This window comes from Thunnus albacares, chromosome 4, assembly GCF_914725855.1.
Source record: "Thunnus albacares chromosome 4, fThuAlb1.1, whole genome shotgun sequence".
NCBI classification, from domain to species: Eukaryota; Metazoa; Chordata; class Actinopteri; order Scombriformes; family Scombridae; genus Thunnus; species Thunnus albacares.
The window spans coordinates 27,643,750-27,715,838 of NC_058109.1; the positions used below are offsets into that span (position 1 = coordinate 27,643,750).

The 72,089-nt window shown below is 40.2% G+C and overlaps 2 protein-coding genes across 2 annotated transcripts; both read left to right on the forward strand.

Annotated features, from left to right (window-relative positions):
- The first annotated feature begins 13,317 nt into the window (after nt 1-13,317).
- Nucleotides 13,318-22,120, forward strand: kbtbd8 (kelch repeat and BTB (POZ) domain containing 8). Its single transcript, XM_044350121.1, has 5 exons — nt 13,318-13,396; nt 16,526-16,733; nt 16,967-17,273; nt 17,462-18,281; nt 18,964-22,120. The coding sequence occupies exons 1-5, from the start codon at nt 13,381-13,383 to the stop codon at nt 19,425-19,427; spliced, it is 1,815 nt and encodes a 604-aa protein (XP_044206056.1). The 5' UTR covers nt 13,318-13,380; the 3' UTR covers nt 19,428-22,120.
- Nucleotides 22,121-22,299: 179 nt separating this feature from the next.
- On the forward strand, nt 22,300-39,246 carry LOC122981506 (monocarboxylate transporter 2-like). The gene is made up of 5 exons (XM_044350251.1): nt 22,300-22,496; nt 23,495-23,714; nt 28,898-29,041; nt 31,575-32,387; nt 37,518-39,246. Exons 2-5 carry the CDS (start codon nt 23,498-23,500, stop codon nt 37,772-37,774), a joined length of 1,431 nt encoding a protein of 476 aa, XP_044206186.1. The 5' UTR covers nt 22,300-22,496; nt 23,495-23,497; the 3' UTR covers nt 37,775-39,246.
- The last annotated feature ends 32,843 nt before the right edge of the window (nt 39,247-72,089 follow it).

Consider the following 72,089-nt stretch of genomic DNA (forward strand, 5'->3'; position numbering starts at 1 on the left):
AATGGAGAGGCTCTTCATAGCCACAAGGAGCTACATTAATTGCCTGACAAGCCTAACCCATACCATGTTCATGGAAAGGCATGAGCAGCAGAAAAGCGGGATCACTCCCTTTCTTCTATTTCTTTCTGTTGTTGTTTTTTTTTTTTCCCCCTGGCCTCACCACCTGTGGAGAGACGAGGGGAGAAGGAGAGGGGGGAGGGAGGTGGAACAATGAAAATGAAGTTAGAAAAGTTGGGAGAGTGTGAGATGATAGGCAGAGAAAATGGGAGATACAAGCTGACAGACACATAATCAGCATCAAAATGAAACAAAAACCAAGAGAGAGGAGGGCAAGTAAAGGGAGAGATGAGCAAAGACGAAGAGAGACATGACATGGCTTCCACAGGCTGTTCAAATCCTCCCTCTCTACCGCTCATCCCTGATGTGGAGGGGGGCTTCTCCTGAGGTTGAACACCTAATTATAGAGCACTCACACACACACACACACACACACACACACACGCACACATACACACACACGCACACATACACACACCACACACACACACACACACGCGCACACACACACACACACACACACACACACAGCGAAATTGTTGTGAACTAGAGAAACTACAGTATGCCTTTCAAGGAATTTAAAAAATGTCCAATAGATTAGATATAATGCAAAACATCTTATTCTTGTGTTACAGATTGGAGTGCAGCAAAATCTCTGTGCTTCCCTCCACAATCCCAAAAATCCCCATATAATGGGACAAATGAGGCATGACTGTAGTTTGCTATCAGGCCTGACCGGTGGAGGGCAAGCCAGGCCATAGGTAATAAACTCTGACATTTCCAGTCTTATTGTGGCAGACGATGTCTGGCTGCACTCAACCCCACCACTCCTTAGTTTGTGCTCTGTCTCGACACCTCAGGTCAGTAACTTTGACTCGCTAACCACCCTCATTAGTATTCTAGAAAGCTATGTGGCAGACATCCAATTTCTGTGTGGGAAAACAAAGGCTGGTGATGCAGTTGTACTGTAGGATTCAGCTTTTTCCAAATTGCTGTGACATGGCTGTGAGCGGTGCTGAGGATGGAGGGAGAGGTGCTGAGGAGAATGGGGAATCGTCTCCAATGCTGAAATAGGCACTGTTCACACCTGACATTAAAATGCATGTTAGGTGATCCAATCACAAGTGGACAGCTCTAAGTACAATGCACCCAAGATGCATTGCGGATGCATTGAGATCTGTGCGCTTAGACCACATTTGGAGGTGGTCTGTGCTGCATATGGCCACATTCTTTTAGCATTGTGTACTGAGTGTCTTATTTTTTTCCCCACCTCCATTCTGCGAAGACCTGTCCTACTCTGCCTCTGATTGGCTAGTGCTTGTTGCCTTTGTTGGTTACGTTTAGGCATGAGGAGTGAGATGGTTAGGGTTAGGGTAAGAATATTAGGGTCATATCCAGTCAGAGACAGAGTAGTTGCAGGTCTTTGCAGAATGCAGGTGGGAAAAAAAATAACTCGGCTGGTGACCAGAGCAGAGAATATGAGGTTAGCAGTATAGCTGTGAACGTAGCAGTGCAGTGTGTGTACAGTTTAGGCTATTTGTCAGTGAATAAATGTCACAACTCCTCAAGACCCAAGCCAAGTTCCCATGCCTTGCTTGCCACCTGCTGATTAAAGTGAAGGGGGTTAGCCCTGAAGTTAGTAACAATGGGTTAGCCTAACCTGACCAGGCTCACTTAAGGTGGACTGACCTTTAAAGTGGACCAGCTATTCTCATTTTAGTGATGATCTCAGCCGCTCCTAACGGAGAAATGTCTGGCACCTGAGTCTCTCCTGAGTTTTGCTCTCTCTGCACCGCATTTGGTCTTTGCAAACGGAAATGATGTACATGTTTATTTGCATATAAAGCAGGGAAGTGAGATCCGAACACAAGTGGTCACTCAAGACACATGTGGAGACACATTCTAATGGTTGGTACTAGATTGGAGCAGCCGCAGGGATGATTTGCGAAACTCCCGTGAGATTTATATGCTAACCTTAATCTTAACCCTTACCACACTCACAAGAGTTCATGATTCAATCTAGCATTTGCCGATTCTAATGCCAGGTGTGAACTGACGTACTCAGAGTTGTCCACTTGTGATTGGATCACCCAAGATGCATGTTAATGCCGGGTGTGAGCAGGGCAAAGGTGTAGCCTCCAGATGAAACTCCCAAAAGGTTCATGAGGATCTAACAAGGTTTGTGTTTAAACTGAAGGGTTTTGGATTATGCCTCAGAAAACCAGTGGTAGTACATTTACTCTACCATACGGGTACTTTCCATTTTATGCTATTTTACACTTTTACTCCACTACAGTTCAGAAGCTAATAATGTACTTTCTACTCTACTATGTAGTAGTATTTCAGAGCTTTAGCTGCTAGATGATTTGCAGATTCAGATTTTATATGCCAAAAATGTTGATCAGCTTATAAAATATGGTGTAGATTAAACTATAGATATGAAGTAGTTAAGATTCCAACATTAAATCTCCACCATGACCAGCTACAACATTAAAATGCCCCTTACATATTACTGCATCAGTAATAATAAATAAATAATCCAATAATAAAACAATGTATAATAATTTAACACTCAAACAGGCCATTTCTCTGCATAATGATTAGTTTAATTTTTGATACTTTTACATACATTTTGCTGACACAGAATGCAGTATTTTTACATTGTAGTGTTGCTATATCTCTTTAAAGGATAAATCTGAGGATATTTTTCTTATTGGCAACATATCTCATTAACCAAAAATGACTTTATCCACTAACAAGTATTGCCTGTGTAGGCAAAGCCTGATGGAGCTTATTCCTCTGTGCCATATTATAGTCCAAAAACTATTTTAAATAACATCCAAGAGCCACACTGTTGCAATGGGTGAGATGTTTTTTTCATTATGATGAACATTTGCACTGTAGTTTATTTTGAATTAATCAAACACACAACATCTTGCTGCAGTAAATGCTCACTAGAGTACCAAATCCATGGCTGCGAATAGTTCACAACAAATACCCTTTTTACTCCTGTTTAAGTGATGTTTGCTAAAAACTACAGTGCCCAGCTTTTTTTTAGGAAATTATTTAAAATTTTAGAAATGAAACTTGAGCTGTTATGGACATAAGCTGACAGCTACAGCCAGGATAAGGAAGTAAGAGAGTATTGAGAGACACAGACTAATGCATTATTGGTTTTGGTGTTTTCATGGAATTTGCTGACATCAGGAAAAACATAGAATACTGTCAGTCTTATTCTTTAAGTAAAATATATAAGTGCCTCTTCCACCACTGGTCAAAACATAAAGACAATCACATCAATAAAGTGTATGGAGAAAAAAAGCATACAACAACACATGCTAGGAATCATACAAAGCTGTACAAATATGGGGTAGTGTTCATTGTATAATGCATGACACATGCATGTTTACACAGACACATGTGCACGGATGCAACACAGGCAGTAAGTCAGCTCAGTGACAGTGTGGAGTTTAGCTTTTTATAGACCCGAATAAAAGAAATCTTATTTAAAAACAAATCACTGAGAGAACCGTGACTTATGCATGACTTATTCATTAACATATTGCCGTGACATTTGTTGTGATGGCGCAGTTTAAAAATACAACCATACACCAACCATATTGTACATCAAATGCAGCTGGGAGGGGGAATAAAATGAAGGCACAGTTTTCAAAAAACTGTTTTCAGGAAATATATAGTATACAGTCCTGGCTACAATTCATATTTAGCATAAATCCTACATGTTTCCTTTTAAATATGTCCTAAAAACACTGTCAGCTTACATCCACACACTTATTTATCAAATAGCTTTTGGATAAATCTCCTGGTTAAACAACCTTGCCCCTGCAGTTTAAGCAGCACTGTTATGCCTTGCCCACTAATTCAGTGACTTGGCCTGCGGTCATGGGATTAAAAGAGATAAGCACTGGTGAATATTGTATTGCTTCTGGAATAAGGGTCTCCCATTTATCACCCAGTGAGACCAGTGAATAATACATGGGCTTGTCCGGTCCACGCACAGTAAAGCAAGGGCACTTGTAGTAAAAAAGTATCGCCCTTGTCTAACCAGTTAGGCCTCCCCGAGGCTGATTCCGACAGGTCTATTTGGAACAGTCTTGTTTGACCTCTCCCTATGTCTTCCCTTGGAGCCATACGTGCAGCCGATCAATCACCTGATAATACACACACCTCCCACTCATTTCTATGCACACACACACACACACACACACAGTATACTGCTTTTTTCTGTCTCTTGCTTTCCTCACACACTTTTTTTCCTTAGACAAACACATTAGGGCTGTATTGTATCTCTTTCCTATCAAATGTGAACTCTGCGGCCTTGAAACATGAAACAGTAATGTCTGGTATGCATGTAAGCCAATATCAACAAATCTCCACATCACTCCTCTTCAGCATGTATGGTCTTCCTCAGCAGTGCGGCATTGATCACACTAGAATGACTCTGATTGCTGTGCACTCCTCAGTGAGGAGATGGGATTCATGAATCCAAATGTTTCAGCAGGTGTCGGCAGGTAACATCACATCCAACTGAGGTCTTTTTCTGCATGGGCTGAATTGACACATAAGCACAGTTCTGGGGCTGCATATTCGCTGATTTCCGAATGGGAAGAGGGAAATGGAGGAGAAAAAGCCCCCAACCTAGGGAGAGACACAGGAGCATGCCCACCATGAGGGATCTGGTTTCATATTGTGTGGAAAACCTTCCCATAGACTGGTGTGGCAGCTTTGGGTGAGATGATTAAGTGCTAAAGTTGCATTTTCTCCTCCGAGCAGGCAGCCCTGAGGCCAGAGAGGCTGCATGATTGCCTCTGTGTGCTACATTACATTGACATGATGGAGAATACTCTCCTGGGGCCTGAAATAATGTAAAAGGAAAGTGGGAGAGAGGGAGAAAAAAGCCCATCCCAGCCCTTTCTGCCGGGACCTCAGAATTCTCTGCGTGCAATCGGATTTGCTGATAGATCTCCCCGCGCTACCGCCTCAATATTGATGACAGGCAGAGCATTCGCACACGGGCGCATGGCAGCACACACCAGGGGAGTCCTATAATCCGATTCTGCTATTAGAGTTGCAGACCTCCCTGCTGGGTGTCTTGAGCCTCCTGGCCACTCTGGCTCACCCTGACACAGAGAGAGCTCAACCCTGCTGTGGACGCACAGGTCTGTGAAGAAGACCCCTGGAGGACGATTTAGAAGGAGAAAAAAAGAGGCTAGTCAAATTGGACAAAATGTGTGGAGTGCATGTTTTTTTCCTCCCTTAACTAATTAGCGGGAGGCTAAAAAAAGCCAAATTTTATAAAACCAAATCCATCAGCTGGACAAGTGGAACAAATGAGTCGACCTCACAGCAGGAGGCACCACAGCCTTATTTGTTTGCTTTTACAACTTGAAGGGCACACGATGCACGGTCACCCAGCAGCCTACTGAAATTGTCCCCAAAGTTGCAGCGAGTGTGAACCTCGGCTTCCTACTAGTCACTGTGGTCTTTGGCAGACAGATCAAAAACACATGAGCTTTGATCCAGTGTTATCGGCTCAGTTTCAACACAAGAAAAGAGGACATTTCCTTTTTGGGCTCATCTCCGCTAAACCGGGAGTCCATCTCATAGCTATGACAGCATGAATGGTTGATATCACCACAGGATAGGACCACCCGCCGTGATTGCAACTAGTTAGTATTCAGGCAGTTTCCAACAGAGTGATATTCATGCAATCTTATCTTCCCTCAAATAAACTCAGTCTTGAGGAATTTTTGGTAATGTCTATGCAGGAGTATCAAATTGTAAATTTCATCTCATACCATTCATCTCATTTGCTTAGCTTAGCAAGACTGAAACAGGTGGAAACAGCTTGTCTTGCTCTGTGCAAATGTAATAAAATCCACCTCCCAGCACCTCCAAAACTCATCAATGAACATGTTATGACTTGTTTGTTTAATCCTTACAAAATCTGACATGTAAAAAGTACATCGGGTTTAAATGCTATGACTCTTTTTTGGCTAGGACCAGTGGCCAGGCATCCAGCAGTGACTCCAGGAATTCACTTATCCTGGCCAAGAAATAGTCTGGCACAAAACCCCCTGTAAAACAACAAATTGTAGGTTTTTGTATGAATTAAACAAAAGAAATATAGTCTGTTAATTAGACATCTTTACATGTGCTGGAAATGTTACCTCTGAACATAACAAGGCTGACTGTTTCCCCCTGTCTCCAGTCTTTGTTCTAAGCTAAGCGGCTGCTGGCTCCAAAAGAGTGTATTTCCCAAATTGTCTAACTATTCCTTTAAAAAAAGGATTAGTTTTTAAAAGGCCACAACAAAACCAGAAAAACTCCCAAACCCAGAGTGTCACAGCTAAACAACAACCATTAGCAAACAACTTTGTCAGCACTTTGAGCCGTTATGGTGGGATTGGAAATTAAGGTGCTTTTGGGGAGACTCAGACCATCTGTTCATCAGCTCCTCACGTGGGGTTACTGAGAAAGAAAATCAGGGGATAAGAGTGAGAGAGGGATTTTTTAAACATTGAGAAAGACCTCCAGGTCTGTATTTACAGCAGCCTCCCATAGTGCTCCTATTTGTCTCCTCCTGAGTGACGGGATGGGGCTCTTTACAACATCTGCAGGCATTCTTCCACAGGCCTCCGGAGGCATATAATAACCCATTACCTCTATCTCTGACAAAAACACACATTTAAACTACAATTACACCCCCTGCCTCCTCTTCCTCATGCATTCCATCTTGTCTCCTCTTCTTCTTCTGTTCTGCAATTCAATCGTTACCAACCTGGGACTCCACCATTTAACCCCCCGCACTGTTTTTCTCTCATCTTCCCAAGAGATTGCAAAAGGCAGTCTCACAACTGAAGAGGGGCCTTGCAGTGAAGATGAGAGCACGTATTACAAATGTAAACCCCTTGCATTGCGTATACATAAAGAACACAAACGCACACAAATACAATTAATTGCTAAGATATATTACAGATAAAACATGAATATACACATTTTTCAACCCAATGATGAAGGATTTTCCTAAGAGAAAAACACAGAACAGCAGTTATGTTTCTGGATCTGAGCATAAGCAGCAAAAGATGATCCCATCTATTCCTATATATTCTCTGAAGATACCTCTTCTAATTTCATTGGTTGCAGCCCCTCTTGCAGTTTTTCAGACTGAAACAATATATTGTGATTGCACACTATAATAATAAATCTCTCATTCACAGTGCTGTGACCAGAAAATTCTGTGCGAGATAGGGAGAAAGTAGAAAGTGCAAATATCAGGTGATCAGTTTCAATGTATCAAAAAGGGACATCTGTGGAGGGGTAAACAGAAACCAGAGCTATCATCAAATAACAGCGACCCCAGGAAGCCTTTTTCTCTCATTCAACAGTAGCTAGGCCCAATTTCACAGGCCGCACTGTGGCTGAATGGGAAGAAATTGGGAAAAAAATGTGAAATCGATTGCTTAGATTGCAGTTGTACTTTTATTTGTCTCCCTTTCTGTCATTTTACAGTGTTAGAGTGCATTTCCAGCCTGCACAGCACTGATAATGGCACTGCAGTGAAGGCACTACCTTTAGGTTTATAACAGTCTCCTTCTGCGAACACCAAATACTGCTAAAAATAATCCAGATATGAATGTAGGCCTAATGTCAGCTCCTAGTGTCGGCTTTGACTACATGCATGTACACTTTTTGTCAAATTATATGTATTGAAATATCTTTATAGAAAACACATCTAAAACATGAATAAAGCTAACATCAACAACATCATCAGAGTCATAAGATTCTTATGGACGATGCTTATAATGATTATGGTTGCTTTGGTGCTGCCAGCAGTATTCTAATGTGCCATAACTACTAATATAAGATATTTATAATCATAAATGGCATTTATACAATATGTTTACATGTGTTCACTGCTGAAAATTTGCAGTTGGAACATTAAAAAAAAGCTGATATGGAGTTGAGGTGGCAGTTGGAACACAATTACTGGTGAATGAAGTTGAAGTGTCAATTTATGTGTAGGTGCTGAGTGAAGTTGAAATTAAAGCACTGAAAGGAGCTGAAATGGTATGTAAATGATAAATTGAGCTGTCAGTTGAAGTAGACGTCTTGAAAGAAATAAATTCCAAATCTGAAAGATGCTGCCTGGAGTATAAGCAGTGAAAGCCATTGAGGTAAACAGTGTATAAACATTGGACGTGTGACTTTCACAAGCTGAGGAAGTTTTTCAGATTGGAATGTGAAGACGTGAAAGGATTTTAAGTGTCAACTGAAGTGTATGCATTGAATGGAGTTGAAGTGTCTGTAAGTGCTGAAAGTAGTGGAAACTGTAAGTTGACAAGTAGGTAAAGAAAATAAATCAGTTATATTTTTCAGGTGCTGCTTCCTAACAAGCTTAACCAATCATAATTAATTATGAAATAATTGCTTTAATCAATCTTACATATGTGAATGAGCAATACAAATGTCACATTATCAGTAGCAAGTCAATTTTTTGAAAATTGAATAGACAATGTGTGGTGCTTAACAATAACATCATCAGACAGGCTTATGTAAATATTCTTTACAATGTCTCTTTTGTCTTAAGAAACTCTCTAAGTTCCAGGTTGACAGGACCCTGATGACACTGTTTTATCGATCTTTTATTTAGTCTGTGCTCACGCTCTCCTTTTTCTGCTGGTATCTATCTCTCGAGGTAAAAAACAAAGATGTTCTCAATAAGGTGGTTAATGTCTGCCGCAAAACAAGCAGCACTGCACAGGAAAATCTGAAGGATCTTTACAACAAACAGTAATGTAAGAAAGAAGAATCCATCCTGTCTGATTGTTCCCATCCTTTATATCAACAGTTTCACTTTCTAGGGGTGGAGCCGAATCTGAATCCGGTATTCAGAAAAGCACAAATAGTGGGTTTTTTTATGAGTATTTACTTCATATAAATATTTTAAAATTTTGCTTTCAGGAAGAAAAAAACATGTCAAATAACAGTGCCCAGGTCGGGACTTGTAGCATAGCGAGGTTACATCGCTGTCTCCGTCTCTCTCCTCTGCTCTACTGTCTGTCTCTGTGTCATGGATGTATAAATAGCTGCAGGTCAGTGTGTCTGGTGGAGCTGAGCTTTGGCTGAGGGGTCAGCACAGTTGTCTGTGGTCTGGGAGATCAGAGTTTGAGACCTGGTGTGGGAACCCTTCTTTGCTACAATAGTTTAGTGAAGAACACTTATTTTAACACATTAATATCCTAAAATTAGAAGTGTAATAAAAACAAAAACAGGATTGTTACGCCTATTTCAACTTTTATTCAAATACAAATACAAATACTGGGCTCTCTGCACATCCCTATCAGTTTCTGCCATCTGGTACCCTCCTCAGACTTCCACTAGCTAAAAACCAACAGATACAAACACTCCTTTATACCCTCTGCCATCTCTCCTCTAAACTCTTGGAGGAAAAATTAGTTATTTGCATAATGTTTTAACTTTCTGTTTTTTATATTTTTAATTGACTGAGTATTTTTACTGTGTATTCATATTTTTTGGTCTTACTGTTGTATTTATGTGCCCTGTGTTTTATATGTGCTAAATATATGCATCCCACATCTGCATAATCAATTGCCCTACTGGGCAAATAAAGTTATTGATTGATTCTTAGATTCATTAATAAATTAATTCTAATTAAAAGCAATAGAAATTAAATGACAGCACGTTAATACATGGGAATTACATGGCAATCACAGTATTCAATAAACAACAATTAGTCTATTTCTCTTGACAGCATGAGGTTGCAGGTGTTGCCTCGTGTTGTGAATGTCAAAAGACCCACAGCAGCCAACTCCCTATTCACCTCTGATAGAGAGCTCGAATTACAATGAATTATCAACCACCATTGCCACAAAGGGCATTGCTTCATTATTGTTGACAGGTTGTGTGAACAGCCTGAAATATGCCATCAACATAATAATGGAGAATTTGAATGAAATATTCAAGTTTGACTTATTTGGTAGATGAAAAATGCATGTTTCCTGTGGCAATGATTAATATTTAATCTTAAAAATTCCCTTTAGATTGAGAAATTTAATAACTTATTTGTCGCTTGTTAGTTTCTGTTAAAACATACTGAAGTGTGAAATGTTACTGTATATTTTTGACCTGTTGATCACAAATGATAATATACAGTGTGAGACAGACTTACAACATGATTTTATGATTTCTTCTCTTGATATGTCTGTGAACTCCTGAGTGGTCTCAGAGTCTCAGAACATGCCTTTGACATAACATTAACTAAATGCAGTTTTTGTGGGGTGTAATGACTGTCAGTATTGTTTGATTTTTGCCATCATCAAGCCTCATTTATCTAATTAAAAAAACCGTTGCGGCACATATGACAGGTGGTCATGCAGTACAGTTCCATTAGACTAGAGAATGACATGTAAACAGAAATCCTGGAGTTTTTCTGGGTGGATTAAACTAGTTTCAGTAGAGATTCTAAGAGCAGGGTAACATAGTCATTATTTTCAGACATCCAGTGAAGATTATCATTACCATTTTAATAATAATTGTATTAAATAAGCCTATAAATGCAACCTGTAACACAAGTGTAACAGCCAATTCTGACAAACACACAATAAATTGTACACATGAATGAATGTAAAATTAATAATTAAAAAAGGTCATAAAAAATACTAATTTGCTTGGTATGGCCAGAAGGCATTTTCTGTAACAGCTGCCCCTGTTCATCTATTCAAAAATTCATCTGCTTCTCAAAGGTAAGGGTTAGGATGCCAGTGTGAAAAAACCCCCACGTAAACTCAATTTATTCAACTTGAAATGTGAAATACAGCCTAATATACCCGGCCTTTCAAGCCAACATAATCTTTTGTGATCTAAAATTCATGAGCTGCAATGTGGTTAGGGAGAGGTGTGATAAGCAATGTTTGATATATTGAACAAAAATATGAAAACATGTTGGAGAAAGAGTGCCAAAGTTAAAAATGTATTTAAAGTTCTGGTTTGTACTGCCTTTGAGGTATGCAATAAAAAACTATTTAATCACATTTAAATTTTTTCCAGTTTCATCTTAATACGCAGATTTAACAAGCAAAGTATAAACAAGGCTACGCTCTTCTGAAGATGTTCTTAATGTGGAAAAATTAGAAAAATGCAGTCTTTTAAATCTGTCCTTGGAACACAGCAACCCACTTCATTTTATGTGAAATTTTTAATTCATTGATCCGTAGCGGGTAATGAACTCTAGTGGTGATAATGTGCTCTTGCCAGTTATGCCACGCAAACACACTACGCTAACAGTTGTGGTTGGTAATACCTGAGCAAGGTCATGAAGCAGCATATAAGCCAAAGAAAAAGTAGAACAAAAGAGTTATTTGACTTATCTTCCAGTAAAGTAGGTTCCAGGTATAATCCTGACACACAATTGCAAAATAAAGTGGTGACATAACTGTACATGAAGGTAATACATATTCTCTGACTTTTAAAATATTTCAAACATTCTTGTACATAGATACTTACACATTTTGTGTTGGAATATTTTACAGATATCTACAAGGAAAACAGATTTACTGCAGTCTACGTCACTTCATGCAAAAAGAATTTGAAATCTTTCAACTCAAAAGAGATCCGCAGCTTTGACTCATAACAAACAGGCAAAATCAGAAGATAGAGATTTTAACAGCTACAGTACACGTGTTTCAAATGGTTACACAATAATACTTTTTTCCCTCAAGTACCTCCTCCTCTTCAAAATCACAAAATGCAACCAATTAGGACACATGGCAACAGCCTTTTCCTATTAAATGGCGAAAAGCTGTCTAATTTCACACCTCCTAACGATGACAAGTAATAGCAATGTTTGTAATTTCAAACATCAACATAGACTCACCACTGTGCCACTTTAGTAGAAGTATTTTTCACATTTTGTGGCTGATTAAAATAAATATGCTTTTACACAACCTTTTTCGAACGTCTTTTTGCAAGCATGTCTGTGTTGTGCAAGTTCCTCTGGCTTACATCTATACTGTTGCATTTTCCAAGATGGTAAATCCTGAGTATTAGTATATTAGTATATTAGTATTGTACAGTTATGCAGCTGCAGGGAAAGAATTTCCTGCACCACTGTCAGCTTTCTGTTCTGTAGTTAAGCTCAAAACTATAAATAACTTGCCATATGTAAAGTTTTCATTTTGACATTTTGTTCAGTTAAAAAATTGGTGAACCTAATACCAAGTATATAAAAGTACTTGGAGGGTTACTTTAAGTTTTAGGTGGGATTCACATGACCATATCCTTTACTAAAAGAAACAACTTATAACTGAGTTATTTAAGATTGACATTGGCTTTTAAAACTTTAGCTTCATCACCTACATTTATCAAAGCAAACCTGTCTTAAAATATGTCTCTACAAATCTGCATCGGCTTTTAACTTTCAGAGGAAATGTGGGCCTAGATTACTGGCCATGTTAGTGGTGCCACAATTCACAACCTCTTGATTATGGTCTTTACTGTATTCCACTATAAAGCAGTATTGATTGACCCAGAATTTGAAATGTCTACTGATCTGAAACTTTCTTTTATAAGACTTTGAGTGCTCTTTTGTACATTCACTATGCAAAAAAGGGATGTTTATCAGAATCCCTGTTTATAGGCTAAAATCACCTCAGTTGATTTCAAGATCTATAAATGACATTGGTGAAATCACAGTGCAACTCATTTTAAAGAATATTCTTTCCATTTTTAATACATTGTCACAACAAACAATAGTTTTTACTTTGATATGAAATGTATTAATTTCATATGAAGTGAAAATGGCTTTAATTTCAACCCTAGAAACCAAATGCTATTTAATGCAATCTATTTAATATTTAATGCAGTTCTGTGTGTTTGATTGGAAGACAGAAAGAGCATGTATTCCTCTGCAAAGAGCAGGGGGAATTATGTTGCTGCTTCCAGTGTCATATTTATGATACCAAACATTCAGGTCACTGTTGCACTCAGAGTGCTTCCTCTACGCTTTTGGCTACTCTGTGTCCGCTCGTTTAGATGGGCTGGATTGATTTTTGGCTTTTTTGGGAGAAGGGGGGTTTGATTATATTGAGTGTCATCTGTAATTCTGTTACTGTGTACAATTCGTTCATACAGCGATCAACTTTTATTCCGATTTCAGATAAACAGGATTGTGATTGGCTGTTAGATCCGTGCTCCTGTGATGATTGGCTGTTCCTTGTTTCCGGGGCTCCGCTGTGCGCTCACTGACGTTTTCTCGGTCTGCCCCGAGACAGACTGGAGAGAATGGCTGCCAGTGGAGGTTAGCGAAAATCTGCATTGTTTTGTGTACTAATCAGACTTAAATAACGCCTTTTAAAGTTATAATGTGTGTGTTTGTATGTTCGTGGATTATAGTAGTACAGACTAGTGGAAAGAGTCGTGACATGTTGCATTCTCGGTAAAAGGGGTCAAGCTCTTATTGACTCCTCAAAAGTGTTGGCTCTGTTAGCTCCGGCTAAGCAGCTAACGTTAGCTGTGTGGCTAACTTTCGGCCGGTTAGCTCGCTACCCACACAGCTGATTGTGTAAACACTTGTTTATGACAAGGGACAAAGATTAGAGAAGTTGTAGTTACAGCTACTGTTTTCGGTACTGACGCACTAGACGTCGTGTGAAATACTGTTATGTTTCTCTAAGGCAGGGACGACAGGACTAAAAACATCTCAGGTCTTTATCGCTCTTTTATATCTCGCAATGTTGTGTCAAAGAAAGCTTGCTAACATTAGCTTGGTGACTAGCTGCCTGCTAAAAGTTAAGCTTGCATGTCAGCCAGCTAATTTAGCCGCGAGCACTGCTGTTCCTCGAAATAAACAAACATTTTGGCAGATCACAATCGGGCTATTCGTTGTTAAATACTCTTGAAGTTGCCTTGCAGCGTAGTTAGCTGCCTGCACAGTTTACGGCAGACGCCGGGCACTGATGTGAGCTGTTAGCAGGCTAGCTACCACCTGGCGAGACAGTAGTTTTCTGTTCACTCATCGCGAGTCTTTGTCCTGTCAGGGAGTAAGCGTTGCACAACACGAGGTATTTTGTTTGGAAAAGTTTTCTGTTCTCAGTAGCTGAGGACACACGACTATATTGAAACATTACTGAAGGCACAAAGTTTCAGTTCCACTTGTATAAACTTAACCACGACACATGTGATAAGAAACATGTTTACTTCGCAGAACAGCACTGAATCCGCGACTTTATAGGCCCAGATGTTATCCGTATGTCTTGTGTTGGGAAGTGGGAACATGACAACTTTTGCCCAAAGTGAGAAACAAGCAGATGTAGAACAAAACGATGAAAGGAGATAAGTTTTTGCAGTTGTCACAGTCATTATTATAACCGGGTCACATACAGTTGTATGCAAGAGTTTGGGCACCCTTTGACAATTAACATATTGTGGTAGTTTTTTAATTGAAAAGATGTAAATACGGCCTCTGGGATATGGAACATAAAACACAATGTTTTCAACAAATATTAGTGCATAGTTACTTTTATGTTATAATCTGATCAAAAATAAAAACATCATTGTGGCATGTGCAAAAGTTTGGGCATCTTAAGAGTTCTCAAGTCTCAGATTCTTTTTACAAGGTCTCAGACTTTAAGCAGTCCATTAGGTCTGAGGCATGTCAGCAGTTGTCATTAAGAAATGTCAGGTGGTGCCAATTTCCAAACTTTACAAATATTCTGACTCTTCAAACCATGTGCGAACACTCAGCAACCATGGGTTTCTCTAAGCAGCAGTGTAAGACTCTGAAAATGAAAGTTATTGATGCCCACAATGCAGGGGAAGGCTACAAGAAGATAGCAAAGTGTTGACAACTTGCAGTTTCCACAGTGTGAAATGTAATTAGGAGATGGCAGTTTGGGAGAACTGTGGAGGTTGAGATGAGATCTGGAAGACCAAAAAAACTCAGAGAGAACTACTCGTATGCTAGTTAGAAAGGCAAATCAGAAGCCCCATTTGACTGCAAAAAACCTGCAGGAAGATTTAGCAGACTCAGGATTGGCGGTGCACCGTTCCACCGTGCAGCAATGCTTGCACTAACAAAACCTTCATGGAAGAGTCAGAGAGTCCTCATAATGAAATCCAATGTCATAAGTATGTCACAGAAAAGCCTGATGCATTTTGGAAACAAGTGCTGTGGACTGATGAAATTAAAATAGAACTCTTTGGCTACAATCAGCAAAGGGTATGTTTGGAGAAAAAAAGAGCAGCATTTCATGAAAAGACCACCTTGTCAACTGTTTAGTATGGGGGTGGATCTATCATGCTTTCGGGTTGTGTTGCAGCCTGTGGCACAAAAAACATTGCACAGGTGGAGGGAAGAAAGGATTACACTAAATATCAGCAAGTTCTACAAGCAAACATCACACCATCTGTAACAAAGCTGAAGCTGAAAAGAGGATGGCTTCTACAACAGGATGATGATCCTAAACATACCTTGAAATCTACCATGGACCAACTCAAGAGATCCAAGCTGAAGGTTTTGGAATGGCCCTCACAGTCCCCTGACTTAAACATAATGGGTAGATCTTAAAAGAGCTGTGCATGCAAGATGGCCCAAGAATATAGCAGAACTAGAAACCTTTTGCAAGGGAGAATGGGTGAAAATCCTAAATACAAGCATTGAAAGATGTTGAGCTGGCTACAAAAAGCTTTTGCGAGCTGTGATATCTGCCAGAGGGGGTGTTCCTAAGTGCTGACTCTGTAGGGTGCCCAAACTTTTGCACATGCCAGTGTTTTTTTTTTTGTTAAATGTATTACATAAAAAGTAACCATGCATTAATGATTGCTGAAAATATTGTGTCTTATATTCCATATCCTAGCGAAGCTGTGTTAACATCTTTTCAATTAAAAAAATCACCAAAATATATTATTTGTCAAGGTGTGCCCAAACTCTTGCATACAACCTTATACTCTTGGCCCATACCTACTGTAAATCAAAACACGTACTGTACCTTTCTCAATCGAAAACATGCTTGCAGTATTCATTTACAGTAAACGCTTCAGACAAATATCATTTATTTTGTTTTTTATCTTAATATATTAAAGATTCATAGTCATCATGCCAGCATTTTAAGTAGTCACCTTTATGTCATCATGACTCTGCCATCTGTCTCGTCTTGTGCTCTGTTGTGTGTAACACAGTACATGTGTTGTCATCATACTATGTTTATTTTTGTGTTTACATTAGACTGCACAACTATATAAAAGTGATTGAATGAAGGGTCTGAAAGTGCAAACAGGAATTACTGTTTACCAATTAGAATTTTATAACCTGCTATGGCATCACTTGCTTTTTGAAATAGGAGTCTGATCAAGTCTTTCGATGTTGTGTACACCATAACTTAATGTGCTGATCTTGTGATTTTCTCTCTCTGTGTGCTGTGTTGTTCAGAGGTAGGGAAGCTGTTACAAGTACAAAATGGGACACCTCCAAGCACCAACTATAACGGGGTAGATGCTGTTCATGCCTGTAACATCCTTCAGCAGCTCAAAGCTTTGTATGATGAAGCACAGCTCACAGACATCGTCGTAGAAGTGGACCATGGCAAGACTTTCTCATGTCACCGAAATGTCCTTGCAGCAATCAGCCCATATTTTAGGTAGGAAATGTTGGATGTGTACAAATGTTTGTATTTGCACAACTCACTAAGTGGAAATGTTAAAACCTTACCTGGTTGTATTGTCAGCTGGGTTACTAGGTAACTGATAAAGGTTATACAACTCAGATAAAACTTCCTTGTCAAGTTTTAGCACATTTGAATCAAAATGCAGTTGTTGCGGAGAATCAATTATTAGTTAATCACGTTTGTGTTTTCTCCACCATCACCACCAGGTCCATGTTCACCAGTGGCCTTACAGAGAGCAGCCAGCGTGAGGTCAGAATTGTTGGGGTGGAGTCTGAATCCATGCACCTAGTCCTAGACTATGCCTACACGTCCAGGGTTACACTCTCTGAGTCCAACGTCCAGGCCCTGTTCACAGCAGCCAGCATTTTCCAGATTCCTGCCCTGCAGGACCAGTGTGCCCAGTTCATGATCAGCAGGCTTGACCCCCAGAACTGTATTGGGGTCTACATGTTCGCTGATGCCTATGGGCACCAAGAGCTGAGGGAACGCTCACAGGACTACATTCGCAAGAAGGTCAGTTGAGCATGAGCATGGGATTAGCTATTTGCATTTTGATTTAATGATTATGCCTGCTTCTGCATTTTTTGTAAATTTTTTCTTTCAAATACATATATTGCTCTGGTCTTATGTGTGTGACCAGCGCTTTGTTTGTGATTAGTGTTTGGCTGCTAAAAACTGACATTTTTGTGTCTTTGTGGTAGTTCTTGTGTGTTTCATGGGAGCAAGAGTTCCTCCAGATGACCAAGGAGCAGCTGGTCAGCATTTTGAACAATGATGACCTCAATGTGGAAAAGGAAGAGCATGTCTATGAGAGTATAGTCCGCTGGCTGGAGCATGACCTGCCTGGCCGTGAGGCCCACCTGGCCGAGGTTTTTTCCCAATGCATCCGTCTGCCTTTGCTGGATGAGGCCTTTCTCAGTCGGATACCCGCTCCCTTTGCTGGTGCCCTGTCCCTGTCTAAAGACCCTGCTGAGGCCAAAACCCGCCTCACTGGCACCAATGGTTGCCCACAGCGCCTGGGAATGACTGCTTCTGAGATGGTCATCTGCTTTGACGCCGCTCACAAACACTCAGGGAAGAAGCAGACGGTGCCTTGCCTGGACACAGCCACAGGAAAGGTGTTCAAGCTCTGCAAACCACCCAATGATCTCCGAGAGGTCGGTATTTTGGTGTCCTCAGAGAACGACATCTACATCGCTGGCGGCTACCGACCGAGCAACAGTGAGGTGTCCATTGACCATCGAGCAGAGAGTGACTTCTGGCAGTACGAACACGCAGGCAACAGATGGCTTCCACGTGCACCTCTGCTGAGAGCGAGGATTGGCTGCAGACTTGTGCACTGCTGTGGGAAGCTTTATGCACTGGGAGGCCGAGTATACGAAGGTGATGGGCGAAACGCATTAAAGTCAGTAGAGTGCTATGATGCCAGGGACAACTGCTGGACAGCAGTTAGTCCCATGCCAGTGGCCATGGAGTTTCACAGTGCTGTGGAGTACAGAGACCGCATCTATGTCCTCCAAGGTAAGTGTAGACTTCCCAAAGGATAGATGTACATTTTTTTTACGGCTGTCTTAATACAATACTCACATGTCCATATGTCCATTGAAACCACTTTTGGTTGCTGCTATTGTTCCTCCTGTCTGTACTGGCTTTGAAGAGACCTCTTCCTAACACCAATGTAAGAGATGGGGGACAAAATCCACAGTCCTCGTTCCTTGGGGGAAAAAAAAAAAAAATCAACGCTTCAGCTGAGGCTAGTATGAGACTTTAGTAGTCGATAAAAGTTACAGTCTTCATACATAACTCCCTACTTGTGTTTAATGCCACAGCAGCTCAACCAGAAAACACTGCCGGGGGAAACACAAAAAGGGAATTTTGCAAGAAAAAGACTTCAAGACTGTGGATTTTGTATTTTGTCTTCTATCTCTTACATTGGAACTGCATTCAGAAAGGATCTCTTGATGGCTAGTATGGACAGGAGGAACAATTACACCAACCAGAAACTTCTTCAATGTACACATATTGAAATTAACTCATAAAATGTGCATCTATAAAATTGCTTAAGATGTCAGTGTTAATGTCATGAATTCAAAATGATCTGAAAGTACATTCATGAAAAGACATTTAGATGACACACATTATAAAGTATATGTGAAAGCAGTTGATCTCAGCTCTAAATAACATTCCTTTTTGTTTTTTGCAGGTGAATATTTCTTCTGCTTTGATCCCCGTAAGGACTATTGGAGTCATCTTGCCCCTATGAGTGTTCCTCGGAGCCAGGGTCTGGCCGCCCTGTATAAGAACTGCATTTACTACATTGCCGGCATCTGCAGGAATCACCAGCGCACCTTCACTGTGGAGGTCTACGATATCGAGAAGAACTCGTGGAGCCGCAAGAGAGATCTGCCCTTTGACCAAGCGACGAGCCCGTACATAAAGGCCATGCTGCTGCAAGGCCAGCTACACCTGTTTGTACGAGCCACACAGGTCATGGTGGAGGAGCACGTGTTTCGCACCAGCCGCAAGAACTCCCTTTACCAGTACGACGACGAGGCAGATTTATGGACCAAAATCTATGAGACACCCGACCGCCTCTGGGATTTGGGCCGCCATTTTGAATGTGTGGTGGCCAAACTTTACCCACAATGTCTACAGAAAGTGCTTTGAGGTAGCTCATTTTGTGAACCCAATCTATGAGGCAGAGGGAGAGTAGTGTGGTCCTGCCTGCCTTGTGCCTGGTGTTACCTTGGGTTTGCACCACAAGGACCATTTTTGGTTAAGTCTTAAGTCGTTCAAACTTTGGTTTAACATGATCAAAACGGGGGTGCTTTTAAAGATTGCAGTATTTTTTTTCCAGACAGCACCAACTACCCACACTGATGCTTGTTTAAGAAAACCGTACAATGAATCATAAGTGCAATTATACTATTTTTTTTTTTTTTTGCTTGTTGTTGAGCCATGCTGTTCTATTTTTGTTTTAGATACGTATATAGGTAAGGATTTTTACAAATGATAAGCATGTGTATGAGGGTATTGACAAGATAAAAGTGCCCTCTGGAGATATGGATGCTACGTGTCAGCATAAAGTTAAAATCTATGTATATATATATACATATACATATATATATATATATGTATGTATATATATATAAATAACTATATAAACTATATATTCATACGGGTAAGATGAGTACCATAGCTCATTAGTAGGTTGCTGGCTCTGAGGTTTGTGTGTGTGTGTGTGTGTGTTTTTTTTTCCTAGTCTGTGCTCAAGTCTCTGCAGCTTTTTTTTTTTTTTTAGATGAGTTATAATTTGAAGTGTGCTTGTGATTTACATTACCGTCGTGTTTTTGAAGCTTGAAGCTTGTGTGATACTTTTATGGCCCTCTCCTCCTTCACAAGCGTCAGTGTGTCAAACAATACACTATGTTTGGCTTCCGAGCTATTTTTAAGTTTTGTTTGAGATTCCAGTTGCATGGGGGCTCATACCTCCCACTCTTTTGAGTTGGCATCCATTTTGTGTCACATGCGAAGACAACTTAAGTGAAATGTTAAGAATACTCACTCTCCACATTGGAGAAATAAGGACGGAGTCAAATCTGTGGCAACACTAAGTGGAAAGTTCAGACCAACTAACAGGCTTACCTCAGAAACTTCAGAGATATTTGATTAGGAGAAAAGGGACATTTCAGGCCATTGTGTTGATTAAGCAACTGTGTGAAAAGCTCAATTGAGCATTGAGCTCTGTTGAGGTTGTTTTTTGACATCTGGTTATAATCATTTGAAAAAGGTTGAAAGAGCCTTCCTCTTCAATGCCAAAAAAGCATTTGAGGTCTTGTTATAGCTGATCTGGACATTGAAAAGAATTTTGTGGTAGCAATAACTCATGGAACTGTGATTAGGCTATATATTACTTTAGTAAAAGTGCATTCATTGTTTTGTGTGCTTGTCTCTGCTAGTGAAAATCACCTTAGTTCCAATAATGATTGTTTGGCTGTTGCATGGGTGTAGGCTTGAAGTGATGCGTAATTTAGTGCAGATCATTTTGAGATGCCAATGTGCCTGTGGCTAGAAAAAAGGGGCATCAGAATCAAAAACTTTCTCCTGATGAAGAATATCTGAAAAGTCTTAACTCGGCGTTGCACTGAATCACTCTCCACTTCAACGGTCCTTAACTGCAAACTTTATGAAGCACCCTCCTGAAAAAGCAGACAATATAAACTAGTGAGGGTGGCCTGGGTTGTGTGCTAATTCATCTAACAGCCATGAATCCGCCTTCAGAGGACACAAACTGTTGGTGCTGCTTTTTTTTTTTTTTTTTTTTTTTGACAATCTTGTATAGAAGGAGTAATACCACCACTGAGTGGCGTTCCCTGTCAGCGTGTGACATTTTCAGTGCCGTCAATTTCCTCATGCAGGTTCCTGTGTCATCTTTGCACTACACATTTCCCTTGTATTTTATCTTAACGAAGAGTGCCCCTCTATTCAGAAAAAAAAATATGTTTTAGTAACCATATAGCAATCATCTAAGAGATTCACATGGAATTGAATACCAGAAGAGTCACATTTATTAAGGATTTGTGAACATAATATAACTTCTCCAAGAGAAGATCCACCTTTGACTGACTTTGAGCTGGTTTTAAATCGACCTGGCTTGAACAATGCCCTCAAAACAGCCCTCATCAAGGGTGAGAGAAGGTTTGAGCTTCATCCACATGTCTACAGACGGCCATTTGAGAACCAGGAACGGAGAACTCTCAGGATTTCTACTGATACAGTACTGTATTTAAATGTTTTTGTTATGTGTAATATACTGTACTATAGGTTTGCTGTACTTGCACAGTTTTTTAAACTTATCTTCATTTTCTTTTATAACTTGAAAAATAGATGTGATTTCTTTTTGTTGTCTCCAGTGGCTGTTTTTTTTTCTTTATGTAATTACCTATTTAGTTATGGTAGAGTAATCCTGCTCTGTTGAGAAAAAATGATTACCCGCACGAGTGATAGATTTTGTTCCCTCCCTCCCTCCCTCTGTAGTACAGTAGTATTTCTTTGTAACATCTCACCGAAACTAAGCATTACAGATCAACTTTCAAACACCAGTCATGTAATACAACAAGCTAACAAACAGCTTTCTGTGTTCAAGAGTTAGTGGCCGTCGGCTGCAAAACATTGCTAATTTCTGGACATCTATATGCATCACTCATGGGTGCTATTTCATTGAGTTCTTCATTGCATTTCTTTCCTCACTTTTACTTTGCTGGTTTGTCTGTTTTGGGTTGCGGGTTATAGTGGTGGTTGAGTTCAACTGTGAAATTCACATTGCACATAATTTGAAAATAAAACTATTAAAAGTGAAATTTGTTCATTTATTCTATATTTTTAACGGGTAGGCTTGTGTTTTTGTCACATTTTTTGTAATGGAGGCGGTGGTCACGGTCAGAAATAGATACACTGACAGGAGTGAAACCCACATTAACCCACTATAAGCTGACGTAACTTTAAGTCAAGTCATAACACAGTAGAGTGGGATGTGACCTATCGGCTGAAAATGATGCAGAGGCGACAAAGCTTTTGTACTTGTGAACCTGAAACTCCCATGATGTATATAGAGTACTCATCAAAACTCAGAAGCCCCCAGGCCACCGATGTGACACGTGACCACACATTCAATAAAGCAGGAGGCTGAAAGTTTGCTGGAAGAGAAAAACGGGCTGCGAGGACGCTCAATAATAGGTAAGGTTTACTTTGTAAAACATTTATATATGAGCCTACTTCTCTTTAAAGCGTGGAAAGCTACAGATTTAATAACGTAGTTTCTTTGTATGGCTGGTATCTAGAAGGGTCCACGTGTGAATGATTTCCGTTCGGCTCCGAGTGGAAGAGAAGAAGAAGAAGAAGAAGACGAGCAGGAATCTTCTTCTTTTCACTGAAAACATTTCTTAAGAATTACGTCAACACTTCTGGTGTAACAGTTCAACTAGTAACAGTTTACGCTAGTTTTGGAGGAGAAAAAAAGCAGTTCGGGTTTAATCAAGAAGTGGAAGTTTCAGCATCCCTCGCTGGAATGAATGGATGCATTTATTTGTGAATGGAGACACATATGTGACAAATTACTAAGGACGCTTTCAGCCTGGCTGACAACTCAGCAAATACAGTCGAGACAACTTCAGCTGTTCGTACAGCATTAACAGGAGCCTTTGCGCAACGTAAGCCTGATTAATTAAACAACCTGTCACATAATCTCTGCATTTGGTGTTAGAGGCAGAAGAGGTACTAAACTTCTGTATTTAAAGGCCAAAAAAGTAATTTTTGGCTATATAAATGATGTATGTTCACATATAGTTGCTATTTAACTGAAGAGCACGATTTTATGATGTAATTAGCATTTTGTGTTTCTTATTCATGATGAATCAACCTTATGTTCACAAACATGACTTCTGTAAGCAAATCTGTCACAGAAAACAGTGAAATCTTTGGTATAGTTGTCATCTTGTGTAAGTCTATGTATTAAACTGCCTTTGAATCAATTTGGCAGTGAAATGTTCACTTTTGAAATTCATCTACTCATTTGCTGACAAGAAATACACAGACTGTATATTTAAGCTGAAGTATCAATTCTGCATGTGAATATGATCTGTTGTACATAATTAAGCATTTTTAATGTGCACTTTATGGTCTCAGTTTTCTTAACATTCATTTTGATAATGTATGTTTCTCTCTCTCTGAACAAGAAAATGTCCCCAGCAGCAACAGATGAGTTGCACTGCAAACCCCTGGATGGTGGTTGGGGTTGGATGGTGGTCTTTGGGGCCCATATTTCCATTGGATTTGCCTACGCCATGCCCAAAGTCCTCTCCATTTTCTTCAAGGAGATACAAGAGGATTTGCAGGCCAGCTCCAGTGATATAGCGTGGATTTCCTCTATCATGCTGGCTGCCATGTATGCAGGAGGTGAGTCAGTCAGTATTTGTTACATATTTGTTGTGGTAGCCTTACCTTTCTAAAGATCTGAGTTGTGTTCGTTCCATGTTGGTGCTTGGTAACATCCTAGTCTAGGAACATGTCATTCAAAAGTCCACTTAATTTCAATGCATTTATTTGTTGGGTGTGTTGCCTTAGCCTATTTCAGTATACAGCAAGCATATGCTGTTCTTGCATCGTCTGTCTTTATTAAGCAGGCCTACAATGCTGAACTGGAAATTCACTGCAAAAAGACTTTCAGTCTAACTGATTTTCAGATACATTTTATGCCCCCGTACATCAACAGTTTGTTGCATTTCCCGAGAATACACTCATTATTGCAGTTCATAGTAAATGAGGTCCTCTTGTGGAGAGCACAGCTAAAAATAGGCCTCACTTGAGAAAAATGAGATGCAAAATGCTGCTGAAAGTGTGCAGAGCCCCTCAAAGTAGTTCACAAATGATTGAATGATATGATGAATGATTTGCACTGCAATTAGTATTTTTTGTCTTTTTTAGATTTTTTTCTTTCCTTTTTTCTTAATGTGAAATAAACCCAGGTTCATTTCTGATGGAAAAAAATCAATCAAATCAATCAAAATTGCGACCAAGATATTTACTGAGTGGGATATTTTACATTTGAAAAATGATGTAATGGTTTCACTGTTTCTAATCTACCTCAGACGTACTGTATTTGGCATTGTTGTGCTGCAGTTTCTTGTTACTTATGCTGATAAGCAAATATCAGCAGATATTTTCTACATAAAAAAACAGCTGGTTACCATAAATTAAATAACTTCAAATAACAGAGTTTCAGCAGAGATGTTAGGAAGTCAGTGTGGTGTAAGTTGTGAATGTATCTATATATGAGCCTGCAAATAACAACCTACAGGTTAACCAGGCTGAGCTCTTTTTTTATCTGTTTGGGTTGTATTGTCTTGTGTTACCTTAGTGCTCTGACACAACAAGCTCACTTCCAAGAAGTGGCACTGACAAAAGTTTACTGATCAAACACTATTTTAAGCTGCACTTGAACACACCACAGTAGGTACAGCTAAATGGACAGCTGACTGCAGACTTGCATGCCTGTGTGAGAGGGAATGAGTTGTTAGTGGTATGTATTTGTACTAATCAATCAGCATCATGGCAAAAATCAGAGAAGTAAATCTCAGTTTTATTGCAAATGGGGAAAAAACCCTTTAATTATTGGGCATCTGAAGAAAACAACTGTTGTGCTGTACGTTCACTTGGACCACATATGTAATTGATGAATTGGCTTCACATGACTGACTGCACCCACTGAAATAGTGTTAGGCTGCCTAATAAGGGGAATGTTGTTAGCAAGTACTACTCATCTGACTTAAATTTATCTATCCACACTGACACTGATTACTCTGAGCCATGTATTAGTAGTTACTGTTTTCTTCTTCAACATTCAGATACATACATACAGTAATTTGATGCGAAAAGATCTGAAAGAAATAGTTTTGACTTGATAAGAATATGGTTTGATGCCCCTGATGCTTTTCCCTACACTCTGACCCATAATAGCACTGTCAGACTAAACAGGCTAAACGACAGTTTAGTTTAGTTGACAGTCGCCATCCCTGAACTACTTGAATAGTGGTCTCCAGCCTTTTTAGCTTCTGACCCATCTTTGTTAAGCACTCATCACTGGTTGAAGATGTTAGAGGTGTGAGTAGTTCAGCCAAACAGTGTTACTCCTTTCTCCGATTGTTTAATAGGTTTTAGAGTCTTGAAGAGGTAAATAAACATTTATCATCTTCTTCTTTCCTATTTAGTTGATAATCCTGCAGTCCCTCTTCCTCAACACTCAGGTTGTGAACCAATAGATTTCCTCTGGATCTTGTAGTTCACGCCACCCATGTCTGGTTGTGATAATCTGTGTTTGAAATATCCAAAAAATATTTGGTCCCTCTCCACAATTTCACCGGCCTCAAACAGGAAATACTGGCTCCAGTGATCATTTGTTCAACAATAATCAAATAAAAATTTAATTGAATTGGTAAGGTTCCAAAACAAATGTATTACAGTACTTTTTAAATTTCTGTTTCATAGGTGCCATTACTCAATCTAATCTTTATTAGTTCCTGCTGGCATTGTCTCTACTTTCCTGTTTCCTCCAGCTTGCATTGGCTAGATCCACAGTTACTGGTTGCTGGATTAGATATCAAATGTGTGTGAAACAGTTGACAACTCTAAACCACTGAGTTGCTGGATACACATTGCATTTTGTAACTCATGGGGCTAGTCTGAAGATGTCCTGTTGTTTTAATCATAATTATGATTGTTGGATTATTGACAACATTTTTATCAGCCACAAAGGAAGTGCAAAAGACCTTTACTCACTCGTCAGTTAGAAAAACAGAAATGACTGTGTGTATTGTCTCATGTCATGTTGTAGGTAATGCTGTGTTTGAGTGACTCATTAGATGACAATAAAAGTCTTTATGAGGCTTTACATGAATTCATCAGTAGCTGCTTTCAAGGTTACAGGACAACAGGGTGTGTAACTCACCTGCACTCGAGTCAGAGAGGCCTAACTGGTGAAATATTCCCCTCCACTGTGGCTCCGGCACAGGGCTTTATCATATTGTCCTTGGCAAAGCTTCAGCAATGTCACCTAGTGGAGGAGAGAGACAGGGGGAATATATCAGAGGAAGGTTCAGCACACTGGGATCTGACACCAAGTCCCCATGGGAGAGACATGACAGCCTTTTCAGAAAACCTCTGACTCAAGGAGTCCAAATGATAAAGTTATGATGAAAGTGGAAATGGTGGTAGTGTGGGAGATGCCCTATTGTGACACAAGTACAGTGAGAGAGATGATCTATCTTTGACCCCCGCAGGCACCTGGTTAACTGTATAAACAGCGGGATGGATGTTTTTATTCCATGTACAGTACAGTGGTACAGCAGGTACAGTTGTTGAGGACAGTTCTTTCAAGCTCAGCATTAAGCGAGAAAGAAAGATTAAAAGAATAAACAACTGAAAACTTCTCATCGCGTGTCAGTTGTAACTGATTTTCACTTATTTTGTACATGCACATGGGTAAATGGCCCTAAGCGTCAATGAATTGTGTAAGCAAGTCCTGAACATGAAGATTCCTGGCAGGTTAGGAGCTTGTCAGACAGGAATGAGCAGCTGCAGAAAAGTTTAGCAGCCGTTTTATTCTCCTCTCAAACCTTTCATTCTGTATGCTGGAGCTGAAGTATTCTGTTTAAGGAAGAACAGGTTTACCACACACTGCTGCTTGATATCACAAATAGCTTGTAGGTAGCGTGACATGCTAATGGACTTCATTGTACTACAATGCACTGCAGTAGCTTCAAGATATACAGAGGCCTGAGGAAAAGAAGTAAGATGATTCTGTTATTCATGGTGAAAACTGCAGTTTATTGTGGTCTTATATTGTTTTTTTTTCAGCTTGGTCCTTGTATTCCTGCTTTTGACAAGCTGCTGCCTGCTAGTTCGCAGCAAACTTCTGGAAAAGTCCATGCATTCATGTCACAACAAGGGCTGGGTATCGAACCTCAATACTTTCCCATACCAACCAAAATGTGTGTGTAGCATCCAGTACCGAATACCTAATCAGATGCTTAATTTTTCTTTATTTTCCACTGTATATTACTCATAGTAAGATAAAATTAAAAACAGATGCTTTTGAGAAGTTAAGATTATTTTTGTTAAAGCTGCACTAATCAATATGTTTGTATAAACAATGGCTCAAATGGCTGTGTGTAATGTGAAAGAGGTCACTTATAGTGAAAACCCCACATAGAAATATCACCCAACTCAGCAGTTCACATCATCTCTATGGAGTGTTTTAGGGTATTTTTTACAGCCCTCAACTTTACTGATGTGGTTCAGTCTCACTGCCCACGTCAACCCTTTTTCCTGCCGTAGCTGGCAGCTGTTTTCAGCACATTTTAGAGTATTTAGCAGCTAAAGACATAGTTCTTTATCTCAGCAGTTTATGGAGACCAAAAAGGTGAGTGAATAGTCAACTTACATCTGTCAGATGGGCAGAAACTCCAACTCCAAATGAATGCTAATGTTGCTCTGTGTATTCTGCTGGATGTGTAAATAGGCAAGTGTTTGCTAACATGTTGGTGTTATCACCTGTATAAAGTGATAAAGTCAAACGTTGCAATGGTTAGCTTGTTGTAGAATTCTGCCTCCCAAGGGGCCAAAAAAACTCAGTAGTGCTACTTCTGTACTGTATTGAAACTCAGGTATTATATTGTTCCTGGTATCAGAAAATGTCAAGCCAGAACTATGCCTTTTATAAGTAGTTATATCTAGAGAGGCACATGGCATATAGACATTTAATTAAGAGAATTATATAAAGAATGTGTTTACGGACATGAACAAATCCTTGATGTGCACTTGTAATAATCATAAATATAGTCACCTTTTGAAGGAATCATTTTAAGACAACAGGCTTTCCTTCATGGTATTTTTTCCCCCATGTACTGAGAAATTAATCATCAGCCATGGTAAACATGCTCTTGAAGACAGTAGGTGTTTGCCAAATATGTAATCCTCTTACTGCTCACTGGGCAGTTTTCAATTATCACCATCCACACACAGGCCCTTCGCACCAATGACTTGAAAAGCTGCAGCATGTTAAGTTTTCAATAATCATGGCAGCCTATATATTAGTTTGATTGATGCTCTCTGTATTTCTCTATATGAAATGAGTAAGATGAATATATTTTCGGACGATGGGTTTTTGTAGCAAGGAGAAGAAAGAAGTTTTCATTATAGTTTGCTGCAGATGGACTGGTGGTGCAATGTCACTCTTTCAGGCAAGGTTATGAATGAAGGGATGAGTGACAGCATATAAAAGGCTGTTTAATTGCTGATTGATCACTGAGTGAAGTATTTTACATCATCAGGGGAGAGTATAATGAGTCGCCAAGTTGCTTCGTAGTGGACGCAAAAGTGTGGTGGTGTTCCATCCTCCGCTGTGATGTCCTTTTGCCCTTGGTTTAGACCTAGTGAGAACTGGTGCTGTTGTTTGCACATCTCCCAATCCTGGATCACTAAAAGCAGGTAAGTTATTTATGAAGTCTTTTTACATTCAGATTTAACATAAATCTAAATAAATCTCTCGCTCTCTTTCTCTGTCTTTCTGCACGTCTTTGCAGGACCAGTCAGCAGTTTGTTGGTCAGTCGCTTTGGAAGCCGGCCAGTAGTCATGCTGGGTGGACTGATGTGTGGGGTCTCCATGGTAACTGCCTCTTTTGGGAGCTCCATCATATACCTCTACTTTTGCATTGGCATCATTGGAGGTACAGTACTTGGATATTTATTTTCTCTTTTTTAAAAAAAGAATTCATTTGCATACCTGTGTTGGGAATCCAAAGCATCGAGTTTCTTTCCATAAACAGTTAGATGTCCATGAGATCACAGCCCAAAACTCAGACATGAGTACTAGCGTATTTGTAATAAAGTGAATGAGCCAGCAGGTTTCATGATATGGATCCCTGCCTTGTTTACCACTTTACTCACTATTCCCATCAGCCCTGGTTAAGCTCCTCTGGGGATGGGAGGATGGCAGTCTTCATCTTTTCACATCCGCTAAAAATCTCTGGGTTTCCAGATCTGCTTTCCCTGGCTGCTCTGCCGTGCTGTCTGTCAGGGCCCAGGGCATTTGCCCCGGCTCCTTGGGTGCAGTTAGAGCGCCAAGGGGACGAGGACCAGGACGGTAATTAAGACAGAACTGTCCCTGATCCCACAGAGCATGGTCTTCCGTGGCCCTCTGCACTCTCCCGTAGGCTCCTATCATGGTCGTCACATGGGGGCTCCCTGCCACCCTGCGAGGCTCATTACCTTGCCAAGGACTGCTGTGAAGGATTAATAGGCCCAGCAAGTGGCTGGGCCATGTGTGGTGCCGGGGGCATGTGTGTGCCCTGCTCTGCTCCCCTGTGCCCTGGCACACTGACACATAGGCATTGGCGGTTTCACCTAGCAGACATGCAGATATGCTTACACACATGCATACATGAATACACACGCATATGCAAACTAGTTTGTCAAAAAACTTCACAGACTCAGTGAATGGCTTTTGGTAAGTAATTATCCTTTTATAGGAGTGTTATTTTGAAGTAGGCATGAAAAATCAAGGTTAGCTTTACTGTCATTACACAAAGATGCAGAGAAGCTGTGGTGGACACACACGGCCTGAACATCAGATGTTCAAGATCTGAAAAGTCCACATTTTAGATTATTTGGGGCAACAAAAGGCGTTAAACTGATTAATTGTTATAGAAATCTGCTATATAGAACAAAAACATAGTAGTGGCAGTAGCAAGTTAGTGAAAAACTGTAATATTAAAGTGATAATGTGCAGGGATAGGGAATTATAGGAAATCTTTCATTTCTTTTTTGTTACCGCAGAAACCTGGGGTTCAATTCTCAGGTGCTGATACCTCTGGCTTGCTTGTGTGTTCCAACATAATAGGCAGTGTTTGCATGTGGGATCATGGTGAGGGATCATGTCCTTGTCACTGCACTAGCGAGGTTGGTTGGGGCACTTGCATGGAGGGGGGTGAACCTCCCATGTGTTACGCCCTCCTGTTGAAACTCACTGGTGAAAGGTTTCACACAGGAGGCACATGTCTTATCACTCGCACCCCAGGTCAACAGTGGAGTTAGACTCGAGTGCAGCTGGAGATTTACTGTAGTTTTTAATGTCCACATGCCTACAGTACACTCTCATGTGGACAATCTGGGGTCCTCTTGTTGGCTGCCTTGACAATACAAAGAATGTTGATGGACTTTACACTGTGTATTGATCAGTAGCCCACCAGTAAAGACACTGAGATAAGGTTAAAAAAAACAGTGGAATATTCCTTTAAGGGTAAATCACAATTAACAATTTAAATGAACAATTTATAAAATAAATACATTTTGTACAAAAAATAAATTTTGTAAATAATTTTGTAAACATGTCTTTAATACTATATCTATTTATAACATTATATTTACAGTATTTTATTTCATCATATGTTGCTATTTCTATATTCATTTAATTTGTCTTGAATATTCCTGCAAACCCCCTAATCAAGAAATTCTCAAGAAATTATCTGTTACCTGCCAATAAGATAAGATTGATAAGTGATCTTTGGAAGACCGAAGTTTTCCTAAACTGTTGAGAAATCTGAATTGTTATCCTGACCCCCACAAATATGATAAGTTGTTCACCACACATTGTATCTTCTCCAGTGCTTTGAGTAACTTGTTATGTAATCCTGATTTACAGTAGTAATTCAATGACTAATTAATGCCACATTCTTTGTGAACATATGAATTATTGTTGTTTTAAACTCTGATATATACTGCATGTATGTATGTATAATATATAGTATATTTGAATAGAGATATTCACAAAAAACAAAACCCTTTTCCCTTGCACTTTCTTGTGGGACAAGAGAAGAAGTTTCAGTTGACATTAGAAAGAGAGAATATAGTATCCTAACCAGCTACCTGTAGCTCTTCATCTTCATGGAAAATGGTCATTTTCTGAAAAAAAAAAAAAATCTATTAAATTGATTTTTTGGGGTAAAGCGGCAAGAGAGTGAATGTATTACCTAGGCTCTCTAATTTATTTCTACTTAAATGAAGAAATTATTTCTGAAATAATTCCAGCGTTCTCAAATGAGATTTGAGCTGGCAAAAGTGAAATGAGATGGAACCTTAATGAGCACCAAGCAAGAATCAGCCCTTAATTTAATTTATGTTCCCTTTGGAGTTTAGGTTCAGGAGGGTTTTCTTACTTAAGATTTTTGGAATGTGACTGTGTTCTCTCATGTTTATACACAGGTTCTGGACTCTCCTTAAACCTGAATGCATCTCTCACCATCATCAGCAAGTATTTCCTGGCAAGGCGTCCTTTAGCCAATGGACTGGCCATGGCAGGGAGCCCAGTATTTCTGTGTGTTCTGGCTCCTTTCAACCAATATTTACTGGACAACTTTGGCTGGAGAGGAAGTCTCCTTATTCTGGGGGGTCTGATGCTCAACTGTTGTGTTGCTGGGGCCCTGATGAGACCTGTTGTTCCACCTCGTAACTCATCCTCTGCACCACAGAAGAAAGTGGAGGAACAGCCAAATGACTGCAACAGTAAGCTGAAAGGAAACTGTAAAAAAACTCCTAAGAAGTTCTTGGATTTGTCCTTCTTCAAGGATAGAAGCTTCATCATTTACCTCATTGGGAATATGATGTTCATCTTTGGTGCCTATGCACCCATTGTGTTCCTGTCATCCTATGCTATTAGTTTGGGTGTAGAGGAGTACTCTGCAGCCTATCTGCTCTCCATTATGGGCTTTGTGGACATGTTTGTTCGGCCTGCCACCGGCCTGGTAGCCAACAGCAAGTGGATCAGGCCCAGAATTCAGTACTTTTTCAGTTTTGCCATGATATTCAACGGCACGTGCCACTTGCTGTGTGCACTCATCAAGAGTTATACCTTCCTGCTGGTCTACACAGTAATGTTTGGTGTGGGTTTCGGCATGGTTTTCGCCCTGATTTTTGAATGCCTGATGGACCTAATGGGAAATGAACGCTTCTCCAGTGCTGTTGGACTGGTCACCATCATCGAGTGTTTACCCATGCTACTGGGACCACCTGCTGCAGGTAACTGTGCACAAAGAACATAAAACTATCCATTTACAGGCATGACAGAATCAGTGTGACTCATTTAAAAAAAGCTTCTCCACTCAGGGCCCAAATCAGGATATCCAGTACTCAGTATTTTAATTTGTCATGTGCTTGTGGTTCATGCTTGTACTCATAAATCAGTGTTTTTAATTTTTATAAATACTCATATACAGTATGCATTATTACTGTTGTTTTATCCCCATGATTATGAGAAATACATTCATACATCCTCTGCCCAGTTGTGGCTCTGCCCAGCTCACCGCCTCACACTAAATTTCACACTAAACAGTCTACATGTAAAGTCTCATGTGTTTCCTCTAAGACTCACATTTTAATAACTTTGTTCATCATGATGTGAAAAAAAATCAGATTTCCATGCAGTCAGAGAAATAAAAAGTGTGCGTCCTGGTCATAGTTAAGTGAAAAAAATCCAAGCACAATGCAGAGCGTCTCTCCTGCTGCTGACAGCGCCGTCAGCAAAAGAGTCAATCATACAGGTTTTTAGAGGAGAGGTTGCACCAACATCTGGTTCAGAAGTAGTTTAGCAGACTTCACTAACACTGAGTACTGGATAGAGGGCATCGGAGAAGTGAACAGAAAGGAGTTGCGTCTGTCTTGGTCTCTGCCCTCCATTTCTATCATCCTTTTATGTTTTGATTACAGGTAGTTTTGTAATTAGGTTAGATTTTGAGACCACACCCGATTAGTTAGATGATTTGAATCATTGCGGCCTAAGGGGCAGCCCTATTTCTATGTCTACCTACCTATGGATTGTTGAATCTGATAAGCAGTTGCACAAACAATCCAATCATGTGTACATATCTCTCTCTGTCTCTCTCTTACATGGGCACAAATATTTACTTTCAGCTCATTTCAGATTGCCTTACTCTGTTTCTGTGACTGAAGGGCCGAGAGGAAGTAAATAATGTACTCATATATGACGTTTGATTAGTCTCAAAACCTGCACACATAAAAACCAGGTGCGTGCATGCAACCCTCTCTATGCACTTGCGACTGCTCAGCGCTCACTTGCTTGTCAAGTTGACTTTTGAGACTTTAAATAATGATATTTAGCAGCCTATTCTCCGTTTTGTCACTACCTACATTTATGAAAAAGTGTTAGAAATCGCAAAAGTCTGTTTAAACACACTTTCAGATTTGCGAAACCTTTATTTTTCTTATGAAAACAGAAAAAATATTGATTTTACTAATATTTCTCCATTCAGACTGTTGATATTATATCTAGGTGTGTCCAGCCATCAAACTTAAATTTAACTTCACTCTAGTGCCTCCTATGTGTTCCTCACATATCCCATGGTTAATTGTGTGTGCTTCACTTCACTTCATTCCCTTAGCGAACTGACCCATCAATCTGTCATTTGTTGATCTGTATCTTTTGAATCTGAGAGATCTTGACAGCATTTAAGTTTTCTTAGTCACAGAACTAGGTTACAGTCTGCTATAGCACATTTAACACATGGTCTTTGCTGTATGAAAATGTGCGTCTGCCCCTTTTCCTGGAACATCTTTAAGGTTTTGATTTCAAAACGAAACAAAAAAGTTTTTTGGAGGCAGCTGCCAAATAAGTAAAGATGGTCCACATCTGCAATAAATGGCTGTGGAAAACTGTGCATCATATTTGCCTTGTACTGTAGGCTAACAGCAGGTAGCTCTCTAAAGCTCTTGGTCCCCCACTTCATCTCTGTGTTGCAGCTGCATCTGCGATTGTTTGATTATGTCGTTGCCCCAAACGAACCCCCCTGGATGTGGATGAAGTGGTAGCATATTTCTCCCAGTCAGTATTTCTTGGCAGAGGTCAAAGCATTAAAACATAATATCATGATGATATCACGAACATGTACAATAAAGCCTAAAGCTGCTCTCTGTTTTTATAGCTAAATGAGCTTTAACCTATGGTATTGTAAACAGTTCTGAACAAAAAAGTACAAAAGCACACCCTTAATCCCAGACAGTTCTCATGAGTGCTCCAGAGGTCAATTTACCTTGATTAGATCATCAAGGTAAGGTGAGATCAGATATGTTGTCTGGTGAAATCTCAAGTATTCAATAATCAATGGATGATGTTAATAATTAAGACAATATTGTGTCATAAATTAAGTGAGTATGCTGTTAGTGGGGATTTTTGTAGTGGGTCAGACTCAGTTTATTTTTTATTCAGCATCAACCCACAGGCTGAATTTCTGCTTACCAGCACATCAAAAAGGATAAAAAACATTGTCATCTGAAGCCTTATATCTCCAGCATTCTTTTGTCTCTGATGGTGCTTTAGATTGAAGTGTTGGACAGCTACCTTCATGGTCTAAATAACTGTGTAATCAGAAGGATATTGTTTACAGTCACTGCTTCCTTGCCATTTTCAGGATTGGTGCACTTTTGAAAGGCCCACTATAAAACATTCTTCCCTTGATCTAGTAAAAACAGAATGTGATCTAATGACAGTAACTGGCTCTAAAAAAGGAGCCACTGAGGAAAATTGTTTTGAGTTACAATTTGTCATCAGTGGAATAAAAGCACTTTGAATTTAGACATTGTAGTTGAAATCTCAGCCAGTAACAGCAAAGAATTTCTTCCCAGTGCCTCCAGCATGTACTGTAGATGAGTTAATGCTGACTGCTGAGGGAGATAATTTGTTGTGAAATAATCTTAAAGAAATTTGTCACTGTGCTGGACAGATGCTGTGTAGAAAACTACACAAAAAGCAGCTATTAAAAGGTCCATACTGATAGCGAAAACAACAAAAGAAGGGGCCTCTGTTTTGTTAAACTTAAAAGTCAGGAGCCACTAGAGTTTGCAGGGCCTTGTGGAGACTATTTGACAGCCTAAATGATGATTATTCACACGTTCTAAGTTAACGGTAGATATTATAGAATGGCATTTTGATTTGTTAATGAAGGTGTGGCACAATAAGTAGGAAACTTACTACTTATCAGGCAAGTTTAATCAAGTAAGCCAAAATCACTAATATGCCTCAGATAGCTTTACAATCTGTGCAACATAAAAAACCTCTTGAATTGATCCCTGAGTCAAATATGGAAAAAACAATCAAGGTTTATTGCACACAAGAAGGTTTATATCAGTGGTTCCCAACCTTTATGTTTGTGATGCCTTTTTAAATGAGTATGTACTTATTTTGTGGAACCACTGAACTTCCAACAGCTTCTACTTAACCCATCTGGTGAATTATGTCAGCCATTACATTAATTACATGCACAGTTGTTGGTTCCACCCCCTCCATAACAGTGCACCTCATAAAGTCCCTGTCAAAATGTGCACCACAGAATTGGAATTTAAATTCAGTGAATGGAATGAAGAGTAACTTTGCCACCATAGAGCAAGGACGGAAATTGAAATGCTCAGACTGTGCACCAGTCTATATGTCAACTTTAAGGTTCATTTACAGAGATCTGTTTAGTGTGTCTTAGACAAATACGTTGAAGAAGCTCTGTAGCTGTACATGACTTAATCAGCCATGCATATCACCCCCACTGACAAACTTTTCCTCCAATCTGAGTTTTAATGAGGTGGAAATTTATAGGCCCCCCAGTTTGTCTAGTGCGACCCTGTTCTGGGGTGCTTATTTAACAGGGTAAACAAATGCCTCCCTGCACATCTAACATTCTCCTCCAGAGGGCACAATCTTTATGGCTCCCCTAACTCGTCTGCTTGTTACTGCTCCCCAAAACCTTCAGGTCAATCCAATTAGGTGGAAGTGAGGTAAGTGGGTGTAATTAGCTTTTTGCTTTGGATGTTTAATGACACTCAGTTCAAACTCTCGTCATTAAAGTCCTGTACCTGGGCCATAATTAAGCTGTGAATACATTAAAAAAGAGGTGACTATGCCAGATGGACTTAATTACTGCTTAGCCAATCAAGGACTGTCTTAATGAGGGTGATGGTCATTGGCGTACACTCACCAGATGAGTGCTATCAATCAGATGATGCAGCCTGCATTGAGATGGTTGAAAATGATCCAAATGCAAAGTGACCCCTCCTAGTGCAGTACAGTAAAGTACACGCACACACACACACACAAACATCATTATCATATTATTCGTCGTAAAGATGGTAATTGGTGTAATTAAGGACAACTACCACGGAAAGTGCACTTAAATTTAACATCCGCTCTAATAAATTGAGATACTGTAACCGTAGCCTGTAAAAACATACTGTGTAATACATGTGCCTCCCAGTCTGTCACAAAAGTCAGAACCAAAGATTTCTTGGAGTTTGGAGGAAATCGGTTTATTCTGAATTTTTTAAAAAAGCCTCTGAGTTTTGTGATAATAAACAAAATGAACAAACAGATCAAAAATCACTTTTTCAAGGCAGGAAAAGAAAAAAAGGACTTTCTGGACCATAAGGAGAACATATTCCTGCTCCAAATAATCCAACTGTTGAAACACTCTACCACTGATTCAATAAGGCTCAAAATAGTATAAAGGAGAGATTGTAATACAGTGAGATGGACAGGCAGACAGGCCATCATACATGCTGAGAGTGAGAGAGATAGCGACACTTGCCAATCGATCCGTGTCTGGAGGCGAGGGGGTGGGTTGGGGTGGGGTGCGGTTAAGACTCTGAAAACCTGCAGGCTTAAATCTGATCTAAACCACATTTGTCACTTTTCTGCAGACTTGGGCTCGATATTTATGGCTCTGAGTATGGGTCTCTCTTCTGATTAGTTTTGGTAGCAGCCGTCCAAATTGCCTTTCCAGAGATGCAGGGAGAGCCAGGAAGGGTGTAATGGCCCTCTGTCATTTCCGACATGGCTCAAATTGGCCTGTGCTCTGACTCTCTCAAATACACACATACAGCCAAATGTGAGTTCGGTCTTGCTCTTCACCTTCAAACTTGTCAAGTGGTCAAATGAAGATACTATGCAGGTACATATTGTGTTTTGTTGTCATGGTGTACAACAGTCAAGTGTGTTTTTGTTTATATAGACATGACATGGTGTAAAATGAGTTGAACTGACCATCTCTTGGTTGGAAAAGTCATATAATAGTTGAATTTCTTTGTATGGTGAGTGAATATCTTTATTCACAAGTTCATTATTTAACCGTTCACCCTCTTGTCTCCACGCAGGGTCACTGGTGGACATCTTTAATGACTACAAGTACCTTTACCTCATGTGTGGCGCAGTGATCGTCACTGGTGGGCTCTTCCTCTTTGTCATGAACATCTACAACTATCACATGCTGGAAAAAGAGAAGGCTGCAAAGGACAGACAGCAGAACCCACAAAACTTAGAGAACCAGGACCAGGAGAGCATCTCAGTGCCAGAGATGCAACAGACCTCTAATGGCAGCAATGGAGCAAACTCAACACAAGGGCCAAATTAAATGTCACCTCTCTACTAAGTTTGCATGTTAGCGACATGTGTGTATGGTAGGTGTATATGGGTGGTAACGCAGTGTGGTGGAACGACAGACAGACAGTCTAACAAAGCTATTCCTGAAAATGCCAAACATTTGCCAGTTCCAACCTCTGAAATGTGCTGCTTTGCTCACTTTTATATGATTGTAGATTAAATACATTTTGGTTTTAGGCTGTGGGTTTAACAAACAACCGCTTTTGAGATGTCACAATGGACTCTGGAAAATTATGACTGTTATTTTTCACTATTTTCTGACTTTATAGATGAAATGTTGAATCAATTAACAGAAGAAATAACTGACAAATTAATCAGTTATATAAAAAAAAGTATTTGTTGCAGCCCCAGTTCATTCATTCATCTACTCAGTTTGTGTTTTGTCCCCTAGGATACATGGAAGTGTTGCAGATGATACACTGAACAGGGATGAATTACTTACATATACTCTTCAGTACTGCTGTGTATGTTGCTTTAAACCTGTGATGTGATATGACTGTATTACCTTAACTTTGGCTCTGTCACCTTTCAGAAAGTCACAGACAATGCTGAAAGGCACACAGTCTTAATATTTGAGAGTTTAATGTTTGCTGTAGTAATTTGAAGGATGAGTGGGTGACGTGTTCCTTTATTACAATGAACATGGGCTCTGTAGGGCACTCCCTATGAAAATATGAATTGTTCTTGTGGTAATGTGCATAATCTCTCGACTGCCATGAGATATTTTGCACTGTTTACATTATAAAACTGGCAATAGGTTTCACAGATCAAATACTGAAGCTGCCAGTAAAAACACAGAAATGCTAAAGAAGTTTTAAACCCTTTTTAGTTTAATTCATTTTAAATTAAGTACTAAAGTCTGTAATGAACATACAGTCACAAGCCTGTGATTAACTTTATCATGTTAACTGAAATGTGATATCAACTTATGATCATTCTCTGATTTATAGTAAATAATAATAGTATGTTTTTAGTCAGCGTTTATTAGATTTGAACTTTTATGCTGAGACACATAAACTGATATGTGTGCTACAGTAATATGTAATCATTTTGTTCTGACATTTAGCAGTGACATTTGTTATTTGTGTGAGAATGGATTTGCATGCCCTGTTAATTGGTTTAATGCTGTGTTTTAGTGTATTTGTGCATGTGAGTAGTGGATGTGTTTGTCGGAGTGCAAGTGAGTGAAAAAGAGAATATGAATCACACATTATTCTAAATCTGGCTAATATAAACTTTATATTTGAAGGTGATGGCAGCTTTTTGAAGTCTGTGTCTAGATTTAATGAAAGTCTTAAGTTTACTTGAATGACAGAAGTTTAATTGTTATTGCTGTATTTCTACTTGAGACATCTTATACATACACACGGGGTTATACAATGTACTATTATTGCTATGAATAACACTGAATTGTCAACCATATTAAAATTCATATGAATTTCATTCTTCTTTCTATTCCTTTATATTTTGGAAGTATTTTGTCCTATCAGAAATTTGTCTTGCACCAGTACAGACACATCTGTTTGTTGTGTTTGATGATTTTGTCCTGCAAATGAGAACAATGAATAGCCCGATGTCTTTTCCTTCATCACTTATTGCAGACTCACGACCAATGAAAGCATGTTTTTGCATTCCATATTCACATCTTCAAGCAGCGAGGTAAATGACACTCAGGCACAAGAGAAATGTAGTCGAATCAAGATCTACCGTGCAGCTTTTCAGTGTTGGTGGCTGTGTCCAATTTTTCACGACAATTAGAAGACTGGGAAACAAGTTTAGAAATGTCAGCAGCTTAAGGGCGTGAGCACCTAATGAAGCAAGGCCTGGAAGTTCCAGGCTAGTGCTCTGAGCTGCATGCAGCCTTCACACACATCAGCAAATCAGCGGGCCAATAAATTAGAAATGCACGCGCAAACACACACACACACATGCTTCTTCCCTGTCTCCTGTCCCCGAGTATTATGCAAGGTCTTGGACATGACAAGGTGGAAAGGTACCCCAGAGACGAGGCGATGACCGCTGCAGCCGGCAATCTGTTTGTCATTATTATATTTCCTCTAACCTCCTGTTCCCCTCTGGCCTGCTGACCCTCCTCTACAGCTCGACCTCACCACAATGTGTGTTCTCGCTGAGCCTCATGACTGTTGTCCTCAATGCTCAATGGTAAAAAAGACTTCTAGGTCTCCAGAGGGTCTTCATGGTGGTCGGGTGACTAGGAATGCTTGTTGGAAGGTACAGAGGAGAAAAAAAAAAAATCAAGGATTCTGAAAAAAAAAATCTTCTTTGGTGGTTGGATATTTTGCTTTATTGTGTAGTATTTTCCGAGTTTTTTTCAATGTAATGTGGTTATTCTGTTCATAAGTCATTTATACTCTTATTTTTAATCTTTGAGGTTAATATGAGACTTCCTTTGGTGTTCAGACAGCTAGGAGTTTGGTCTTCAGTGTCTTATTGGCACATGCCTGCTTGGTTGAGAGGTGGTCTGCTGATTGTGCTGCAAAATAGCATGAAGCCCGTTTGATGGCATCCATGTCTGTAAATTGAAAAAGTGAGTTCATAAACAGGAGGAGATGCTGTGATTGAGTGCATGTTTCTCACTCATCTCTTAATGAAGACAATTAGAATGTATTGTGTTCTAGCGCTAATTGACAGCTCTCAGTTAACTGTCAGTTCTTTTTTAACAAGTAGCCAACTTGGGTGTGCGTCATTGTAATTGAGCATCACTCTTCATGAAAACATCCTGCCTGCTTGCGCCAAACATAATGCGATTTTGTGTACATCAGCATCTACCTACATAAATGGGGCGAATGTGGACGAGAGACTTGTGTCAGGATGTTGATTATCAGCCCTTCTCCTGACCTTTGGATCTGTGAATCAGATCTCGGTTGTTTACAATAGCGGGGCTGACCTGATGAATCTGGATTGGTCTTACACAAGCGAAGAGTTTCAGACAAGTGGAAAGGAAAGAATGTGCTCCCAGAGGGCTCAAAGAGCACTGGCATCTATCAACAGAAGAAATTGAATGGGATGTTTCAGAGCAGCAGAGATTAGATAGGCCCAGAGTGTTGAGCAAGCACAGGCTACCGATGTAATGCTTCCCTCGTCGGAGTGAGATCAAACTTACAGAACATAGTGGAGCAAGGACAAATGCGCGCGCACACACACACACACACACACACACACACACACACACACACGCACACACACACAGCATCCCACTGTGGCCTTTAGGTTTGTAGTGGATATGTGATGTTTTGTTATTTGCTCAGGGAGTACACTAAGGAATAATACTAGATAACACTAGATGTGCTATTTCCACATTAGTCACATCTTCATTAGAACTTGTTGATGTCAGCTACCATGTGATTCCCACTGGAGTGTAAGTATTAACATTCATGCAAAAGATTAATCAAAAAGGGCTTATATAGTAGGTTTCAAAAAGCATCATTTGAAATGTCACATGTTCAGAGGTACTTAAATTTACACATCAGACTTCAAAACTTTGACTTTACTGTAAATAACTATTTGAGGTATATAAATATCTTTAGATTCAAAGCAGCGACTAATAGACCTAGACGGTAACCTGCTGACATGTTCATTAATTCATTCACAGTCAGCCCATCTGCCCTCTAGAGGCCCTTTGGAGTGTCTGATGACATACTGGATCATTCAGTTGCTTCTTCACAAGATTACAGCTCAACTGTGTTAGGTTACACCATGTCCTTTTTTTCTGATTTCCTTTTGAATACAAAGCAACCCACACAAATGAATACACAAAGGCAAGGACAGAAAATGACATTCTTAAAATGTGAGGTTGACTGTTGCCCCTCTTTATATTTCAGTTCCCTTTCTTTTCTCCTCTGCCTTCTCCCAACCCGAGTAAAGGAGCTAAGTTTCAGATTCAGAAATGTTGAATTATTGCTTTAGAGGGATACTCCACCGAAAATCTGTCTTTGGAGTATGAAATACAAGTATAGAGTTTGTTCCTTTGCAGAGGACAGATTGGATTTATTGTAGTCAGTTCTGAAAAAGCTCCATAGAAACTTCTCAAACCTCTCCTGCATCATAATCCGTTCTCTGCTGTTGATCCACGTTCAGTTTTCCTTTCCTCAAACATATAGACTTTTTAGAACCAACTTTCAAGCCTACAGTAGTATTTTATAATCACAGATAGGTTTTCAGTTTAATATTCCTCTAACTACCTCAGCAATGAGGAGTTTGTTTTTGTTCTTCACCTCTAATACTCTACCTGCTACCCACTTTTCTCCCACAAAACACACTAAGGTGCCATTCTAGCCTGGTGCTTGTTGCAATTGGAAAAAAGGGTCCCTGCTTTGAATGTTCATGCTGGCATAATTTGAGGGCATAAAGGATGTTTGCATGGGAAAGAGAGAACAGGGAAAGAAAGCCACAAAAATGTTTAGGAATTGGTGCAAAATGAAGAACAAAAGGGCGGGAAAAAGGGTTAGTGAAAGTAAGAGAGGGGGCGTTTACCACTTGGGGAGGTATAGCGAACTCCTTTGCATCCATCATCCCTGTCTCTGTCCCGTCCACTGAGCAGGGGAGGTAATGAAAGTAATTTAACGTACATCTATAATTAATATGCTCTCTTTGGGCGGTGTGGTTGGGCTGAATGGGTGATGGAGTGTGTTTATTATGTGTGTGTGTGGGAGCTGGCATGATGGGGCACCAGGCCACTGACATGGTAATTCACTAGCCATCACTCCAGCAGCGTCGAGGTCAGATCGGTGCAGCTATATGGGGCACCGCCGGCTTCGGCGCTCCCATAGGGACGGATGGAAATTGGGTTTTTGTTCTTTCTCGTCTCTTCTCTTCTTCTCTCCTTCTCTCGGAGTCTCCTGAAGAAAGGGGAGAAAAAGGCGCAGCACGTAGCAGCGCCCCGGGCCAATGTTCTCCCTCAATGTGCTGCTCTTTCTCTCTCTCTTTCTTTCTTTATCTCTCCCCCTGTCTTTCTTTTTCTTGCCTTCCAGTCCACAACTCCCTCTTCACTCTTATTGCTCTCTGGTCGGTTAGTAAACTCTCTTTCTTCCTGTATGTCTGGCTCCACCACTTTCTCTTTATTTCTTCTAATATTCTCTCCTCCTCCAAGAAAACCCAGTGAATGCACTTCAGGAATTCCTTTTTTTCTTTTTTTTAAAGGCAGACGGCTTTCCACAAACACAGTTCAAACCCGACTGCCCTCAGTGCTGTCTCCTTTTGAAACTCCCTGCTCTTTGAATACCATCCGTTTGAAGAGAATGCCCTCTGCATTTCTTTTACACCGTCACTCAAACACGCTCACACACTCTCTTGCTTTTACACACACACACACACACACACACACAAACACACAGTTAGATATTTAGAAATATTCTTGCAATCGCATACACACATACCCACATTCACACACTAAAATACACATGTATGCACACACACCTCGTAAATCAAATTCCAGCACTGTCATTGGAATAGAGAGTGAATTTCTCTTCCACTTTGAACTCAAACACCCTCATTTGATCTCTCTCTTTCTCTCTCAGGCTACACTTATATGCATGACCTTACTCCGGCTACTGGCCATTCTCCAGTAAAGGTCTAAATCAGGTTAAACTTCTTACATACATCTTTTATACCTTACAACTGAGTATTTTTGTTATTGCTTCAAATAAAGCAGTTAAAGAATTAGTTCACTCAAATTACAATGCATGCCCTGCATTGTAAGTTTTGGTTTTATTTGTCAAAGTCAGCCAATCGCTGCCTCCATCCCAGTACAATGGAGGTGAATGGAATTTTGTTTATGTTTATGTTTGCTCGCAACATTGAAAAATTACACTTAAACAGAACTAAGAGTCTATAGCCATGCTAGTGGCTCTTTGCGGCTGTACTTACAGCAGTAATTTGAGCTAAATGCAAACATCAGCATGCTGTCATGCTTACAATGACAATGCTAACATGCCAGAGGTTGCAATTGGAAAAAAAGGGTCATATTCACCATTGTTGTTTAGTATTTTAGCATGCTAACATTTGCTACTTAGCACTAAACACAAAGTAAACTGGAGCTAATGGGAACGTCAATAGTTTTAAGGGTATTTGGTCAGACTAAAGTACTGGACAAACCTCATTTTTCAAATGTAATACTTTTATGCTGTGGACACCCCAAACCAAATTTCAAACACGTTCACTGAATCTGAAAGGAAACAGAAATGTCAAAAATGATATCTTAAAACCTGAGCAAATAAAATCTAAACTACTACTCGGGGTGAGTGAAAAAACATCTTTTTAAATTAACCGACCCTTTAACATGACATTGTCACTCCCTCTTTGACTGTAAGTGTAAATTACATCTAGTAAGGGAAAGAAACAGCAGTCCCTGTGGTAATGTGTGCCAACTTCCTAAAGGCTATTATACTTTTCTATCTTGACAATCTCTGAGAATTTCTGCAGATGTGGATGGCCAAAAGTAAAAATATTAAGGTTTTACATTGTAGTATGAAGTGACTGAGTGATGAGGTTTAGATCCTTGAACTAAAAGTCAGTTTACTTCAGCAATGAGAAATGTGAGTTCTCAGTGCATGTAAATGTAGCCGCTGTTCCTCTTTGCTTTCCTTCCCCTGTCGACTGTCCTTTCCCCCTTCTCCGTGCTGCATGTGTTTAAGGCTTTGTCAACAGATGTGGAGAGGGTCACTAGGTGTGTGGACTTTGCCAGCCGAGTGCCCACACGTCTGATTTTAATGGGCAGCATATGGAGGTGGTGACTGATGAGTGGGACTCACCGGCTGACAGGTGCTGAGTCGTCTGTCGCGTTGACCCCTCCCCACAACGGACCAAATCAGAGGACACCTTCATTCAGCAATCCTGACCCTAACACACACACACACACACACACACACACACACACACACACACACACACACACACAAATCTCTCTGACTCATTGGCTTTATGTTTATTTGTTGAGTTTACTCCAAGCTGGTAGAGAAGCATGCTCACACCCACATCTGCAATTATAGAAACATATGGAAAATAGTAGTGTACATGTGCACTACTATCCACGTCCTTATCTTTCTTCTTCTGCTTCTGTATAGCTGTCAATATGAACCCTATACATGCCTTTTGAGGATTGTTAGTCATAGTATAAAAGATAACTTAGTTTTTCAGATTTCAGTTGAATTTTGTAGAATTTTGTTAAAATGCTTTTTCAGATTGTGGATGCAGCTTTGTTGAACATTATTCAGTGGTGCACCATGTAACCTTGTTTTGAAAAGTACTATGTACCAGTATATAAAGTTTCTAAATATCCCCTTGCACATTGGGTGAAAGACAGGGGAACACTCTGCACGGTCAACAAAGACAGACAAACACATTCACACCTTACCTTACCTGCAAATTTGACACAAAAAGGCCTGAGTCGAGTTCGAAACCAGGACCTCCTTGCTGTGCTGAGCCACCGTGCTCCCCTTCTGCTCATATACTCTGCTACGTTTCGTCTAATTATTGAAGTTGCAGTGGAAAGAGTTTGTCTCTCATCAGGAATAAACATAAAAGCATAAAAGACCAAATGAGACACTACAGTCGGTCTCTCGTTAACTAACTCAGAAAGGAGTTTGCAGTAACATTTCTTCTGGCTGTGATATAATATGGCAAAAAAGAAACCCTGCAAGAGAAACTGATGTTCTTTAGTATGACTTTGTTGGATTCTGGGTTTAGCCAGTACATTACTCTTAATGTTAGAGGGTAAAACAACATCCCTTGTTTTTTCTTTTCCTCTATATATTGATTTTCTTTTATCTTGCTTTTGTCATGTAATAGTCCGGGTGTCACTGACACCTATTCAGGAGAGATCTCAGAAAGCTGCTGCTTTCACTGTCATCACACAGGGTTGATTCCAGGCTTGTGACACCAGTTTCAACTTTGGTAAACCTGTTTTTATATGAGAGCTGCATTTCTTGCTGTACTGTCCTTGAATGAATGTCCATGAATATAATCTCATTAGTTAAGTACACTTTCAAAAGAACGTGCTGCATTAGATAGCTACACAAACATTATATGAGTAATTGTTCTTTGCTGATGAGTTGGTGGCAACAGCTGAAATGCCCTACCATCTGAAAATGATGCTGTTTAAGTGAACACATCATGAGCAAATTGTTCTAAACTTGTCAGAGTGACTAGTTTTATAGAGCTGTGAAAATAAGTCAAGTCTGTGTTGTGCAAGTCAATACCTCCATTCTGTGTGAGGAGATTATTTTGTGTACAATATAATTAGGTTTTCTAAGGTAATGACCTTGTAACTCTTCTTCCTCTCCCCTTTTTCCCTCTTTCCTATGATTCAGAGAGAGAAGATGGAGTTTGACGCAGGGCCCATAAGACGTAGTTGGTTCTATGGCAACTGGCGCCTGCAATAAGGTCGCATAGGAGGTGTTTAATTAGTGGGCCACAGCCATCCCTGCGGAGGAGCTTTTTATTACCTCAATATGTCATAGAGTGCATCAGCTAACAGCCAAACACACACATATGCATGTAGGAAGGCATGTACACACACACAAACACATCAGTGCTGCCCAGCAAGAAGATAGCAGGGAAGAAAAAAAAATACTGAAGGAGTGTTTTGTGTGACAGAAAAAGTGAATGAGACAGAGTGGTGGAATGAGAGAGAAAAAATGAGAAAAGAGCAAGAGGAAGAGGTCAGAGATAGAGAGAAAGAATGAAAGAAATGGAGAGACTGAGTGAGGGTCAGCAAAATATCAGCTAAGTAAGGATCAGCCCCAAACTGGCAAGAGCAGAAAAAGGACAAACAGAAAGTAGGAAAGAGAAAGGCGGCCACTGTGGTGAGGCTCCACGCTGTGTTGTCACCCAGTAGAGCATTCATTCCTCTCATTACTAGCTTGCTGAGATTTTTTAGGTGCTTAGCCAGCTGATTGCTGGGTCGCTTTGGCCAGCAGAAATGAGTGGCATCTGTTCAGTCCTGACTGTGTGCGCCACTAAGCCAGTTGGATGTATCACTTTACTGTGGGCGTGGGGTGCCAGGGCCATTAACACATGCCAGCCCTGTGAATGGCTACGCAGCTACATCATGCGTGCCAGTACATCATTAGCTGAGGCAGAGGATGACTGTGAGACAGGAACACACACACACAGACACGCAGAGGGTGTATGGTTTTGAAATGGTGTCTGATAGCTGTTTGCGCATGATGCTAATTTTTTTTTTATCGTTTCTGCGTCAAGTTGAACAAATACACAGTGTGTGGATAGTCAAATTAAACGGAGGGGTGAGAAACAGAAGGTGTGTGGATCTTGTATCTACATTTATGTGCATATTTAAGCATTCATATGTGTGCATGGATAAATAACTGGTCGGTATGAGAGTATATCATGGCATCATACGTGCCTTTACGTCAACGTGAGTGTCAACACTATCTTGTCCGTTGCCCCCTACAAAGCCGGGAGATATTAATGAGCAAGTCTGGGCTTGCGAGGACCCCTGGGGCAACCCCTCTCCTCACCCCCTCCTCCCCAACATGCTCCAACTGCTATCAGCTTGAGGTGGCATCCTCAGTGCCCGTCTGAAAGCTTTTAGAGGAGAATGGAGTCTTGCCAGGGGGTCCTGAAGGGAAAGATGAATGGTTTTATGGATATGGATGAGAGTGAAATCCCGTCTATCATCTTCTCTCTGTATCTCTCATTTCCAAGATCACTGAAATATGTGCACATTCAGTGGCTAGGTTATCAACAGGAGTGCACTGTTACCTCTCCCCTGGTGACCTTTTTCTCTATGGCTTTAGTGGTGGGGTGTTAAACTGTGGGCTGCATTGTGGGTGGCCTATGCTGGAGCTCATGATTGATTACATTTTTATAAGAGCAATGTAGAACCTGAGTTGGTAATTGGCACAGTGCTTTGTGTTTTTTTCTTATTATTTCTAGTCCTCAGCTTGCTTGATCTATGTTCCCTTTCACTCACATTGCAGATGATTTAAGAAAGCAATTTTAACACTGGCAGGGAGTTAAGTGTGTGACATAAACCATTGGTTCTCAAAGTGGGGTCCAGGAGCCCCAAGGGGTCCTTGAGGGGGTTCCAAGGGGTCCCCAGCAAAAAGGGAAATAATTTATTTTTTTACTATAATTCCATCCATAAGTAACACAATGATAGAATGTATGACTATGTTGGTCATGCGTTTCATACACTTTCTGTAATAAAACATCTAAAAGCAATCAGATAGGGTTATCAGATGGGGGACTCTGGGACAAAATCCTACCAAATGGGGCACTGTGGTTTAATTCGTGTCCGTTTAGGGGTTCTTGACATGAAAAAGTTTAAGAATCACTGACATGAACAGACGAGTAAGCCGTGGACACCAGCAGAGGTCAGTGTTGCTCCATTGATAAAGTTAAAGGCCAGTTAACTCTCTGTCTATCATCCTGCCTTCATTCTTAATTTCTTTACTGTCTCATTCTGTTTTCTTACTCTTTCCATCTAACTCTCTTTTAATCTGACTCTCTGGATCATGCTTTAGCAGTAGTACCTGAATACTGGGTATACATTATGGGATAATCAGAGAAGAGCATCTACATTTTCTGTCCCATACTTTCCTCAAACACTGCAGATACTTAGCTCTCGCTGAGCAACCATGCTGTGATTGCATTTGACTCCACTTAATCTAATGGTTTTACGAACAATGGAACATAAAAGACGCTCTTTACATGAGGAAATCCAATGAGCCATGTTAGAGAGAAATTAATAGAGTTGTGTGTAAGAGATGCTAACAGGATATTGACACAGCTTAAGACACACACATGAGAGAAAAGAGATTAAAATTCCGCTATCAAAAGATCCCTCCCATCTTATATTGATTGGCGAATGTGTTGTTGTCATCGTTTAGATTTGATTACCGCTGACATGCAGGGCTGAGGCTGAAACACAAGTCTGGTAATGGCCACGATGCCTTGTGCATATCAAATACAGCACGAATCCTACCGGAGTAATTAATATCGCACTGTGGTTATGAATTTCCTGGCATAAACGGCCAATCGGATTTGCATGGCTTGCACGGCAGTAATTAAGATGAAGCATCAGGGAAAATGTTACATGAATGTTTCAGCTAATTCCCCCTCTCTGTATTTCTTTCTCTCTCGGAGGACGTCCTCTTTAGTCACAGTTTCCTTAAATATTTGCAGGGAAAACTAGGTGTTGACATTTTGCCTTTTCATCGTCATGCAGCTTGGAGGAAACACACTGGGCTAATTTCACAGCTGTGCAGGGTAATGAAAAGGAGTAACACAGGCCATGCTGACTTATTTCTAGCAGTCATACTTATTGCTCCTCGAAAAAAGACCTTCTGCTTATGGTAGGTTGTCACAAAACACTTTTCACAGCTGATTTTCGCATGTTTCAGTTCCCTTTAGACAGCTTGGAGTGCTACGTGTCCCTTTAGGGGGATTTGGTCTTTTTCTTTTTAAACCTCCACTGTCCCATTTGACACTGGATTGTATTTCTCGTGTGCTATTGGCCCAAACCTCTAGGGCTTTGATGGCGGTTTCTCAAAAATCATCCCATCAAAAAGCTGTCAGTGTAGTTTGAGATCAGTTGACTGTCATCAGGTGGAGGCAGATATTGACCTTGTGGTAGGTAAGCTACACCGCACACTGCTATTTTCAGCCCATCACGGGCAGATGTGGTGGTTATCCGGCCATGTTAACAATTGATTTGTTGCATTCTTGTGTCAGTGCGGTGGTGACTGAAACAGGATTCTGAGCCTTTGACTCATATACATGTATGAAAAAAATACAGCATGCAAAACACCTCATTGTGTTGGGGTGGAGGCAGAAATCCCAACCTGCACAAATATCCAAAAACCTTATTATTTTTGCCTTGGATTTTTTTTTTATTGGATAGTGAAATTACAGACAGGGAACAAGGGGAGAGAGATGGGTGTGACATGCAACGAAGGTCTCATCAAACCAGGACCATTGCAGTTATATGGCATGCACAGTAACCATTCAGCTACCAAGGCACTCCTGAATCACAATGTAAGTGAAAAACATTTTATAATTTGGCTGAACTGACCCTTTAAAAGCTGAAAATGTGACATCTTTTTTGCAAATCAGTGTGCTGTGTGAATAAATACACTCCTGTGTTGGGCATCTCCGAAGAGATAAAGTGCCCGTAATGTCCTGAAACCATAATCGGCCCACATCATCCCCAGCATAATCCTTCTCTAAAACCATATTTAAAAATCACACATAAAATATTACATTCTGGTGTGTGTGTGTGTATGTGTGTGTGCCTGTGTGTGAGATAGAGCGTGCGTGCATCTCCCATGGTGAGTGTGTGTGTGTGTGCCCGGCGGTGGGGTGATGCGTCTTTGTCCTTCCTCCTCTCCCCTGCAGATGAGATGACTGATTCTGGGGTATGGGGGGCTCTTCTCTCACTCTGTGTCATTTCCAGGCCAGCGGGCCCCTGGGGACCCTCCACGTTCCCAACCCAGCAGCCCCCAGAGCCCCCTGGGCCTATGACACACATAACACATTGGCTCTGTCACCACCACAGCTTATTTTAGAGCGGCCTCCTTGGCTGCCGGGAGAACTTTAACTTTATGTAAATCATATTAATAAATTTGAGGGAGTTAGGGAGGGGTGAGGTTGCTCTGAGGATTTCGGCACACATGCCAGCGCCAGAAGGTGAGCGGGACAGTGACAGTAAGTCGACAGATAAAGGAAGAGGAGGAGGAGGAGAGAAAGCATACAGTACGGTCCAGTAAGTATTGTGTTGGTGCTAGAGATACAGAGCAAAAGGAGGTCATGATAAAAATGATTTACAGTAACCTGCAGGTGAGGATTGTTATGGATGGTGATTTTACAAGTTATGGTTAACAGGACAGATAGAACACATTGTCTGTAGTAACTAAAGGAAGAGGTAATTTTTAGGGAAAATCTTTTGAGTAAAGATTTCAGTCATTTTTACATCATTTAACATCTAAATTAAAAAAAAGAAAATTCAGCATAATAATGTTATATTCTGGGATTCTTGCAACTGAGCCACGCTAATTTACTGATGACATCCCCATACCTGTACAGTATGTGAGTGCATGTGTTTGCATGTTCCTATTTATCCTTTGATAGGATTGCATTCAGTTGGCAATGGGAAACCGAGACGATAACAGTGTTTCTATTTGCTCAATTGAACCTCCACTGCTGGCTTCTAATGGGTCTTTCCACTGAGCTCATCTCCTCTATTTCATCTAACACCTGGCTCCCTGTCACAGCATGAGAGAGACAAAGGAATCATCTCTCAGTTGAGGGTCAAATAATAATTTCTGATCTTTTCCCTGTATAATGAAGATGAATGAAGACTGCACAGAAAAAAAGGCCAGAAAGTAAATATAAATCTAGATATTATTTGAATTATCAAAGGAATTATTTTTGTTGCTTTCTGTACAAATGTTATGTACACATTCATTACAGGTCATATTCAGAGAAAGAAAGAGAAAACAGTCAGATATGATGGCGCAGCAGTGAGACAGATGAGAAGCCAAAGAGATGATGTTGATGTGTTGATGTGTTGATGTGTTGATGTGTGGTGAAATCCTGCATCTTGAGCACAGCTCAGGACGGCACAGTGAGTCATTGATCGCTGAGGAGTAGATACTAATGCAATCGATGCAACGCACTGATGAGGGTGTTTGCAGGAAGGGAAGCCCATCATCTTCCTCTCTTACCTCACCTGACTCCCACATCAGGGATACAGAGTTAAGAGACAGAGAGGGAAATATGTGAATAAAAGATGCTCTCAGCTCACCTCTGACTTAGACATACTAGATACTTAACCTTTGTTTACTCTGGTTAATATACAATGAACATGCATACTCAGCATGCTGCATGCTACTATTAAGAATTATAGCTAAGCAGAGGTCTCACTATACTGTTATATGATAGAATATTTGGGCAATAAACTGTAGGCTGATTCACTTTTCTGTATGTATACTGTACAAAGTTAGATGCAGAGTTAGTGTTGAAATTATTATTATTGCCAATACAATGGTTTACTGTATTGGCCTTTAATTAAAAGATAAAGCTGCAGTTATTCTGTATTTTTCTTATTGTCAACACATCCCATGAAAAAAACAAAATTACCCTCAGATTTTGTAAAACAGCGAATACTCTCTTTCTTTAGCAAAGTTTACTGAAAAAAGATTAAATAGTTGTATTTGATGGGTACTATTTTTATTATTTGGTGCACTAGTGAGTTTTGATGATGTATAAATCTAAAAACCTTGGATTACATTCAATAAAAGCATTTTTAAATTTTTTCTCCCACAATATTCTGTACAAATATTTGTGCATGTCAACTACAATACGGTTAATGTTAAAGGGGACATATTATGCACATTTCCAGGTCTATAATTTTTATTCTGGGGCTCTACTGGAATAACTTTGCATGATTTACTGTTAAAAAAACCTTATTTATCTTATACTGGCCCTTTAAGCAGCCCCTCAGTTCAGCCTCTGACTGAAACAGGCCATCTTGGCTCCTGTCTCTTTAAGACCCCCACTCTGATCTGATTGGCTAGCTCCTGGAAGCTGCCCTTCAGCAGACTTCCAGTGGCTTGGGAGAACTGTCAGATTTTGTGTCTTTTTCCCGTTCTTTAGTCAAAATGTCAACTTCTTAAATACATTCGTACATGTTTGAGCCAAAATCAAATCTAAAATATGCAAGTGGACAACGCAAACAATCCATGGAACAACTTTGGCAACAAAGACTATGGAACAGACAGCTGTTTCTTTCGGGAAACATTTTTACATATGTTCACCTCATGTTTTGGAACTTTGACATAACATAGAAATCCAACATCATAACAGTATAAAAATAAAAGAAAAACACAAAAAGCATGATATGTCCCCTTTAAGGAAAAATACTGATCACAGCAAATAAACTAGGCAAGGCAAGGCAAGCCAAGTTTATTTATATAGCACATTTCTGCAACAAGGCAATTCAAGGTGCTTTACATAAAACATTAAAAGCATCGAGATATAGTGCAGAAGAAACACACCATAAAGGATATTTAAATACAAGACTGATGAAATACAAGAATAAAAGTTACAGTGTAGTGTAAGAAATGAATAATTGTTTAATTTATTAAAAGGCAGCGGCAAAGAGAGAAGTCTTCAGCCTTGATTTAAAAAGAGTGAGAGTTGCAGCAGACCTGCAGTTTGCTGGGGGTTTGTTCAGGTATGTAGTGCATAAAAACTAAGCACTGCTTCTCCATGTTTAGTTTTGACTCTGAGAACAGAGAGCAGACCTGTCCCAGACAACCTGAGAGGTCTAGATGGTTCATAATGTAGCAGCAGATCAGAAATGTATTTTGGTCCTAAACCATTCAGTGTTTTATAAACCAACAGCAGTATTTTAAAATCAATTCTTTGTCAGACAGGAAGCCAGTATAAAGATCTGAGAACTGGAGTGATGTGATCGACTGTTTTGGTCTTAGTGAGGACTTGAGCTGCAGCGTTCTGAATCAGCTGCAGCTGTCTGATCAATTTTTTAGGGAGACCTGTAAAGACACTGTTACAGTAGTCATAAATGCATGGACAAGTTCTTCCAAATCCTGCTGACACATAAGTCCTTTAAATATTGATATATTCTTAAGGTGATAGAAGGCTGATTTTGTAATTTTGTTAATGTGGCTGTTGAAATTCAGGTCTGAGTGTGACTACAGCAAGATTTTTGCCTTGGTTTGTGGTTTTTAACATCTGATTGAAACTGAGCGCTGACTTTTAATCGTTCCTCCTCGAGTTCAAAACAATTACTTCAGTTTTGTCTTCGTTTAACTGAAGAAAAATCTGGCACATCCAATTGTTGATTTGTTCAATGCACTTATTCAGTGCTTGTATTGTATGTATGTGGTATAGTTACGTAAATTTGTGTATCTGCATAATTACAGTAACATATTTTGTTGTTTTCCATAATCTGAGCCAGTAGAAGCATGTAGATGTTGATCAGAAGAGGCGCCAGAATGGAGCCTTGGGGAACTCCACAGGTCATTGTTGTCTGCTCAGATGTGTAATTACCTATAGACACAAAGTAATCCCTGTCCTTTAAGTAAGATTCAAACCAATTTAGTAATGTACCAGAAAGTCCCACCCAGTTTTCCAGTCAGTTTAGTAATATGTTGTGGTTGATCATGTTGAATGCAGCACTGAGATCCAGTAATACTAATACTGAAATTCTGCCATTGTCTGTGTTTAAGTGGATGACATTGAAGACCTTAACAACAGCAGTAAGTAATGTGGTGTGGTCGAAATCTGTGTTTGTGTGTCTGTGTTTAAGCTTTTTCAGTGATTTTACTTAAAAATGGGAGGTTTTGTATGGGCCTACAATTGTTGATTAGTGAGGTGTATAGATTGTTCTTTTTTAAGAGTGGCTTGATGAGGGCAGTTTTTAGGGCCTGTGGGAAGACACCTGAGAGAGGAGACATGTTGACAATTTGCAGAAGATTTGAGGCCCTCCAATCAGAAACATTTTTGAAAAAGCCTGTAGGCAGAATATCAAGGCAGCAGGAGGAGGATTTCAAATGTTGTATAATATCCTCCAGGTTTTTATGGTTGATTGGATAAAATTGTGTCATAGTATTTGAATTGATTTTAAGTGGACACTGGGACAACACACATCCTGTACCTGGTATGGAGGCACTGACTGCTTGTCTAATTTACTGAATTTTGTCAGTGAAGAAGGAGGCAAATTCATTGCAGGCTCTGTTGGATAGAAGTTTAAGGGCTACTGACACAGGAGGGTTTGTTAGCCTTTCAACAGTAGCAAACAAGGCACGTACATTATTATTGTTTTTGGCAATACTTTCAGAGAAAAAGGACCGCCTTGCCTTTCTCAGTTCCAAATTATAAATGCAAAGTCTCTCTTTATAGATGTCATAATGAACCTGGAGATTTGTTTTTGGCCACCTGCATTCAGCTTTTCAACACGCTTTTTTCTGTTTTGACCAGCATGGCATTTCTCCATGGAGATCTTTTCTTACCTGAGATGACCTTCAAGTATTATAACAACTGGTGTTTTCAGTGATATACCATTTTGTGATTACCTCTGCTTGAACATTTGTGTGCACAGAGATAGCACTCTCAAAGAAAACACAGGAATGATCAGAGAGAGCAACATCAGTCACCACAACCTTAGAAATGATCAGACTCTTGGAGATGATTGTGTCTAGATTGTGCCCCTTGTTGTGCGTGGGCTCTGTCACATGAGTCAGTCCATAGTTATCAAGAACACAGTTCTTTAGTCTCTTTGTCCTGGGGGTTGTCAACATGAATGTTAAAATCACCAACAATAACTACAAATTACAGACAGCAGTTCAGTAAAGTCATCAAAAAAGGTTGCACAGTATTTTGGTGACCTGTAGTTATTTAGTAACATAGCTCAAGAAGAGGAGTTCAGTTGAAGAGTCACATATTCAAAAGAGGCAAAATTTCCATAAGATATCTGCTTGCATTGGAGGGAATCATTAAATAAAATGGCAACTCCACCTGCTTTCTTATGCACTCTAGCTTCACTCATAAAACAGAAGTTGGGAGGGGTTGACTCGATGAGGACAACTGCACTGTTATCTTGGTCTAACTAAGTTTCAGTTAAAAACATAAAATCGAGAATGTGCTTGACAATAAAATCATTGATTAAAAATGTTTTTCCAGCCAAAGACTTGACGTTTAATAAAGCTAGATTTATTGTTTTACAAGCATTATCTGAGCAATTTTTTGTGACAGGCTGTGGCTGACAAGGAAGTGATGCTAAATTTGATAAATTTGCAGAACCTGTTGAGTGCTTCCTCTTTTTTAACAGGCTCACCATTCTTTTTCTATTACCTATCAAGATAGGAATTGAGCAAGATATCAGCACACAGGGATAATGTAAATACATGACTCAACAAAATATATAACATAGGTCTAGTCATTTTTAGACATTTTAATGTGGGAAAGCTACATGTTTTGTCTTCACGGTTAGGGAAAAATTGTGGTTACAGTAAAGAAAAAAAGCGATAAAAGTCAGATGCACTGCACACCCATCCAACAACCTATCCTCCACACCCTTACTTTCCACTTCACTAAATAAAGGGCAGGCTATCCTGTACTGTAATGTAAATCAGAACAACCAGGAAAAACTTCACGTTGCTGACAGAGTGCATGCAGAATAAGTTATATAATATTCGTTTTGGTCTTTTCATATTATTTGACAATAAGAAAAATATTGAATACTGTGGCCTTAATATTCCCATATAAGCTGTAAAAAAAGACATGGATTTTCTATTTTATTTTTTTCCATAATTCTCACTCATTGTATTGCTCCACTGATAGATGCACACACACATACACCTTCCTCCTTAATTACAGGCAGCCTTTGGCGGGACGGGAGTGGCGGCAGGCAGAGTGAGGAGAGGGTGGGTTCTGTGTGCACCCAGAGGGTCACTGTCACACCGCTCTCTCAGTTTACTGACGACCACAGACGAATACTGATGACATCTTACACACCGAAGGCTTAACAGAGGGGCAGAGAGAGAGAGAGAGAGAGAGAGAGAGAGGGAAAATGGAGTTGCCAATGAAATTAATTAGCCTCTGTCAGCTTCATAATGCTGTTTAGGTCAGTGGTATTCAAATGACAACTGTTTGGATTTGTTTTTTATGTGAGTGTCTCTGTGTATTGGTGTGTGCGTGTGTGTGTGTGTGTGTGTGTGTGTGTGGCTGTGTGTGTGTGGCTGTAAAAACTGAATCCCAGCTGTTCACACACTGTTAATGTGATTTTGTTGATCTCTTTCAGTGGAGAAGGAGCCATGAACTTTGTTTTTTATTGCTTCTTGGCTTCTATATCTGAGTATGTTTGTGTGTGTGTGCGTGTGTGTGTGTAATATGGCTATACTTGTGTTGTGGTTTACCTTATTTCCTTCAAACCACAGAGAGAAGTAGTGCCTTCATTCCTTGGCAGTAACGGCAGCATTGCATCCCATGTGTTGATTACAAGGCCCAGCACACATGCATATGTTCCCTGTCTTTCTGGCTCAACAAGATGCAGGCTGGTTACATGCTTTACTAATCATTCCAACAGCACATGTTCTCCAGGGACCCAAGCCAAACTCCATATTTCAGCACACACTTGTCAACATAATGGTATCAACAGCCTTAGAAGTATGATATTATGAGAGAGGGGGACAAACACTGCAGTCTGCTGCCTGCCGTCATCTCCTGCTTCTGCTAAGAACAAAGCTAGTCTAGTGCTTCAGTCAGTCTTTGTAAAATTTTATTGACTTATGTAAGGCTGCAACTATTATTTTCATTATCGATTAATCTGCAGATTATTTTCTCGATTAATCAATTCATTTTTTGATCTGTAAAATTTCAGAAAATAGAGGAAAATACCCATTAGAATTTACTACAATCCAAGGTTTCATCTTCATATTATAAATTCCAAAACCAGAACCTCCAAACAAGATATTTTTTGTAGATAAGAGGAAAGAAAAGCAGGAAATACTCAAAATTTAGAAGCTGGAATAAAAGACAATGGAATGTTTGGGGAAAATGACTTAAATGATTAAGTGATAATCAAAAGTGTGGTTGATTAATTTTCCCTCAATCGACCAATCTATTAATTTTTTCAGCTATAGACTTGTATCAGCCTTTATTATAAATAAATCCATAAGACTGCTTTGGCCACATTGTTACAGACCCCCTCCAGACATGTTTAGCAATATATAAAAACATGCTTTGAATAATAATTTGTGTCTGATATGGTTTTTTCCACAAATATGGTCAATTACCAAGTTAAAAATTCTTAAAATGATATTTCATCCTCCTCCTCCTTGAAAAAAATAGAATCCATGAATATACAAATATTTTTCATTCCTCCTATGTTACAGAGAAGTCTGTTATCAGTGTATGTGCACTAGAGGCCGGTTTCCACATCACACTGAAAAGACACCACTCTAAACATGAACACTAATTTACTTCATTAAGACAAATCACACAGTGAACAGCCGATTTGCTCGGACAGCAAGGAGCACACAGAAAATTACTTCTTATCAAATATAAAACATACCAAATAAAGATTATGTAGAAATATATATATATATAATTCTACATGACTACAGACAGCCAGTAACACAGTCATTAAATGCGTTCTTTCACTCCTGCTCAAGCACACACACCAGTCATACTTTCTTTCATTTAAATTGTCCCATTTAGACTTATCTCAGCAAAAGAAAAGGGTGATAAAGTGTTGAAGCATGAAGTCTCACAGACATAGATATGGTTTGGATTTCTGATGAATAAAAGTAACCATAGTCTAATATAATCCCTCTGAGCTGGGAGAATCTCTCACCCAGATAAGAAACAGCTACAGTAGATTTCTATTGTTTGACAGTAGCAGGCTATATTTACATTTTGCTTTTTTCCATTACATTTGGAAATTAATATGTTACAAGTGATGATATGTAGGAACAGAGTTAGGCTCCAGGACACACTGTAGTGTAAAACTTGTTCTTTGTGTAAAAGCTCTTGGTCTCTGTGGCGTAAAACTGGAGGAGGAGCGTTCGATCATCTTCACCCTGTCAGCACAAAGACAAAGAGCTGCCTCCGAGCAAGCAGAACCGGTCATAGGTGAGTCACACGCACACACACACACACATAAATAGATAGATAGATACAGACATAGATCTATGTGCTACAATACACACACACACACACACACTGAGCCACCAGAGACAAGGCTGGCTAGAGGAGTGGCTGGCTGGAGTGCCCTTGGCTTGATCTTCAGGCCTGGCCACTGTTAATGGACACAGTGGCTACACACCACACTCTCTCCACACACACACACACACACACTCTCTCTCTCATCATGCCACGCCATACACTAACCTTTGTTGTCCCTCTGACCCCCCACCTCGGGGCCCCTGCTGTCCTGTCACAGTTCTCTGAGATCACCACTGGTCTCCTGCTGGGCAGCTGGGAGGTGGTGCTGAGTGTTGGGGGGGCATGGTGTGTTTGTGTATGTGTGTGCACAAAAATTTTGGATGAAGAGAGGACACAGTGGACCGTAAGCTGATCTCTTGCCCCCTGTCTGCCTGTTATTCAACTTCTCCTCCTTTCACTCTTTCATCCGTTCAATCTATCTCCTTCCAAAGCTCAAAATGAAACCTGCAGGATTATGAAAAAAAAAAGGACAACAGCCTTCTCCTCGAGTGACCCGGTGGCTTGTATGTTTGTTCAGGCTGCATAATTCATAAAGCTGCTGGGCAGGTCATGTGATTGCCTACTATCCACTGGCAGCAACTAGAGCAAGAGAGACAGCGCAGTGAGGGGCAGGAGGGGGAGGACTGAAGTGGCGGTGTTTGCTCCAGAGGTGAGAAAGGCTACCACACCTCACACTCCCTCTGCTCAAAGTGCCTGACATGTTCTCTTCTTCCTCATCCAATCACTGAGTCAAATTCCTGCTGTCTCTTCTCTTGTTTTTACCACAGGCTGTCTTCAGGGAAATGTTGACATGTGACCATTTGCAACAAGCAGCTCAAGTTTTCACACCAACCTATTCTCAGATCGACAAATACGTATATATACACTTTATTGAATTAACTTATTAGAAGTGGGCTGCCTGCTGATGCCGGATTTACAAATTCTGTCTCTTTCTGCTGTGAATGACACCTCTAATTTTATCCAGCGTGCAGCCAGAATCTCGGCAGCTGTGCCTCTAAGCCGGGACCACGACGCCGACCAACTGTATTGCAGAGATAGGAGTCGAGGCCTTAGGAAGTGTCTCCTGAAGGGGGATTTTTTGGGGGAAGATTACAGAGTGCTTGGTAAACCCCGCTCAGAGGGAAGCAGTGGGCAGCCTGTGCAGAGGACCAGAGGACGGATTAGCTGGCGAGAGTCCTCACTGGGTGTCCTCGCCAGTCTTTACAGCCTTTTCAAGAGTATCTTTTCTCACGTCTTGGCACCCTCCGTCAGTGTTTTTCTTACTTTTCAGTTTTGCAGTGTTTATTTTTCTGACCTTGCCTTTTGCTCGCAGTTTTGTTCTCGTTCTTATTCCTCTGTTTCTCCACCGCTGTCTGATTCCTCAGCTTGAAGATGCTTGTCTCTGCTGATCCTGGTCTGGATTTCTGAAAGTTTATATTGTGTGTGGTGTGAATGTGTGTGTCAGTGTGTAGCTACTGTAGTCCCAGTGTTTCTATCTCTATCTCCATTTTCAAATTATGGAAATTGGGATTCTGGGAATGTAATGACACCACATAATTCAAATTGCAAAAATAAATAAGCAAGAAAAATGTGCTGGCTTGTATTTCTACTCTTGTATGCATAAGGTTTACCCATATGCATCGACACATGTACTGTATGTACAGTATGCGACGTGTGTGTATGCAGTGTACAAGCTCGCCTCTCCGTACTCCTTCCTTCCATAGAGCGGTAATTCCTGGCCAGAGAGGAGCCTGTCCAGAGCCGGGGGACCTGCCCTCTGCACCCTCCTCCTGTTCCTGCTTTGATTTCCAATATGTCCTCCCATCACCACAGATGGCTGCAGAGGAAACATTTTCTCAGCTGACGGTGCTAGCGAGGCCCCTGGGCCCCCGAGGCTGATAGGGGGCAGAAATTGGAGAATAATGTAGTAGAATATTTGATTGGGCTCTGATGGGCAGGACACTGGGAAGACTGCCATAGTAATGTGTCTGGGCTTGGCTGGAATAGAGCATTTCTTCCCTCCCTCCCTCCCCCTCTCCTCCTTCTCCTATTTCTCATCTTCGTCTGGCTGCAGGTTGTGATTTAATAATATTTGCTACTCTGCGCGGCAGCCCAGGGGTCCAGGGGCCCGGAAACAGGAGCCTTGCGCTTCCTGTGGGCTGTCAGAAAAATGCTAACAACGTGACAAATGTTTGGCTGGGCTGCGTAAGAATCTGAAGGTGAATAAGTGGAGGTGTCAGCGGAGGAATTAATGGCTTCACCTGGGCGAGGGAAGGTACTGGCCAAATCGGGTTCACAGAAGAGATGAGATAATCCATATGGTTCGGGACACACACACACACACACACACACACACACACAAATAGTACATGCTCTGTTGTTGTAATGTTGTATGATGTTTGCCGACACAGAAAAAGATTCACCTGCTTCATTTCCATTTACAAAGTTGTAAATAAATGAAAATGTCTGGTTGTCATTACAAGAGTAGCTGTAAAGTGCTAATCTCTCTCTCTCTCTCTCTCTCTCTCTCTCTCTCTCTCTCTCTCTCTCTCAAAAGAGTTAATTTACATATTTAGCAAGTCACAAAAATGTTTATACCGAATGTGTCAGTAAAATGTTTAATGACAACATATTTCTTCCTTTTTTTCCTTCTTCCTTTCAAAAGGTTATGTTAGGCACTGGCTGCTCTTTGTTTAAGGTTAAGAAAGTCTTGGTTTAATACAGAAAAAAAACATCCACACTGATCTGAAGCACTGATGCTTTTGTTGTCTAAATCTAATCACACATGGGACGCAGATGTGAACGCTTGTCTCTGGTGTCACATTCCTGCGTTCTGTACATCCACAGTCATTCACAGAAACTTAATTAGGAAAACAATTGGGGCTTAGTGATATGTATGTATGTATATGTAAGAAGAGTTATTATACTGTAACTTCTCTATTATGAATTGAGCAATCAAATGTGCTGTTTTTATCCTCCAGAGACAAAGCCAAACAGATCTGAAGACTGAGAGAAGGAAACAAGTCAGTAACAGCGTCTCCAGGTTTGAATAAAAACACAAAAGTACCTCTCTAAAAGAAAACATCCAAAATAGAAATCCCACCCCACCTTCCATCATCTGCTACTCCTTCCACTGAGACAGGTGCCCAAAAAGCCATCCATCAGCAGGGACAGCTGCAGCCAATCACACCTCCTCAAACCAACCAGACGTTTAACCCCGCTCCCAGGTGGGTGGGCAGTAATTGCCAGGCGCAACTTTGCTCAGCCTGGCAAGCTGCTGTGGGACACAGAGAGGTAGGAGAAGTCTGAAAAGAGTGGAAGGGAATGAGGGATCCTTTCATGGAACAAACAGACGGTCAGGACTGGCTCAGAGAAGCGTGGCGGAGCAAACCTGATGACTCATCTGAGAGTCGCAGTAAGACACTTCTAATTCCATTGTTAAAATCTCTGTCCTGTCTGCGCTCCTTGCTGAGTTTTGGCTCGTGGTTCTTCCCCCTGTAAACATCCCTATATTGTAGTTCTGCTATCCTGGGCCATTGGGGTGATTGTCATTATGCTACCTCAGCAGAGAAGAGCAATCACGCTGGTAGAGGATTTTAAATTTCACACCCGTACTGTGGGAGGGAATGGGACATGGGGGGATTTGGACAAGGTGCTAATTGAGGAGGCAATACACCACCTGTGTGTGTTCCAAGGCGAGCATTCATCCAAATAGCTGATGCAGGGGCTTCAAACTAGGCTGTGAAGTGAGGCGTTGGCTCACTGCTTTCCGCGGCCATAAGGATGCTGAGGGAAGCCATTCTGAATGGGACCCCAGATATGCTACACAATCCGTCTTAATTGCAGTCGAATGTGGAAAACAGCCAGCTTATTGTTATATCATGTCTGTGTGGGTATAATATACCACAACCTTCCAAAGGTGCAGTTGTTTTTCATCGCACAGGCATTTCTAGCTTTCTAAACGTAGAGCGGTACAGTCAGTTTAAGCTGTGAAGCTGTGAGATCTGCCAGTGGTTGTGGCGCGGATGGTGGAGGGCCCGATTCAGATGTCCGTCTGGCGATTGGGGCTGTCAGAGAGGCTGGTCGGGGGAAATCAGAGCAAAGCTGAAGACTACTGCTCCAGTCATCAATCACCTGCCTGTAGCCGGCGTGCAAGCCAATCCACCCAGGCCTCAGGCCCCAGGATTCATCAGAGGGGACAAGGCCTGACATCAAGAAAAATGAGCTCAACCCTCCAAACGTCAGGGCAGATCGGAGCCCAATGTCACCATCTCGATCAGCTTGAGAGGTCTCCGTTCAAACGGGATAAAAGAGATAGAAAATGGGTAACTATACAGTATCTTCTATTTTTGTTCACATTCTGACAGTTGGCCCCCCAGGATCTTCTTGGCATTCCTATGGCAAGTAATTCTAGAGAGAACTGTACTGTACATGTGCATACGTGTGTGTGCATGTCTCTCTCTCACTCACTCACTCACTCGCTCTCTCTCTCTCTCACACACACACACACACACATCAGGGTTGAGGAGATGAAGGGGAGAGTCATCAGGCTGAAAATGATTAATGCCCCTTTTTGTCCAGCCTGGCATCTGGAGCACATCTGCCCCGCTGGGACCAGGACAGATATGGTACCCGCTTCAGGGATTAAGCTGCCCTTCGCTCCCTCTCTGGAGGCTGCAGGTAAGGGATTCTTCCCCATAGCCAGCACCAACCCTTCCTCAAATCCCCTCTGGGAAGCACAGTCTGGGCCCACCTTGGAGCTCAGCACATTAAGCGTGGATGATATTTATGATGTGGAAATGGCCTGCTATTTATTCAGCGTACAGAGGATGTGGAGATGATTCATCGTAGTCCCTCGGACTCCTCTTTCTCTCTCTCTCTCTCTCTCCCTCTCTATTTTTTTCACAAACCTTTCTCTATTCAACGATTCTCTCCTCATCTCTATTTTATTCCATGCTCTTCCTCTGTCTTTCTTTTTCTGTGTCTCTATCTCTCAAAATCTTCATTTTCTGTATCTTGAAATATATTGTAGAACTGATAATTATCAGACTTTATTTCATTATTGATGCACAGCCATAATCTGAGGTTCTTGAGGTGTACAAGTGTACCTGTGGATCATGTGATCATGTGACTGGCTGGTTAGAGAGAGAAGTGAAAATAAGAACAATGATTTACTTTACTTCATATCACATGCTCACATAGAATTTTCACTACACAGTCCTGATAATAAATGCTTTTGGATATCTGTTTCTGTGTATCAAAAGTAATAGTAGCCTATGTGTAGAAGTCTACTGACAGAGAAATGATAGTGAAGATTTCAATATAAGAGACTCACCAGGAAAGAGGGGAGTTGGCTGTTGGATAATTGAGGAGTAGACGTGTATATCCAGGTGACATAAAAGCTGACAAGAGCTATTAGGTATAATCTTCTCGTATACACAGTCCACATTTAAAAACCGTAGTATAAGGAGACAGAGAATTTCGTCAAGGGATGCGTCCGCTGAAATAGGAAATTGTTGAATGCTTTCTCAACACTTTATATTCTTCTTGCTAAATCTACTTCTTACTGCTAAAACCTCCCCTTAAATCTGACAGAAAAACTATAGATTCATTTGGATTGGTTCAAGATTTATGTGTCGGATTACAGTTTTTTCTTTTTCTTTCTTCTTCTTCTTTTTTTTTTTTTTTTTACCAAACTCTGCACAACTCTCTTATATTTACTTTCTTTTGTTATTGTTTGGTGTCTTGTTTTATGGCACTGGAAGGAGCCACACTTCCCTAATTGTTCTCTTAGAATTTCTTGAGGACTATGTAATTTGGTACTAATTATAGGGAACACAGAGACAGTGATTAATTATTACTCTTACAACTGAGTAATTACAACATGAAGAACAGTTTGAAAAGTAGTTTTCAGTAAAAAATCTCTATAATTAGTACCAAATTATATATTTCTTTCTAGGAATTTCAAAGAAAATTATTATCAACAGACTCATAAGATAAACCAACATTTTTAAAGAAATATTTCCTTGGTAACTGAATCACATAAATCTTGATTGATTTACTAAATCTTAAATGTATCATGACATGTCTTGCATGAATGTTCCATGTTTCACTGCAACTTCAAGAAACACAGTTTTGAAAATACAAAATACAAACAAATTATTAGAAAAATGAAACTGCAAGTTGAAGGACAAACATCCACATAAATGATTTATTTCACATTTATTATGAAAGTGTGTGTGAAACTGTAAACTTTACTTCTTCAGGTAATGTGGTGAATTTCTTGTTGAAAGAGGATGTTAGGGCATAGTATAACACACCTGAATAAAGAACCATTCTACATTGTAAATCAATGAGATATCAGTCAAGGAAAGACAGGATCATTGTTTTTAATAGGTGAGGTGGAGTGGCATGTTTTCTAAAAACAAAGAAGTAATGCCTAGTCATCCAGCATGAGGTCACCATGAATGATTCACTGTTTTCCAGGAACTTTAAGTCCCTGTATAATGGAGTCTAAATGATCATAGTACATATTTTGAACACATCAACTGGAAGGATATGGATAGCTATAAATAGATGTGCCTAGATGAAAATAAATAGAAACTTAATGCAAAAGCCAAAGCCCACAGGATACACACAGGACACCAATAACACATCAATACCCCCAATACCACATCATGGGATCTGTGACCACTTTAGAGAGTATTATTTAGCCTGCCTGACATACACTCACACACACACACACTACCTAGGCGGCTAAGAGAAAAGAGAAAAGCCGATGGGAGGAGTGTGTGAGTGTATGACAGTGGATCAATAGTTGTGTTTGTGGCGGCGCTCCCACAGGAGTGGAGCAGTATATGAAAAGCCGCTGCTGATGGCTGAAGGTCCTCTCAGAACATTCCCTGTGTGTTTAGCCCAGAGCCAAGGTTAAACCCAGCACAAAGACGCCACAAAACCTCAGCCTGCCTCCCCGGGGCTACATACACTCACACAGGCGAGGGCCCACAGGAGCCTTTCTTCTTTTCGTGTGTGAGTGCGCCTCATGGCAACAAAATGGTGAATCCTCAAATATCGTGACAGAGCCACGAGCCAGGACAGAAGCTTAACTCTTTTTCATTTATTGCGTGACATCATTAATGTGTTTAATTACAATGATTAGCTGTAATTGAATTAAAGAGATTTCAGATGATACTGGGTCAGACTTCTTGCAGTGGAAACAATACAATAAGGAGTTTTATGACAGCGACATTAGCACATTTCCATATAGGGTTAATACTCTCGTTGTAAATGAAGTAATGTATTTCATCTAAGGCAGACTGTAATTGTGAGCCAAAGCAGAGTTAACCTCTGTGATTTATCCAGACTTAATTTCCATCTTAACACCACTTTATTGCTTTTACTAGCATTAAACAGCCCATCTGAGAGAGGGGCAATAACTGTGGGGCCATAACACTGCTAAATCATGCATTTAAAGCAGCACGATGTGTACATGGAGGTTTCACTACACCCATGATGACAAGAAACTATGCAGGCACAGACAAATAAATGTAACATTACTTTTCTCTGGTTGAAGTAAGGGAAAAAAAGTAATTCTCTAAAGGCTCATTTTACTCCCAAATTGTATCTGATTCACCAGAATCTCCTCAGACAAAGGATTGTTGTTGTTGATTTCAGAGACAGAGGAAAATAGGAAGCTTGTCATGCTCTCTGCAGTAATGATAGGATACTCTGTCAAGCACCTCTCAAGGTGTCTACATTCCTTCACTTCAGCCATCCTCCTCGTGTACAGGCCGTAACTAGCTGCGATGTGCCTCGACAGGACGTAATCGCCACAGAGGACTGATGGAATACTAATTAGCGTGCCACCATTTGAATTATTCATGCATCTTAATTAGGGGAGAGATTTCCCATTAGGCTTTTAGATGTGACTGAAGAGTTTGGCTCCTATTTTGTGTGAGAGTCGGAGTGTGTGTAAATAGAAGAGCACACACACAAACATAGTTGGCTGCGTGTGGTATATGCATACATGTGCGCGCACGCAAAGAGCACACTCACACGTTTTCAATGCAAATTGAATATCCATCACCTACCCAAAACTTAAAATGAATGTGAAGAAAGTTAAGTGTGAAGTTTCCAAAGCAATAAACAGACATATCATTCATCACAAATACACAGCTTTTGCAACACTGGGCACAAAATGCCAGTTCGCCACAACTTTTTCCTCTTAAAAGCACATGAATAATAAATAACAGCTGCTTCTCTGCAAGGCTGCACAGAAAACATAGAAGTCCTGCTGCCCTGCTATAGGGTTCACTAATTAAGCTAATTAACTAATTAGCTACAGCTAAGACAGCAGACAGTAACTACCAGTGCATGATACTGTATTCCACTTTCTCTTTGCTTTTCTTTTATGCTGAGGTACCAAGCATTAGCCTGCTTGAGCCAAAGCCACATCCATCTGCTGCAATTTAGCAGGGAAATTAGGCTCTCAATGTAGCATATTTGTTTAAGTAATTGGAAAGTAATTAATAACCTGAAATGATAATAATGTGCTCAGCAGCAGCTCTTCTTCTGCAAACCATACATGGAAAATGTAATGGCTGCTGCCAAATGTGTGTGTGTGTGTGTGTGTGTTAAGACAGGCCATTCACTTGTCAGCATGTTACAGTGCGGCTACTTTATGCATAAGTAGGACTGAGATAAATAGGAATGACAGTTGAACGGGGAGTGGGGGAAAAAAATCAAATGTTGATTCATAGGTGAGGCACTGATGAGGTGCTCTATATGATATCACTCGGCAGGGTGCTTATTGGCCGCCCGTTTGGCTGTAAAGACTGCAGCACTGGCTCCCATAACCACACAACGAGGACGGCAGCGAAATATGAGCCCAAGGATCAGGCCGACATAAAACCCTGCCTCTAATTACGCTGTTCGGAGATTGTTTTTTATAAATATTTGATGAAATGTCATCTGCTGCTCTGAGGTGCCGGGATGGGGGGTGAAAAGAGGGCTGGTATAGTCTCGGTTTTCACACTCACACAGAATGTAGACAGCCTGCAACCTCTCCATCCCCTTTTCACTTTCTGGCTCTAGAGAAATTTACCCACACTTCATTTAATCAGGTCAGTAAATTTGGTTGCTAACTGTTTTTTTTAAAAAAAATATATATATTCAAAGGTTTTCATAACCAATCTCTGACTTTGTCAAGTTAGCAGTACAGATGGACAGACAGTAAGCAGCAACACCAGCAAAGAGAAGGTCCACACTTCATTTTCTTTTTAATGTAAAAACTGGTGAAATAAACACTTTGCATACTTGTTTCCCTCAGATCTGACAAATTGAGCAATGATCTTTACCACACCTGTCTGTCACAACTATAAGTCATAATTTGTGCCACAGTCTGCCGCAACATAGACTTCCCAGATTGGGACCTGTGAGAACCAGCACTTCTTTTGAGAGTATCAAAATCTGTCAATACATTTTGTGAAATATTTGAAATCATCTTTTTTAAATCAATCTTTTTTTTCCTCATTGATGTCACTTATAAATTTGTTACGTCGGTATAGTAACTTGTCAGTCAGAATTGGGTGGTCACCGGTCATCCTCATCATCATTCCTTCAATCACACATGTGTGACTGCCAGCAGAGGATTTATTATAGTGTACTGATTTAATGTTTTTTGGTATTTAACTATTTTAGATATCATGACTGCATGGGATAGGAACGTCCAAATCTCAGACATAAATGTGAGAAGATTTGACTTTGGAACAGAATTCTGAATATGCCTTAACAGCTGCTCACTAGAATAATCTTTAACTAACATATTTTACATTGATGTAACCTCACTAGGTGAAATCCTGGGAAAATCTTGTATGATTCATTTATTTTTTATTTTTCGAAATAAGTTACAATGCAATATTCATGATGCTCAGTGCAAAGTGTTGCTATATCAGAAAAGGTGGTCTGTTGATGTTTAGTATAAACCTAAATTACAAACATATTGTCTCATGAACAAGACTAGGCCAGAACCTAGTATATGGCTGGACTGTGTATGAAACACTAGAGAGCTTTTAATTTGAAACAAGGGCTTTTAATGTGAAACAGGAAGTGGTGGCATTCCGCCGACCAATAGTGTAACTTCATCACTCAGTCAGTCAGTCACTCTGTGACTCAGTTCGGTCAAAATAACTACATTATACAGAGATCCTCATGAGAAGCAGAACTGAACTAAAAGCCAAAGATCTCTGAGTGTACAGTTACATTCAGGTATTTAGTTGGTTGCAATTTGCAATCTCACCGCTAGATGCCACTAAATCCTACACACTAGTCCTTTATGGGCTACACTTTTTCGTAAAATGTCTATGTATATGTGCAGTACAGCCTGAATAATCTGCTTATATAGCAGATGTGCTAAATATAGTATGTATAAATATAATATGATAACCTTCTTGTTTAGTGGTACAATAGGTGTAAGCATTGTAGTCTTCATTTGTCCCATGACGTTTCTTTCTCTACAACTGAATTGTACCTCCCGGGACCCTCCCATTAACAAATTAAGAATTGCATGCACCCTTGTTCTTTGATAGACACTATCTCTTTCAGATAGATGCTCTTCTTCTTTCTCTTTCTCCCTGTTTGTCTTTCACACATACTTCTCCCTGAGCGGACACCTAAGCAGCTGCTGCAAGGGGCTTTTCGGGATCGTTGCCTACATTATCAAACTCCACCATGGAGTTTCTCAGGTGTCCTTGAAAGTGTGCATCAAGGGCGATGGATCCAGGTGGAGGAACACAGGAGGGATCTCCCAGCTCACTGCGCCGCTTTGTAGCTCCACCAAGACGGCAAATTGACAGCTGTTTCACTGCTTGAGAGGGCCATTTTGAAATTCCTATTTTCCTACTCCCTGGTTAACCATAGTGAAATGACTCATGAAGAACAGTGGGTGATGCAGGCATGTTGATCCAATGATCTGACAGCAAAATTAGGGTAATTTTGCTGTGTGGTCTGGATGTCTACCACATCAGTTACTATGGGCCTTGGTGTGAATGTCAGTGGATTATTGCTTTCATACTACAGGTTTCAGAGGCTTGTAAAATTACTTTTTTTTTAGACCCAGTATGACAAAAATAGTAATACTAGACTTTTACTTTCCCACAGATTAACAAAAATTCCAATTCATAATTTGATAGTGCTATTTCTGACATAAAGTAACTGATACACCCAAGCAGGCAAGCTTTTATTCAGTTGAAATTTATTACAGCGTGTCATTTTTATAATTTCTAGGCCTAATAATAGTTAGTAATAATAACATTGTACCTGCAGGTGACTCTTCGCTAAAAAAGTAATTTAACTCGCTAGAACAGTGATTGTGTCCAGTGTTAAAAAAAAACGCGTTCAGGGCAAAAATATCAGTAGCAGAGTTTAGGGTAATGTTAACTGCTTTGTCCTGCTCATATTTAGTTTGGGGAAGTTTAAACTCCAGCAACCCCAGACAAACTCACCACCTGAGATAGTGTAATCCAAAAAAACTACTATACTATATCATGTATGCAGCAATCAGGGGCATATTTAAGATTTTTTTCACATGGTTCTTGTTTTAAAATGACTCAGCTTGAAACATTGAAGAGTCAGCTGGTGACTGAGTTTTCAACCAACTCGTGGAGTTAGCCTAAGTAAGAAAACGCTAGCCTGTTACAGCTGATAAGATCTGTTAGTGACAGTCATCATTTCTGCTGTGAGAATGACAACTTGCTTTAGTTTACCTCTGTCTTAAATTGAAGACTCATTGTTTCAAAAATTAAATTTCGATTGGAAAATCTGCCACCATTATCGTTGTAAACTGCATGTAAACTGCTGAGATCTGGAAACATGGCAACATTACTACAAAGATGTATGACAGGAAAAGAAACCCTCAGGTTAGTCAAACTGATTTGGAATAGAAAACTAAGGCTGATGGTAAAAATATTACCCAAATTGTCCGTTGCTAACATTCATCAGTGTTTACAGACCAACTTAAACATCAAGGATTATTACTGACATTTCAGGTGTGCTCACTTTCAGTTTTACCTTCAAAAACAGTAGTTTAAATCACATCTGACCGCTCATTTTTTTTGCTTTGTATGTTGTAGCAAGAAGCAATTACTTTGATGAGTACGATTTTCGTCCATTCCACTGTAAAGCTAAATGTTAATCGTATGTAGCAACAGCTTTAGCAGAATATACACGCACACTCATACACACACTTATATTACTCTCTGATGTTAAATATTTTCAAAAAATGTCTGCTGGCCACTGTGCAGACCTCAGGGTCTCATCTGATTCGGTGTGAAATATTAATCCTCCTCATCGATCTGGATAGGACCATCAATGGCAGAGCAGACCAGATAAATATGTATACTTTATCATGAAGCCATACCTAGGGGCTGCAGTGGAGGACTCACCTGATACCAGCACAGAACAGGTGAAGTCTCAGGGAGAGGGAGTCAGGTTATATCAGAGAAATGCGTATGTGGGGATGGATGAGTCTGTTCATACCGAACTTGGTGACTGCTTTGTGGCTTGATGTGCTTCCATCCACCCAAACACACCAAAGTATGCACGTATAATTTTAATTGTTCAAGGACAAAGGATGTATATGTGATGGGATGGATATGTTTATCAAAACCCATAAGGAGGCACTCATTCCTCCTATATTAAAAAGTTGTTAATTGGACCATTAATGGAATGTTTCCAAGTGCCTGGAAAACTATGTACACCAGTGTTGAAATCAGGTAAACACATGGTCATTTGTAACTACCAAGCAGCGACCTCTGAGGCTGAAAAATGAAGCCAACGCCGAAGTGCCAAAAACTGCAGTTCCTTGAATGGCCACTTGAGGCTGGCTCCAAAAGCGGATCAATCCCTATGGACCCCCATGTTAAATTGCCCAACGTTACAGCAGAAATAAACAAGTGTACAGCCTGGTACAAAAAACGGTTTTGGTCTCTATAGCTAATTTCCCCTCTCATGACAACTGTGTGGGGGTGAATTTTTATATAACTCACTTGTTTATAACTCCAACGTTGGTAACATAGTAACATAACCATGGCGTAACCCCAGATTTACAGAGTATAGGCATAGCATAATTTTAACATTTTCGTCACCTAAAAAAGTCTTATTCAGCATTTGGTTGTACTAAAAGACCCTCTAAGGAGTCGGCTGTTCTGTTTTTTTGGTTGTTTCCAGTTGTTTGTTTTAATGGTTTTAAGCCTGTTCTTCGCTAGTGAAAATTTGCACTAGCATTATCACAGTTAACCATAGACTGTAAATGCACTGCGCTAACCAAGCTAGCAGCTAGTGTTAGGGTCAGCTCCACCCTCTTGTCTATGTATGGTCACCTCTGGCTCCAAAAATCCAAGATGGCGACGGTAAAAATGCAAACTTGAGGCTTCAAAATGGGAGTCCACAAACCAATGGGTAACATCACCGTGGCTATGCCCATTATTTTTTTTACAGTCATGATAACTACTGACCTATCAGTATCCTTCTGACAGTATTGAAAATTGCAGAAACATGGATCCCTGAACAGATAATAT

What these genes read in the sequence shown, in the direction of transcription:
- kbtbd8 (XM_044350121.1), top strand. An exon ending in AGGACTACATTCGCAAGAAG is followed by an intron (nt 17,274 to 17,461) that starts GTCAGTTGAGCA and finishes TCTTTGTGGTAG; the next exon opens with TTCTTGTGTGTTTCATGGGA. An exon ending in CCGCATCTATGTCCTCCAAG is followed by an intron (nt 18,282 to 18,963) that starts GTAAGTGTAGAC and finishes TGTTTTTTGCAG; the next exon opens with GTGAATATTTCTTCTGCTTT.
- LOC122981506 (XM_044350251.1), top strand. Translation starts at nt 23,498, where the DNA reads ATGTCCCCAGCAGCAACAGATGAGTTGCACTGCAAACCCCTGGATGGT. An exon ending in TTGCATTGGCATCATTGGAG is followed by an intron (nt 29,042 to 31,574) that starts GTACAGTACTTG and finishes GTTTATACACAG; the next exon opens with GTTCTGGACTCTCCTTAAAC. An exon ending in ACTGGGACCACCTGCTGCAG is followed by an intron (nt 32,388 to 37,517) that starts GTAACTGTGCAC and finishes GTCTCCACGCAG; the next exon opens with GGTCACTGGTGGACATCTTT.